The sequence below is a fragment of the Nelumbo lutea genome, chromosome 2, assembly GCF_056320005.1.
Source record: "Nelumbo lutea isolate HS-2025 chromosome 2, American lotus-T2T, whole genome shotgun sequence".
In the NCBI taxonomy this organism is placed as follows: domain Eukaryota; kingdom Viridiplantae; phylum Streptophyta; class Magnoliopsida; order Proteales; family Nelumbonaceae; genus Nelumbo; species Nelumbo lutea.
In genome coordinates this window covers 83,892,572-83,964,660 of record NC_142685.1, presented here as the reverse complement: position 1 = coordinate 83,964,660, position 72,089 = coordinate 83,892,572, and the positions used below count along the sequence as shown (strand labels likewise).

The 72,089-nt window shown below is 41.6% G+C and overlaps 1 protein-coding gene and 2 long non-coding RNA genes across 4 annotated transcripts; 2 read left to right on the top strand and 1 right to left on the bottom strand.

Annotated features, from left to right (window-relative positions):
* Positions 1–2,523: 2,523 nt before the first annotated feature.
* On the bottom strand, positions 2,524–26,313 carry LOC148871663 (uncharacterized). The gene is made up of 4 exons (XR_016108189.1): positions 25,856–26,313; positions 15,063–15,255; positions 14,489–14,550; positions 2,524–2,994 (listed from the first exon to the last, which is right to left on the bottom strand). It is a non-coding gene; the product is annotated as an uncharacterized LOC148871663 (long non-coding RNA).
* Positions 26,314–60,487: 34,174 nt separating this feature from the next.
* LOC148871662 (uncharacterized) lies at positions 60,488–62,238 on the top strand. Its single transcript, XR_016107728.1, has 2 exons — positions 60,488–61,846; positions 61,980–62,238. It is a non-coding gene; the product is annotated as an uncharacterized LOC148871662 (long non-coding RNA).
* Positions 62,239–65,406: 3,168 nt separating this feature from the next.
* Positions 65,407–71,832, top strand: LOC148871661 (putative mediator of RNA polymerase II transcription subunit 26b). Of its 2 annotated transcripts, none has more exons than XM_088972222.1 (9): positions 65,407–66,732; positions 67,394–67,462; positions 67,647–67,729; positions 68,804–68,856; positions 68,961–69,073; positions 70,476–70,503; positions 70,596–70,906; positions 70,992–71,082; positions 71,198–71,832. In XM_088972222.1, the coding sequence occupies exons 1-9, from the start codon at positions 66,286–66,288 to the stop codon at positions 71,320–71,322; spliced, it is 1,320 nt and encodes a 439-aa protein (XP_088828348.1). In that variant the 5' UTR covers positions 65,407–66,285; the 3' UTR covers positions 71,323–71,832. The 2 variants fall into 2 exon arrangements, with proteins under 2 accessions (XP_088828348.1, XP_088828349.1); XM_088972223.1 differs by having other exon boundaries at positions 65,579–66,732; positions 70,995–71,082.
* Positions 71,833–72,089: the final 257 nt, after the last annotated feature.

Sequence of the window (72,089 nt, the reverse complement as noted above, 5' to 3'; positions counted from 1 at the left end):
TTGCAATCTACACCTGATTAGTAATAGAAAACAAAAAATATATAAAGAAAAATAAAAAAAAACACATAAAGTTTATATATAAAAAATTTTGTATACATTATTACTATCATTATCATCATTTAGAATTGCTATGCCCAAAGCATGTGCACACTTACTAGTTTAAGTAAAATGTCTCACATATTATCGCAACATTTAAATAAGTTTTTGGTTATTATATAAAAACTCATCCCCTTTATCTTTCGATAATTCTAATGACCCCTTATCACATAATTTCATTTTTACACGTTACTGGCCATAAAGAGTGATGGTTCCCCCTCCTTCTGTAGGCGCATAGTGCTCGCTCAGTCCTTCAGAGCACAGTAAACACTAGATTGATACCACATGGATGCTCACGATTAGCCTGCAGCCCATCTTTCCTCTGTGATGAACCCATGGTTCATCATAGGTCTATGATGGACCTGTGGTTCATCACATGCTTGCAATGAACCAATTCTTAGCACAAGCCCAAAGCAAACTCAGGTTGAACCTACGATACGGATTCACACGCACCCAAGCCCGAGATAAACCCTCAACCGCTGTAGGATCCCTATTCGTTAAGAATCGGGCCCAGATATTACCTATACGTGAAACTTCAAAGTGTTGAATGTGACAAGGTGCCACATAAGTCTAATAAGACATCATTTGCCAAACAATGTTATCGCTAGTGCCACGTCAGTTAAGCAAGGCGCAAAAAAGGGTAGTAGCATGAGGGACATATGGCAAAACCCCAGCAATGCTCCTTAATGATTGGCAACGAATCAAATATTCCCTTTCCTATTAGAAAACAAACACCTTTAACTCCTTCCTTTCAGGATCTCGGTATCTTCCCCATAAATAGAAATCCTTCTCACAGCAAAAACCATCCATATCCAATCACTGATTACCCTTATCACTGATCTCCTCACTCAACCACCCCATTACTTCCCTTTACCCTAACCTCCCAGTTCTCGGCCTTCCTTTGTCCTTCAAAGAGACCACCTCCCTAACCTAGACACCACCTTACCTACACCTTCATTGTTGATCTACTTTTTTTAGCCCCAAAACTTACTTCCAATGGAGGGGAGGCAACTCATTGTAGATCTTCAGGGGAGTGATACGTAATTTTTTGAGTTGAATGAATCTTAACCTAAGGGACTCAAAAAATAAAAATAAATAATTAAAAAAAGCGTTGTGGCCCATATGCACCATTATTATGAGAAAGCTAATCCTAACAAGAAAATTTATCATTTTAATAAATATTATATTTATATGTCAAAAATGCCCTTACTCATTTTTCTCTTTTTTTTCACTCCTATCACAACACACCAATAGTTTAACTTCAATGAATGGATAATTCTATTAGAGTTTCGGTTCAAAAGATACTTTTGCAAAAGGCAAAAAAATGAAAAATTGCAAAAGATAGAATAAAACAAAGGGATATCATTGTAATCTTACAAAATGCATTTGTTTTCCACTAGTAGGAAAAAGGATAAATTTGAGAGAATACTTGCAAAATTTGCTTTATCTTGTTCTTGAGTTCAAATTTGGTTCTCGCCTCTTCATTTTATTTAAAATTAGTTTATTGATGATTTACCCTTGGCCTTTAAAAAGCTTTCACATAATAACCCAAAATCTTAATTCCTTTAGAGTAATAACTATTTAACCCTATTGGAGTCCACTTCATTTCCAAATAATAACCTTGATTGAGAAATCTTAGCCATCAGATCAAAATTAAATCAAAATCATTATAAGTAACTACATTATACGAGCATATATTATAGAGCTATTTATCTATACTATATTATATAGCGCTTAAGTCCCATGTCAGAAGTCTCTCCTTCTCCCATTCCCCCTTCTCTCATCTCTCCTTAGGCCCTGTTTGATGATTAAGTGGTTGTTAAAAGTACTTGTTAGAAGTAGATTCAAAAAATACTTCCTAGAAGCACTTCTTAGAAGTACTTATTTTAACAACCACTTAATGTTGTTTAGTGACCCACTTACCAAATCACCTATTATGTTTCTAAGCACTTATATTGACACAAATAACAATTTTAGCCCTCACTTCACTCATACATATATACAATGCTTTTAACATATTATACTATACATTTTAAGGAAAAATGCCACATCATGACAATTGAGAGCCCACGTGGACCCACACGTGAAGCACTATGTGGACCCACTTAATAATAATAATAATAATAATAATAATAATTGTGAGCATCAAAAAATGGCTCATTTGCCACTTGGGCTGGGAATGGAGTCGCCACCCATCAGATTAGGAAATGGAGGTGATGAAACCCCGAGAATAGTATCAAAATTGTTTTGGTTCAATAGTGACTCCAATAGCCCAAGGCACCAGTTAAACCAGTCTGAATAGGTCTCGGATGGGAGAGGGAAGGGGTAAGCACCCCTCTCTTGGGTCCAAGGTGGGACCCACATGGTAATACATGAATTAAATCAAGATAACACATGAAACAAGAATTCTGCCTGCAAACTCGATGAGCTTAACAATTATTTAATTCAGATTCAAGAAAAGAAATAAATGAGTAGTTAACATGTCACTACCTAAACAAGTAAATTCTAGATGAGCATCAGCAAGCACTAATACGCACTCCAGCAATGGACTAAAGACTAAAACATATCAGCTAAAAAAATCTAACAACAGACTAAGAACAAAGACATTGATGGAATCAGCTACAACACAGAGAAGATTGACAACAGAAGAAGAAAAACAAAAAAAAAATATTCAAAGAAAAAGAGGATGAATAAACGTCGAGAGACTAAGAGTTCAAAAATTACTGCTGAACTAATACAATCTACTAGCCAATTTATGACTAAACTAAATTCATATCTAATTATCGTAGGGGAGGGAGCAACAAAGTTCAGATCGAATTGGATTGAATACAGGAGGTCCACGGGGGTGAGTTCGATGGAACCCACTCCATCGGCCTTCTCTACAACCTCAAATCCTCCCTGTAAAGAAAAATAAAATAGAGCAGGATCAGTTTTAATCTACTTGAGTGATGTCCTTGTTAGACAGTTTTGTATGCCCTTAGCTTCAACCAAAATTGATGTACTTTATGAGTTTATTGTAAATGAATAAAAGTGCATATTTGATTCATGTTCCCTTGGTATGTTTCTGTGTAATACCCTTAAAGTGGACACTTATTGAGACTCGTGTTAGTTTAGAATGTTCACAGCCAATGGGTCGGTCTGGGGAGACCTATCCTAACAAGGCTGACACTGTGGTGCCACCAAGTCGGTTGGGGTGCCTTGTCTCAGCTACCGGGGTGAGACCCTAGGCACATACAGTGTGGGATTAATTGAATCTTTGAACTAGACCAGATTTCCAGTATTGCCCAGGACCTTGGAGATTGATGGGCAAAACTGGAAAGTTAGACCCGACCCTCGATACAGAGGCAGTTCGATCAGATCAAACTTGCCAAAGACATATTGGACAGTCTCAGGACAATGTATGAAGAGCAAAATCATTCTACTCGACAAAAGGTCTTGAAACAGTTCATGCCCGCACAAATGTCCAAGGGTCAACAAGTTCACGACCATTGTCTTCGGATGATGGGATACATCAACGAACTGGAGGCTCTTGGATCCGGGCTGGACCTTGCAACCCAGATAGATGCTATCCTTAACTCTTTGCCTCCTTCCTTTAATCCGTTCATCATGAACTATAACATGAACAAGTTGAATGTCAGCTTACAAGAGCTCATCAATATGTTGCAAAGAGCTGAAGAACTGATTAGAAAGGATGAGCCTGTAGCCATGCTTGTTGAAGCTGGCAAGACAGGCAAGAGAAAGATAAAGGCAAAGAAACCTCAGAAGAAAGCCACTAAGAGCAAGAAGTAGAAGAAAGACAAAGCATCGGATGCCTGTCACTTCTGCAAGAAGACCGACCACTGGAAAAGGAACTGTCCTACCTACCTGGAATCCAAGAAAGGTAACTTCGAAACTTGTGTTATAGAAACCAATTTGTTGGTAGCTTCTGCGTCTTGGTGTATTGACTCCGGGGCTTCAACTCATGCTTGTAACTCACTGCAGGGGTTCAAGATAAGCAGAAGGCTGAGTGAAGGAGAAGTCACACTCTACTTGGGGACTATTGCAACTGTTGCAGCCGCGGGCATAGGAACCGTGGAGTTAATTTTTAGAGAAGGAACAATTGTACTGAAAGACTGTCTTTATGTGCAAAATTTAAGGAGAAATTTGATTTCTATCTCAAAACTGTGTGCAGATGGTTATTCTGTCTTCTTTAGTAATACGATTACTATTAAAAGAAACAATAGATTCATTGCATACGGGGAACTAGAGAGCGGTTTCTATGTTCTACATCCTTCTCTAGAAACTAACATAACCAAAGCTACGTCGGCTGAAATCCCCAAGAAGAGAGCTCGTGATACAGTTAATCCCACGTGTCTGTGGCATTATCGACTTGGCCACATCGGTGTTGACCAAATCACAAGGTTGGTAAAGGATGGTCCTTTGGATTTTCTAACTGTAGAAGATCTTCCCACTTGTGAGCCTTGCCTACAAGGCAAGATGATGAAACGGCCATTTAACGGTAAGCCTGAAAGATGTACAGGCACACTTGACCTAATACATACTGATGTATGTGGCCCCTGAGTGTTAGGACACGAAATCAACATGTGTATTTCATCACCTTCACAGATGATTTTTCACGATACGGTTACGTGTACCTAATGAGACACAAGTCTGAATCCTTTGAAAAGTTCAAAGAATTTAGACAAGAGGTCGAGAAACAGTTAGGGAGAGAAATTAAGGCCCTTTGATCAGATCGAGGTGGCGAGTATCTCTCTGATGAATTCAGGGACTACTTAAAGGACAATGGGATAGTATCACAATTAGCTCCTCCTGCTACACCACAACTTAACGGTGTTTCAGAGAGGAGGAATAGGACCTTATTGGATATGGTTCGGTCGCTTCTCATACACTCAGAGTTACCCACATCCTTTTGGGGTTACGCATTAGAGACTGCAATTTATGTGCTGAATTGGGTTCCAACCAAATCGGTTCCGAATATTCCATATGAACTTTGGACCGGAAAGAAACCAAGTGTCAGACACTTGAAGATTTGGGGTTGTCTAGCACACGTTAAAAGAACGAGTGCAGACAAGTTGGAATCCAAGACCAGCCGTTGCCTATTTGTAGGCTACCCAAAAGGCTCTGTAGGTTACCTATTCTATGACCCAAGTGAGCAAAAAGTGTTCTACAGTCGTAATGCGCAATTCTTGGAAACTGACTATATCCTAGACACCCATCGTTAGGAAGTTGTTCTTGATGAGGAGAGCTCAGGAGTAGTGGGAGATGTCCCACAAGTTCCAGGTAGTGACCAATCTAGAAGATCCACTCGGGTATCCAGGCCACCTTGACTAGTGAGGAGGATCCCGTGACTTACACGGAAACTATGTTGGACATAGATTCCCAGAAGTGGGTGGAGGCCATGAGAACAGAGATGGACTCAATGGAGGCCAATGGAGTCTAGACTCTAGTAGATCCACCCTCCGAGGTAAAAGCATTCGGTTGCAAATGGATTTACAAGAGGAAGAAGGGCCCCGATGGTAAGGTTGAGACCTTCAAGGCTCGCCTGGTGGCGAAAGGGTACACTCAAAAAGAGGGCATCGATTATGAGGAAACCTTTTCACCTGTGGCCATGCTTAAATCCATTAGGATCCTGGTAGTTGTAGCAGCATACCATGATTATGAGATTTGGCAAATGGATGTCAAAACTGCATTCCTGAATGGAGATCTTACTGAAGATATCTATATGCAGCAGTCGCAAGGCTTCATTGCTGCAGGTCAGGAAAACATGGTATGTAAACTTAATAAATCTATTTATGGACTTAAGCAAGCTTCTAGAAGTTGGAACATCCGTTTTGACTCTGCTGTCAAATCGTTTGACTTCGAGCAGAATCCGAATGAACCCTGTGTCTACAGGAAGTACAGTGGAGATAAGGTTACCTTCTTGGTTCTGTATGTAGATGACATTCTACTCATTGGGAATGATGTAGGTATGTTAACTACGGTGAAAGTATGGCTATCACAGCAATTCTCCATGAAAGATCTTGGAGAAGCCTCCTATATACTGGGTCTTCGACTCTATAGAGATAGATCGAAGCAGATAATAGGATTATCCCAATCTGCCTACATTGACAAAATAATCAAAAGATACAGCATGGAAAACTCCAAGAAAGAAAATGTTCCTTTCAGGCACGGAGTCACTCTCTCCAAGAAGATGTCTCCCAAGACTTCTGAGGAGATTGATGGCATGAAAGACGTTCCCTATGCCTCTGCCATAGGGAGCATCATGTATGCCATGCTGTGCACTCGTCCTGACATAGCTCAGGCAGTGAGTGTAGTAAGCAGATTTCAGGCCAACCCAGGGCAGGAGCATTGGGCTGCTGTGAAAAACATACTTAAGTACCTTCGAAGTACAAAAGAGTTTTGTCTAGTATTCGACGGTGGCTCACTATAGATCCAAGGGTATACAGATGCTAATTTCTAGTCAAACCCAGATGATAGAAAAAATACATCTGGATATGTTTTCACGATAGGATCGTGTGCTGTTTGATGGAAAAGCAGCAAACAGGGGTCCTAAGTTGCAAATTAATAGTCCACAACCCAAGCCAAGCTCATTGCCGTAAGTGAGGCTGCCTTATGAATGAAGGTGTTCATTCATGAATTTGGAATTCAGCACTTCACCCATTCCATTGTTGTATGACAACACTGGACCTACGGGAGGATGATAGTAAGAGGTAGCATCAGCGGAGAATGTGGTGACCCATTGACTAAGCCACTGACACAGAAAGTGTTTGAGAAACACGTGGAAAGCATGGGACTACGGCTAGTACCTGATTGGACCTAAGTGCAAGTGGGAGCTGTTAGACAGTTTTGTAGGCCCTTAGCTTCAATCAAAATTGATGTACTTTATGAGTTTATTATAAATGAATACAAGTGCATATTTGATTCATGTTCCCTTGGTATGTTTCTGTGTAATACCCTTAAACTGAACACTTATTGAGACTCGTGTTAGTTTAGAATGTTCACAGCCAGTGGGTCGGTCTGGAGAGACCTATCCTGACAAGGCTGACACTGTGGTGCCACCAAGTCGGTTGGGGTGCCTTGTCTCAGCTACCGGGGTGAGACCCTAGGCACATACAGTGTGAGATTAATTGAATCTTTGAACTGGACCAGATTTTCAGCATTGCCCTGGACCTTGGAGATTGATGGGCAAAACTTGAAAGTTACACCCAACCCCTAGACTCGATTATGATACTGCACTAGGTGTCGGATCGAGCTGTCTTTGATGTACCAATCAGTGAGATCCTTAACGGGGGTCAAAACCTGGGTATGTTGGGACAATCCGAGAATTCATCTGAGTGGGTGATCATAGTGACAGGATCAGCCCCTTTGTCGGACAAAGGTAATGATCGGGGATGCACTCTCACTGTTGGAAACCAAGACTGCCGGCAGCCGATTTCAACCGTTGAGATTTGTTTTGCAAAGTATATTTTATATGAGATATAAAAGTATATATATTATGGTTTCTAAAATGTTTGCAAAAAGGTTTTAATTCCCGGGATCCATATAAGTGGAGAGTGCAACACTGTTCCTTGCAGCCGAGGGAGAGGTCCTCTCTTGTCGGGCAGTGTATGATCATTAAGGGCTGAGAGGTTATGTGTAAGACCATTGAGGATAATACTCGATGGGCTAATCTTGCATCTGCCCACAGTCCCTGGGTGTTATAAGGTGGCTTGGCCCAGGGACCACATAGGGTAAGTGTATGGCCCATAGAGCCTATTCGATGGGTTTCAGGGGGTGCACTGTCTTTAATAGTGTATTCGACCAGGCCTTGTAACAAAGGCTGGGCCGAACCCATGTGGCTGATGTGTTGATCAATGCTTGGGTCCCACACCATACAAGGAAGCCAACTGGGCAGCAGTTAGGAAGGTTAAGTGAGCATATAAACTTAATGGGCCTAAAGCCTATTTCGAACTGGGCTATTTATTTAGTTAATTAAAGGGGGGAATTCTGAGATGGATTAGCAGATACGATAGGGTCTTAATCCTATCCACTCAGAGAGTCCATATCTGAATGTGATTCAGATCTAGAAACCTCCTAATGGGATTAGGAGAAAGCTGATCTAATCTGTAGATAAGATAAGGGTTTATCCTTATCACTAGAAGAGAAGGCTGGTCCAAATATGATTTGGATAAGCAACTCCTAATGAGATTAGAAGCTGATCTTTTAAGTTAACAAAAGAAGGAGGGGGCGGCAGCCTTTAGGAGATATACATCAGATTCTCTTTAGGAGATATACATCAGATCCTCTTGCCGCCTCCCTGTTCTTGCCGCCCTGTTTGCCAGTTCGATCTCCAGTTGTGGGAGAAGTCAAGATTGGATCTTGACATCAGTTCTTTGAGAAAGGATTGAAAAGGAAGTTGTGCTCACGTACCATTCTACTAATTCTTGCGAGGACAGAGTTCTTGGGGAAGAACACTGTTGATTCTGCTCCATCCTGCACTGCGCCATCTTCAGTGGGAGCAGTCTTTGGATCCTTCCTTGGGCGTGAACACATTCGTTGGGAGATATTACTTCTCCGTATCAGGTATATTTCTCTCCCATTCCTTTTGGTTCAGATCTGGTTCAGTTTAAGGTTCAAGAATGATCCTTGAAAATATGATTTTCTAAATAGGGAATGTGATTCCCAGTTGAAGGGAGAGAAAAATTTTTGAAATTCGCCCCCTTATTCTGCAATCTTTGGGCGTCCATGGGATGGATCTCTCATCCCTTCAGTCCTAGCTGACTACTAGATGTGTTTTCACCTTCAGAGCACTAGACACCAGAATAACCTCTGCAATTTGCCTTACCCGAACTCATGAACAGGGGAGGTTTCAGTCTATTGTAGAATGCCCAAATCAAAACGCAATGTTTAACTTGATGCAAACCGATGAACAAACCAACCTCTCTGAGCTAGACAATTGCTGAGATCGACTTAGGTTAAATGCGATAAGTCAGTAGTCATTTTTAGGTGAACTTCAGCCTACTAGGCAGCGCGGGGTTGGGATTTTGGCCTGAGATGGATGATGCTGCAGTGTTGTCATTGCTACCGGAAGTCAAAGCAGCGGTGATCGGCGGGATGAAGTTGAATTGGATGATAGAACTAATAATTTGTTCAGGTTGTTGGGAGCTGAAAGTGACGATGATCGGCGGCAGTAATACGAAGCAGAGAAGATGAAGGGAGACTGACTGTTAACATAGTGAGAAGAGGAAACTAGGAAAACCGGAGAATAGGAGAGAGTAGGAAATAGAGAGAAAGAATAAGAAAGCTAAAGGGAGCCAGCTATAGATAGAAAAGGAATAGGGGGAAGGAAAGATAAAGAGAGAGAGGGAGAGAGATGTGTGGGGAGGAGGTCGGAGAAGAGATCTCCGCTAACTTCAAATCCGCCGCTGCAACCAAAGGAAGGGAAGAAGAAGAAGAAGAAGAAGAAGAATAAGAAGAAGAAGAAGAGAGAAGAGATTGTAAGACAGTGTGTGCCTTTAGCTCCAATCAGCATAATGTACATTATGACATTTATTGTAAATGAATAAAGTACATATTTGATTCATGTTATTATTGTGTGTTTATGTGTAATACCCTTAAATTGGACACATATGAAACTCGTGTTAGTTTAGAATCTTCACAGTCGTTGGATAGAACTGGGGAGATTTATCTTGCCAAGGCTGACACTGATGTGCCACGAAGTTGGTTGGGGTAGCTTGTCTTAACTACTAGGGTGAGACCTGAGGTACATGCAGTGTGAGTTTTCTTGAAACCCTGAACCGAACCAAAATTCTAGTATTGCCCTGGACCTTGGAGATAGATGGGAAAAACTAGAATGTTACACCTGACTCCTAGACTCGATTATGATACTGCACTTTTACTCTTTACTAACAGAAAAATGTTAGGCCCGAGCCCAAGCCCGGCCTGACCAACGGGCCTACAACTTGGGCCCGAGCCCGACCCTGATAAAAAGCCCAAAGCCCGAGCCCGAGCCTGAGGCCTGACCTAATAAAAGAAATTCGAATTTGTTCCTATTCAAATAAACATTATCTATTTTAATTCAGATGCTTTTTACCCCTATTTAAATGAACAATGGTCCTACAAGTGAATCAACAACCTTCTTAAATCAAAAAAATTATTCAAATGGACATCACATAGGGTTTTCACTTAGGTTTAATTATAGGTTGGGTCGGGTCGGGCTCAGACTGGGCTATTTTGGAAAAGCCCAAGCCCGGTTCAAATTTTATGCGAGTCGGGCTTTTTGGCCCGAGGTTAAGCCTGCGGGCCAAAATGCCTGTTCAAGCCCATCTGGGCTCGGTCCGGCCCATCAGGCCACTCAGCCCATGAATAGATCTAGTGTCAGATTGGGCTATCTTTGATATGCCAATCAATAAGATTTTTAGAGGGGGTCAAAACCTGGATATGTTGGGACAGTCCGAGAATTCATTTGAGTGGGTGATCATAGTGACATGATCAACCCCTTTGTCGGACAAAGTGAATGATCGGGGATGCATTCTCTCTAATTGTTTCAAAATGTTTGCCAAAGGTTTTAATTCCTGGAATCCATGTGAGTAGAGAGTGCAGCACTGCACCTTGTAGCCGAAGGAGAGGTCATCTCTTGTCGGGTAGTGTTTGATCATTATGGGCTGAGAGGTTAAGTGTAATACCATTGAGGGTTATACCTAATGAGTTAATCTTGCATCTACCAGTAGTAATTGGGCCTTCATAAGATGGCTGAACCCAATGACCGTTTAGTGTAAATGTTGGGCCCATTAAAAGCCTATAGTGATGGACTCAGGGGTTCATTGCATTCAGCAGTTAATTCGGCCAAGCCTTGTAGCAGAGGCTAGGCTGAACCCATGTGGTTGATGTGTAGATCAATGATAGGGTCCCATGCCATACAAAGAGAGCCAAACTAGTCAGCATTAAAGTGGAAATGAGCCTGAAAGCTTAATGGGCCTAAAAGCCCATTTCGAACTGGGTTAATTAGATTAATTAAATAGGGGTGGATTTGGGATTTGGATTAGCATATAAGATAAGGGATTATCCTTATCCACTTAAAGAGTCTAGATCCAAATAAAGGTTTGGATCAAAGGAATTCCTAATTTGATTAGGAAGGCTGATCTTTATCTGCAAATAAGATAAGGGGTTATCCTTATCACTTAGAGTCTAGATCCAAATAAAATATTTGGATAAGGAAACTCCTAATGAGATTAAGAAATTGTCTTTTTAAGGCTATAAATAAGAGAGCAGGGCGATCCTCCAAAGACACATTCACTGAATACAGAGAGAAGACAACACAGTTAGACCGCTCTTGCCTTCTGCTCTTTTTCTTCATGCTCTTGCTGCCCTACCCTTTTCGATCTCCAGTTCTTGGATTGGATCAAGATTTGATCTTGATATTGTTTCTTACCAAAAGAAACAATTTAGAAGTTGTGCTCACTGTCTCATTTGATTCTCGCTGAAGAATCACTAGTTCTTAGTGAAGAACTACCTGTTGATCCTGCCTCACCTTAAGTTGTGCCATCTTCAGTGGAGGGAGGATTTGATACTCTCTTTGGGTGTGAACACCTACGTTGGGAGGAGCATTCTTGCATGGATTCCGTATCAGGTATATCCCTCCCTTAATTTGGTTTCAGATTTGGTCCGGTTTGGTTACAAGAACGAACATTGAAAATGTTATTTCCTAAATTGGGAATAGGATTCCTGGATGGCAGTAAAGAAATTTTTGGAATTTCGCCTAACCTTCCTATAAGGTTCGGCCATCCATATGATGGATCTCTCATCCCTTCAAGAGGAAAAGAGTGGAGATCGAATAGGGTTTCTGGTTTGCTGCCACCGCTCTATGTTTGGGTTCGAACAGGGGAAGAGAATGAATAGTGGATTAGGGCAAATGGTTAACTTAAGTTGAATTTATATGGGATGTAGGGGTATTTTTGTAATTTTAGGAAATCTAAGGGGTATTTTGGTAATTTTTTGATAGGGTGGTCAAATTGGGGTTCTAGACGGGTGGCTGAGATTTTCGGTCAAAGATGGAGGGTTGAGATGGGTCTGGCTACAGAGGGGGGTTTTGTTAATGGGCTAGCAAGATTACTTGAAATGGAATCTTTTTATATGGAAGGGTAAATGTGGGTATTTTTGGCTAAAGTTTGGCAAGGTGGGATTTTTGGGGATTCTGGATTGATTAGTGGGGTCAGATTGGCCCAACTGGACCTGGATCAAGCAGATCTAGATAGGGCTTGATTCGACTAATCTAGAGCTTCAAAATGGAATATATGTTCGATGAAGTGGTAAACGAAGGCAGTTTTGGGTGAAATTTTACAAGGTAGAGTTGTTGGGTAGTCTAATGTGATAGGTAAGGTTAAATTGGGCCAAATGGGCCCGAATTGGATGGCTTTGGAATCTAGTCAATCTGAAGCCTTAAATGAGATCTTGGTGCGATGGAGGAATAAGCAAGGGTGTCTTGGGATAAAATTTTATAGGTGATATTTGAAGTGTCTAGGAGATCCTAGGTCTGATGGTTGTGTTTTGGGATATCCTAGGTCTTGAATAGAAATTTTACGGGTTGGTGTTGTGGGAGATCCTGGGTCTTATGGTTGTGTCAGATCTAGTGGTTGAGGTGTAAGTGGAGGTCGATCGTGGCCATCAGATTGGCATTGGACAAGTTTAACAGTGGATCTGAGGGCTCTTGGGGTGAAACTTGGGTTTTCTAGGTTTCTGGGTGTTTCAGAGCGATCGAAAGGGTCTAATCGGGTGTTTGAGGTGAATTCGAGGTTCAGGCGGTGTACCGAGCAAAAAATAGGTGCTGACAATAATAATAATAATAATAATAATAATAATAATAATAACAACAACAACAACAACAACAACAAAAATAATAATAATAATAACAAATAATGAATAATATTGATAAATAACAATAATAATAATTTAACAAGTAATGAATAATATTTCTAGAAAGTATTTTCAAGGCACGGTTTTCACAAAACACTTTCAGAAAGTGCTTTTAAGGCGCAGTTTTTAAAAAATACATTTAGAAAGCACTTTCAAGGCACAATTTTCACAAAAATACTTCTAGAAAGTGCTTTTAAGGCGTAGTTTTCACAACATACTTCCAGAAAGCACTTTCAAGGCACAATTTTCACAAAATACTTCTACAAAGTGATTTTAAGGTGTAGTTTCCACAAAATGATTCCAGAAAACACTTTTAAGGAACAATTTCACAAAATACTTCCAGAAAGTGCTTCTAAGGCGCAATTTTCACAAAATACTTCCAAAAAGAGTTTTCAAGGTGTAATTTTCATAAAATACTTCCAGAAAGAACATTTAAGGTGCATTTTCATAAAATACTTCCAGATAGTTCTTTTAAGGTGCAATTTTCACAAATTTAAAAAACACCACCCTTTTTAAAAAATAAAATAGGATAATGCAACAAATTAAAATTCGGATTATTCAAAAAAATCACAAAAAAGATCACTAATACCAATGAGAATTTAAAGAAAAATAAAATAGGATAATATTAAGTATACATGTTAATAATAAATCAAAAAATGAAATTTTGATTATTCAAGAAAATATAAAAAACACCACCAATATCCTTTCTAAAAAATTAAATTGGATAATGCAATAAAATAAAATTCGGATTATTCAAAAAATTCACAAAAAAGATCACCAATACTAATGAGAATTTAAAGAAAAATAAAATAGGATAATATTAAGTATACATGTTAATGATAAATCAAAAAATGAAATTTTGATTATTCAAGAAAATATAAAAAACACCACCAATATCCTATCTAAAAAAATAAATAGGATAATGCAACAAATTAAAATTCGGATTATTCAAAAAAAATCACAAAAACATATACAAAACATAACATAACAAATATTCACAAGTTGTCAATAAATAATTCAAACAATGTTTGCAGTATAGTTTGCATCATTTTCAGCATATGTTTGCATCATTTTCAACATTATTGTTTGCATAAAAAATAATTCAAACAATGTCAAATATTATACAAAAATCAAGAAAAAAAAATATGTAACCCACATATATCAGCATATGTTTGCATCATTTTTAAAAAAGAAAACGGAAAAAGAATCTATTCATGCATAGGAATCTATCACATAGACAATGCAAAAAAAAAAAAACAAGTAAATATTTCTGATTTAATGAATAATTAATCAGAAGTTAAAAAAATTAAAACATCATAAATATTCAAACATCAAAGTGTAACCAAATATTCATCCAACTTCAGCAATTTTTTTGCATGATTTTTAACAAAAAAAATCTGATTTCTCATATGAAACCAAAACATTTTTGAATCAGACAAATAATCATACAAAAAACCAAAAAAAATAGCAAACATGGAGGGGAGGATTTGAGCGAACTAACCTCCTTGTTATTGATGGTTGGACGGTGAGATTGTCGCCATTAAACTCTTCTAACTTGCAAATCTGTGAACACATCAAACAGGGGAGTTTCAAGTTTAAAGAAAACCAAGAAAAATGGCTTAATATAAAGAAGCACTTCACAAAATGTAACAAAATGGAAAAACGACAGGTCTACCGGCCATTTTTCCTCACCACCGATTGTCATCGGTGAACTTTTAACTGGGTGTGCCGCTACCTAGTTCACTAAGTTCGAATGAGAGGAGAGGAGGTAAAACCCTTGCGTGGGGGTATTTTGGGTATTAAAAAATACCAGGGACTGGTTCATCCCATTCTATTAGAAGAAGTACTTCTCCAATAAGTGCTAAAAAAAATGCCAACTTCAGGTCACTTTTTTAACAATTGATTCTTTTAACAAAAAATACTTCTTCCCCACTTTTTTATCAAACACATAAAAGCACTTAATAACCACTTAATGTGTGGTCCTAGCTCTTAAAAGAAGTACTTGTTAAAAGTAAAATCAAACGGGGGCTTAAACTTCCCTCCTTTCTCCTTGTGAGTATCGGAAAACAGCTCACTTGGGTTGATTTGGAGTTGCCACCCATCAATTAAGAAAATTGAGGTGATAGAACCACCGAGAACAATTTTCAAAAACATTTTCGCTTTAATAGTGACTCCAAAGCCTGAGGCACCAACTAGCCAATCCGGGTAAGACTCGGATGGGAGAGGAAAAGGGTTAGGCACCCCTCTCCCAAGTCTGTTAGGTGGGGCCTGCATGAAATTCAAAAAAAAGCATAAGCACGAAATAAGCAATTATGTAAGCGAATTAATAAAGGCAAACCATAAGAATAAATAATCACAAAAGATAATATACCTTATTAGTTTTCTTATTTTCCTTTTCTATTTGTATTTTATTCTACCCCTCGTTTTACTATTGTACTATATTTTTATCTTTTCATCCTTTTTAACTATTATTTATATTTTTCTTTGTTTCTTTTTATTATATATATACTTTGATTGCTATACTTTTATCATTATTGTTATTCTTTTTATTTTATTATTTATCTATATATTTTTTCTTAGTTTTTATTTATTTTTTATGAAACCCTATTCATTTATATTTATGCACTAATTATTCAATTAACCTACTTGATGAAGGAAGATTTGGCCCGACCTCTCTCATGTGACACGTGGCAGAAACAACAGCTCGGCAAAAGGGGCCAAGCCTAGGCGGGAACAAGGGGACACACTTCGCCGAACTGACCCTTGTAACAGCTCGGGATACACTTCGCCGAACTGACCCACCTTGTAACAGCTCGGGATACACTTCGCCGAACTGACCCTTGTAACAGGTCGGGATACACTTCGCCGAACTGACCCACCTTGTAACAGCTCGGATACACTTCGCCGAACTGACCCACCTTGTAACAGTTCGGGATACACCTCGCCGAGACTGACCTGCCCTATAGATACCTCCGAGCTCAAGACCGCCTCGCTCAGCACTTCGCATCACCTTCTGGGCACCAAAGCCAAACAAGTCGTACCATGCCTGACACTAGGGAAGTCCGTGCCCGAGGGCACCACGCCTGACTGACTTGGGATCTGACGTTTGGCAGCAGCACTCTAAACAGCCACCTGCCACCACCACTGACGCCGCCATCTCCAGTTAGACGGTTAGGCAGTGACGGTTCTGTCTCAGCAGAAAGGACGACGGACGAATTGACAAGAACAAGGGTAATCATACCCGATCTGACAAGGGGCCTCGGGACGAGTACACGAAGTAACTATAAGAGCCCCCTGCCCCCCGACAACGGAGGTATGCAAACTTTGCGCTATCTGGTATTACCTTGCTTTTGAAGGATTCTAACTTGAGCTTCGGAGCCTCTACACCGGGTTCCCCCCGAAGCTTTCCCATCTCCTCCGTTTCAGGTTCCCTGCTACCCCGTTTGGAAGCAAGGCAGCGGACAGCTAAGACCAGCCGGATCGCACTCCATCAACTGGCGCCGTTTGTGGGAAACGCTTCAAAAAGCCTCCCTCCAAACTTCGATCCCCTTTTTTCTTCAAAAAACTCAACACTCATGGCCTCCTCCAGCACCACCGGACGTGGCACGGAGACAAACGCCACCGGGGAGCAACTTTCGATCCCCGTAGTGTGCGTTGGACAGTTCACCATCCCCCTTTCGGCGGATGGGATCCCCATCTTGAACACACCACAAGCAGTGGCACCCGTAAACCCTCCTACCACAAGCATCCCCTTTCCTCTCCCCATTGAGACAACCTTCACCGAACCAACTGCCGTCCCCCTGGCAGCTAGCCAAAACCGATTGGAAGACCTGATGCAGTGCATGCCGGCAATGCAAGCCCAAATGCAACAGTTCCAGCAACACCAACTTCACCAGCACCAAGTGTTGCACAACATCTCTCAGTATCACTATCAACAGCAGTTCCCCCAACTGCCACTGAACCAACCACTACTTCCACCTCGCCACCCCGCTCCGAGGCCGGTCAAGGCCTCCCAGCAGGATGGGCACCCCCGCCAGGCGAAGGCCTCCCGGCCCCAGAACCACCCCAACAGCCAGGCCTCGTCCCCAGGCCGAAGAGAGAAAAATGTTGTCCCCGCCTCGCAACCCGCAGGCGGATCGAGAACCTCGCCCGCGAGGTCGGCACCCCGGCGCTCCAAACCCGAGCTCCTGCTCACCGAAAACCGATTCAGTGCCCTGGCGGCAGACTACCAGCACTCCGGGCCCATCGAGCTCGGTAACACGGAGGCCAGCAGCGCCAACACAAGGCTCACTCAACGGCGAAGGCGCCGGCGAAGTCGCCAAACCGCCACCTGTGCCTTGTCGGAATTCAGAGGCAAAGACACGAGCTCGGACGAGGTAGGGGCTGCCCCGGCTCTCTCCGTTCCTTCCCCCCTCGCATCGGAACTCCTAGCGGTCCCCTTACCCAGAGACTTCAAGCTCCCACCTCTGGACAAGTACGACGGGTCCTTCGACCCCAACGACCACGTTGACGCCTTTCAGTCGCAAATGCACCTCGCCAGGGCTAGCGAATCGTGCATGTGCGTGGCCTTTACCACCACCCTCAGGGGGGTAGCCCGCACTTGGTACAGGAACCTGGCCCCCGGGTCGATAAAGTGCTGGGCCCAGTTCGTGCAAGTCTTCACCACACACTTCGTCACCAGCCGACGGTGCCCCAGAACAGAGGAAAGCATCTTCGGAGTGGTCCAAAGAGGGGTGACGCACAAAGAGTTCATGGCACATGGTGGCCAACCAGCCCGCGACCGTGGCCAAATTCCTCAAACTCGCGGATAAGTTCATGAGGACAGAAGAAGAAATCAACCAACGAACCGAAGGCGGGAACGAGAAAAGAAAGAGAGAAGGCGAGCTCTCCAACCCGGTGAATAGAAAAAACCCGACCCAGGAGCCGAAGCCGAACCAGTCCTTCCGGGCCCCCCTAGCAGTTCGGACGGACTACATGCCGTTAAACATGAGGCGGACAGAGATCTTAATGATGATCAAAGACGCTCCGTACGTTAAGTGGCCACCTCGCCTAAAAGGAAATCCGAACGAGAGAAACAAGAATTTGTATTGTAGTTTCCATAGAGACCATGGTCATAGCACCGAACAATGTAATAACCTCCGGGATGAGATAGAGGGACTCATCCGTCGCGGATACTTGAGAAACTTTGTACAGCACAGCAATAACAATAAAACATGTCAGCAAAGGGAGCATGAAAAGGATGCTCCCGAGTCTAGCAATAGACCTGCCGAACCGTTGCAGAAGTAGCCTCCGGAAGAGAGGCCAGTTCGGGGAACCATCCATGTAATAGTGGGAGGTTCGGTGGTAGCGGGGTGTACCTCGGCAGCAGCCCGGACTTCAGTTCGCGAAGCGGCCCTCGAAGAACGGAACCCCCCAAAAGACCAAAGACCGAAGAACCAATCTTTTTCACGGAGGACGACGCGCGAGGAGTCCACTACCCCCATGATGACGCGCTTGTCATTAAGCTAAGGATCAGCGACTTCGAGGTCAGGCGCGTACTCGTAGATTCGGGCAGCTCAGCGGACATCCTCTTCAAATCAGCATTTGACCAGCTGCAGTTAAAGAGGAGCGAGCTGAAGCCCGCGAACACTCCCCTGGTAGGTTTCAGCGGAGAGGAAGTCAGGCCCCTCGGAAAAGTAACTGTCCCTGTGGAAGTCGGCACATGGCCTTGTGCGGTCAGTATTGCTACAAAGTCATGCCCTTCGGACTAAAAAATGCCGGGGCGACTTTCCAAAGACTTGTAAATAAGCTATTTCGGCCCCTGATTGGTACGAAGATAGAGTGCTATGTAGACGACATGGTCGTCAAGACTCAGTTTTCACAAGAGTTAATACAAGACTTAGATTCTGTTTTCCAAATCCTACGTCAGGTTGGCATGAAGTTGAATCCCAACAAGTGTGTCTTCGGCGTCACCTCGGGCAAGTTCCTAGGCTACATTGTCAATCGACGCGGTATTGAGGCGAACCCGGACAAAATAAAAGCCATTCTAGATATGAAACCACCTCGGAAAGTAAAAGAGGTTCAGAGGCTAAATGGCCGCATAGCCGCTCTAAGCCGCTTCTTGTCCAAGTCAGCAGACCGCTGCCTACCCTTCTTCAAGGCAGTCAAAGGCAAAGGGTTCGAGTGGACCCAGGACTGCCAGTTCGCGTTCGATGAACTAAAAGGTTACCTCGCTAGTGTGCCAACCTTAGCCCGGCCCGAGGTGGGCGAGGTCTTAGCACTGTACCTCTCGGCAAGCGACGAGGCAGTCAGTTCGGTACTAATAAAGGAAACAGACCGGGTCCAACGACCCATATATTATGTTAGTAAAATTTTGCAGAGAGCAGAGGCAAGGTACCCTAGTAGTAGCAGCTCGTAAACTCCGCCCGTACTTCCAGGCTCACACCGTCATCGTCCTAACTGACAAACCTCTTAGACAAGTTTTACTCAAACCCGAAGTCTCCGGTCGACTGACGAAATGGGCCATCGAACTCAGCGAGTACGACCTCCAGTACAAACCGAGAACCGCTATCAAGGCCCAAGCTTTGGCAGATTTTATTGCCGAGTGCACTTTCAGCCATGAAGCCCCACAGGTCGAGCCCGAGGTCCCCAGTTGCGGCGAACCCGGAGCTCCTAAGCCCATAGAGTCCGAACCCCGTGAAGTAGTAGCCAGTGTGGCATCTCTCCTGATCAGGCGAAGAGCGAATTGGGATGAGGAACCTTGGATCCTTCACGTGGATGGTTCCTCGAACCGGCAAGGCAGCGGAGCTGGAATAGTCTTGTGCGGCCCGAGCGGCACTAAAGTAGAATACGCACTATGCTTTGAGTTCGCGGCATCCAACAACGAGACAGAGTACGAAGCACTGATCGTCGGGCTGGACCTAGCGCGAAAGGTTAAGGCAAAACACTTGGTCATCTACAGCGATTCTCAACTCGTGGTAAACCAAGTTACCGGCGAATACGAAGCACGCGATCTCTCCATGATCGCATATTTGGCCAAAGTAAAAGAAGCCCTGCTCAACTTTCGGTCACACATCATCAGGCAAATCCTGAGGTCAGAAAACACTGAGGCCGACGCCCTATCCCGGTTAGCCAGTACGAGTCACAACAATATGAGAACTATGTACATAGAAGACTTACCTCGGCCTAGTATTCTCGGGGGGACAGAGGAGGTCGCTCCCATCTTAGAAGCAGAGCCGAGCTGGATCGATCCACTCGCGAGCTTCCTGATAGACGGAACCCTCCCTGCAAAACGCAATGCGGCCAAGAGGGTGCAGCGCCAGGCGGCCAAATACGTCATAATAGACGAACGGTTATACCGACGGTCGTACACGCTCCCCTATTTGCGGTGCCTGCGACCTACCGAAGCCGAGTTCGTACTCCGCGACACTCATAAAGGCCTGTGCGGCGGACACTTGGGGGGCAGAGCACTCGCCCAAAAGGCACTTCGACAAGAATACTACTGGCCAATGATGAAGGCAGAAGTTGTCGAACTCGTCAGAAAATGTGACAAGTGCCAGAAGCACGCTAACATCCACCATCAACCTGCCTCCGACCTCAAATACCTCGCCAGCCCGTGGCCCTTTGCACAATGGGGCATCGACCTCCTAGGGCCATTCCCACCAGCAGCAGGCAAAAGAAAATTCTTAGTTGTTGCGGTAGATTATTTTACGAAGTGGATAGAAGCCGAACCTCTGGCAACTGCCACGGCTCAAAACATACAGAACTTCTTTTGGAAGAACATAGTATGTCGGTTTGGGTTACCTCGGGTTCTAATCTCCGACAACGACAAACAGTTCGAGGATATCAAGTTCCAAGAGTGGTGCCAGAACATGGGGATTCAGCAAAATTTCACGTCAGTCGCGCACCCGCAGGCAAACGGTCAGATGGAAGTAATGAACAGAGCCATCCTGCGCGGACTGAAAGCACGTCTGGATCGAGCTAAGGGATTGTGGGCCGAAGAGCTACCAAGTGTCTTATGGGCTCACCAAACGACCAAAAAAGCAGCCACGGGAGAAACCCCCTTCAACCTCACCTACAGCACTAAAGCGGTGATCCCGGCGGAAATCGAAATACCAACGTTGCGATTAGAAACATACGACGATCGGACGAACGGAGACGAGTTACGCACCAACCTCGACCTACTAGACGAGGTAAGGGACCTCGCGCACATCCGAACAGCGGCATACCAGTAGCAGGTAGCTCGCTACTACAATAGCAGAGTAAAGCAACAAAGCTTCCGAGTCGGCGACCTGGTCCTCCGTAAGATTATGGTGCCCGAACCCAGCATCGGCAAGCTTAGACCTAATTGGGAAGGGCCCTATAAAGTAAAAACAGCGCTCGGGGGCGCATACGAACTCGAAACCTTGGAAGGCAAACGAGTACCCCGAACATGGAACATCGTGAACCTGAGGCGATACTACCTATAAACCACCTAGCGAAGTGGACGAAATCAGGCCCTATGTGCCACAAGGCAAGCCGAGGAACTTCGGCGTAGACAACACATTATCAGCTCGGCAAAAAATCAGTTCACGGCATAAAAGACCATGGAAATTTAAAAACCCGACAAAGAAACAGCTCGGGGAAGATGAGCAAGGGGAAAAAGACACTCCATTGCAAGAAACAGTACATTGGCAAAAAAAAAATTACATGCCCGGAGCCACTTCTTCACCATCGGAAGGCACTTCAACAACACCCGAAGGCCCTGCCTCTCCTTCAGAGTCCGGCTCGCCATCGGCAGCATTGGCCATCTCCTGAGTTATACGCGAAGTGGTTATGGCACTTACATCGAGGTTGGGGTATGTATTCCGGATCATCCACCGGCTCAACTTGAACCCCCTCCTGTAAGAGTCCACCATCAGATCGTCAAAACGCGGGGAGGCAATGTAGTCTTCAACTGCCTTCTTCTTGGCGTCTTCAATACCTTGGGAAAAAATCTGTGTTCTCTCCCTAATGTCCTCCTAAAGATACTCGACTTGATGCTGCAAATCCCAACTTCAAATCCACCATATGCTTGACAACTACCCCCATGGCCTCGGTGTCATGCTGAGACCTCGCCTGTCTGGCCACTTCAACGCGAGCAGCCTCTTCAGCAGCATAAGCAGCCGCCTCAGCAGCCCGGGTATTTTACTCTGCAGCACGAAAGGCTTCTTCAGCAGCATGAGCGGCAGCCTCAGTAGCTCGCGCCTGTCGCGAGCTCCTCTCCACTTGGGCCGCTAAGGCATGAATCGAAGAATTCACCTACCAAAAGAAACAAGTGAGCAAAAATGACAGCAGAAGCAACAAAATAAAAAAGGAAGACAGAATCTAACTTACCACCATGGCATGTGTTACGGCGCGGCAAGCGACCTGATTCAAGGGAAGATCAGTCCACGTCGCGACCTCCTCGGGGAAAGTAGTGTCCCTACTCTTCTGAAGAACGTAGTTCAGCGTCAACACGCTCCTAAACTCCCCTTGAGCTCCCGAGCCTGAGGGCCCAGCCCGCGTATGAGCAGACCCGGAGTGAGCAGGAGCACTTGAGTACGCAGGAGCGCCCGTATGAGTGGTTTCAACGTAAGGTGCCCCGGCAGTCTCATGCACCGGTGGAGTCACTTCGGGCTCCCTGGGCAGATCCTATGGCGTATGGTCTGCGGCTTGGGGCTCCTCATCCAGGGGCAGCTCGGTACGAGTTCGCTTGGCGACCCGCTTCCTCCTCTTCATACCTTGGAACAAACGCCCCCCACGAGTTCTCTCCGCATCCATCACACCTACAGAGACGAGTTCGACATCAAAAAAAAAAAAAGAGAAGCCGCATAGCTAGAAACCTACCCGAACTCAGGCCGGCTGCAATAAGCTTGGCCTCCGCTAAGTAGTGGTGGCACTTTAAGCCTTGTCGTGCCCATTGCCAGAGACCCTTCACTGTCTCTTTATCAAGAGTTACACCCAAATCGGGAGCGGCCTCACCCCACCCAGTCTGAAAGGGCCATCCTTGTGCACTTCGCACGCTGAAGTAGTCCCGCTTCCAAGCTGGGACCTTATTAGGAAGATCATGCAGAAGCTTGAAACCCTGGTGAGGAGAAAGGTAATATGCCCGTCTCCCCCCAGGAAGAGAACCCGACTGTCTCTTGAGCATCAAGATAGAGGAGAATATCTCTAAGTCTAAGGGAAAGTTCTGCTCGCAAAAAAGGGAAATTGTCCCCACCAGGTTCCGAATAGAGTTCGGATGAAGCTGGCCAATGGTGACACCGAAGTGGTTTATGACTTCGACGAGAAGGGGATGGAAAGGAAGTCGCAACCCTACAGCAAGCTGCTCTCGAAAAATCATGATCTCGTCGGGACCGTGTTCCCAAGGAAAGCTACCCGAAGGAATAAAATATGTGTACCCCCCAAGAAGATTATAAGACAGAAGTATGGATTGGAGCCCCTCAGGCGTCATGGTCGAAGGGCCAAACCGGTCTAGCATCCGACCTCGGCGGGAGGTAGACGCCAAACTGCCCGAAGTGACTCGACCTACTGGTTCGTAGTCCTCAAACTCCACCTCAGGATCACTGAGGCAGTCTGGGGACACGGCTCGGTTGGTGGAACCTACATCGGCCCTACTCGAAGAATCGTCTGAGCTATCAAAGCTAGACATTGGGGAAAAGACGAATTCAAGAAAGTACTCACCGGAAAGTTTGAAGAAAAACCAAAGAACCGTGAACTGTATAACCAGCCTTGACGCGAGCTGGAAAAGACTTGGACGCGAGCTGAAAGGTTGGACGCAAACTCAGTAGACAAACCGCAGAAGTGACAACAACCGGGGTCCCCCGCTATTTATAGCTACAGTAACCAAGAATCGACCGTGCAGACCGAAGACGATCCGACGGCCCACGTTCTTACCGATCGCACAACCCTTAAGGTCGAGACGTGATTGGCGCACGTCTTTCCAAAAAAAGCGAAATGTCAGCGCATCTTTTTGAAACCGACGTCACTTCGACACGCGTCTTTTCGAAACTGACGCGCCGCACGTCTCCCTGACAGTCGACCGCGCTCGTACAGCAGTGGCGTGCCTTTTTGAAATGACCCGTCGTCACGTCCCAGCGGCGCGAATTGGTTTGAAATTTAAAACGCGCGGTCACAACCACCAGCGTTCTTGAGTAAGCACGTTTCCAGCCTTCTCAGAAACCGAAAGAACCCTAGCAAAAGCGTCTCGAACAATGAAGGTTCGAAGGATGGGACAATTGATGAAGGAAGATTTGGCCCGACCTCTCTCATGTGACATGTGGCAGAAACAACAGCTCGGCAAAAGGGGCCAAGCCTAGGCGGGAACAAGGGGACACACTTCGCCGAACTGACCCTTGTAACAGCTCGGGATACACTTCGCCGAACTGACCCACCTTGTAACAGCTCGGGATACACTTCGCCGAACTAACCCACCTTGTAACAGCTCGGGATACACTTCGCCGAATTGACCCTTGTAACAGTTCGGGATACACTTCGCCGAACTGACCCACCTTGTAACAGCTCGGATACACTTCCTCGAATTGACCCACCTTGTAACAGTTCGGGATACACCTCGCCGAGACTGACCTGCCCTATAGATACCTCCGAGCTCAAGACCGCCTCGCTCAGCACTTCACATCACCTTCTGGGCACCAAAGCCAAACAAGTCATACCATGCCTGACACTAGGGAAGTCCGTGCCCGAGGGCGCCACGCCTGACTGACTTGGGATCTGACGTTTGGCAGCAGCACTCTAAACGGCCACCTGCCACCACCACTGACGCCGCCATCTCCAGTTAGACGGTTAGGCAGTGACGGTTTTGTCTTAGCAGAAAGGACGACGGCCAAATTGATAAGCACAAGGGTAATCATACCCGATCTGAAAAGGGCCTCGGGACGAGTACATGAAGTGACTATAAGAGCCCCCTGCCCCCCGACAACGGAGGTATGCAAACTTTGTGCTATCTGGTATTACCTTGCTTTTGAAGGATTCTAACTTGAGCTTCGGAGCCTCTACACCGGGTTCCCCCCGGAGCTTTCCCATCTCCTCCGTTTCAGGTTCCCTGCTACCCCATTCGGAAGCAAGGCAGCGGACAGCTAAGACCAGCCTGATCGCGCTCCATCACTACTCTTTCCCACTAACTCTTCCCATTATTTCTTATGTCTATCTACTTATTTATTTCTGCTTACTATTTACTTTTCTCTTCTTCTTTTTTTTTTCCTTTCTTACTATTCTAAATCGGCAGCTCACTCTTTCCCTCCTCTAATTTACATGAGCATCAATTCGGCTCCCCTCTTCTAACTCACCAACTTCTCCCTTTCTTTCCTTTTTTTTTTTTTTGGTTTTATTCTTTATTTTGAAATATCATGTAGGTTCTGATTTGCAAATTAAACAACCCTGATCACCGGAAGGCTCACCTCAATAATCCTCACTGATTCAAACATTAGGGATTCAAAAATGGTTAAAGAAAACAAATAAAGAACAACCTAGACTAATCAGCAATCATCCCTACAAATCAAGCATTAAAGCAAATAACACGGAGCAAAAACTAAAGGATAGATTAAGATAAAGGGTACTCTAATAGGTTCTAAACCTCATCCATTATAAGTTAATTAAGATAAAGGGTACTCTGATAGGTTCTAAACCTCATCCATTAAAAGTTAATTAAGATAAAGGGTACTCTAGTAGATTCTAAGCAAAAACAAAATTGAGCATGCGATGAAGGGAGCAACAAAATTAATGGCATCATATAAAGAAAAAGGAAAGAGGCAACTAAAAGATGCAAACGACCACTATTTTTCTATTGGATTATTTTCTCAATGGGAGAAAAAAAAAAAAACAAACAAAGAGAATGTTTGCCAAATCAAATTCGGCATGAAGGATTACTAACCCGATTAAATCTAGCCGATCCAATCATCAGGACTGAGTTGGGTTTTGGGAACTTCGCAGGAGATAACTCAGCAACCTCCTTATTACTGGATGGATGTTGACCTGAATACGGTTGCTGGAACAGGAGAGCTTCAGTCTGCTATGATCAATGACTGCTAACTGGAACGGAGATAATCCTCGTGGACTGCAGTCAGGAGCACGGTGAGAAGAAACGACTCCTTGGACGCGAGTTTCACCTAAGCTGAGAAGAAAGATAGCCCGAATTATGACTACTATGCGACTCTGCTCAGCTGGTGAGGAACATGGAGAACGGGGATCGGTGCGTGGTTGGAAAAATCTGAAAATGCGGAAAAGCTACACCACTAATGATGAAAAACGAGAAGAAATCTAAAAACAGTGAGAAAAAGGGGATTGGCACCACCGTTGGGTTACTGGTTCTCGTTGGGGAAGATGGTGAATAGCATCCGCAAATGGTATATTACTGACTTTGGAAAATGACAATGTGGAATTTTAGGGGTTTCGAGGGGTAATGTAGTAATTTTAAAAAAACAGGGTTTTTTGGTTCAACCGGGTCTAAGGGGGTCGGACCAGGGGTCTGATGGATGGATGGGACTTTTGGGTCAGAAAATGGAGGGAAGAGAACATTTTTGGGTGTTCACAATGATTTGGTACTTGCAGATTAATGAGATTGGTCGAAACGAAATCTTTTAAAATGAAGGGGCAAATGAAATTATTTTTAACTAAAATTTTACAAGAAGGGGTTTTTAGTTAATTTGGATCGAATGGTGGTGTCAAATTGGCCCCAACTATGCTCGGATCAAACAGGTATGGATTTGGTCAATCTAAAACCTTGAAATAGAATATTTTTAGATAAGAGGGCAAATGGGGATGGTTTTGGTTGAAATTTTGCAAGGTGAGGTTTTTGGGAATTCTGGTTTGGTTGGCAGTGTTAGATCAGCCTATATGGGCCCAGATCAGATATATATATATATATATATATATAATACCATATAAATATATTTTGCAAAACCAAACCTAAAACATAGTTAAAATCCACTATCAGCAGTTTAGGTTTCCATTAGAGAGAGTGTAACCCCTATCATTAACTTTGTCCGACAAATGAGCTTATCTTATTACTATGATCAGTCACTCAAATGAATTCTCAAACTACCTCAACATACCTAGGTTTAACCATTAATGGATATCATTGATTGGCATATATATATATATATATATATATAATACAAAACCAAACCTAAAACATAGTTGAAATCCACTATCAGCAGTTTAGGTTTCCATCAGAGAGAGTGTAACCCCTATCATTAACTTTGTCCGACAAATGAGCTTATCTTATTACTATGATCAGTCACTCAAATGAATTCTCAAACTACCTCAACATACCTAGGTTTAACCATTAATGGATATCATTGATTGGCATATCAAAGACAGTCAAATCCAAAACTTAGTGTAGTACCATAATCAAGTCTAGGGGTTATGTGTAACTTTATAGTTTTATCCATCAATCTCCAATATCTAAAGCATAATTGGAAAATGGTCAGGGTCCAATGTTTCATCCAAATACACACTGCATGTGCTTTAAGTCTAACCCTAGCAATTAAGACAAGCTGCCCCAACTTCGTTGGCAGCACACCAGCCTTAGCATAATAAACTGCACAAGTCTATCCAATGGTTGAGAACATTCTAAATTCTAGAACGAATTTCTTCATCTATACTATTTATTAGGCAGCCTCACTTATAGTAATGTGCTTGGTCTCGGTCATAGACTATATTTTTCTTACTACACAAGGTCCCAAAGTATCCAGATATAGACTTTCTTACAACAATCCAATGCTCTTGTCTTGGGTATGATTGATATCTACTTACAACACTAACGACTTGAGCAATGTTTGGCCAAGTACACAACATAGCATACATGATGCTCCCAAAAGATGAGGCATAGGGAACCTCTCTCATGTCCTCAATCTCTTTAGGATTCTCAAGTGACATTCCTTTGGAGAGAGTGACTTCATTCCTGAAAAGAACAAATCCCTTCTTGGACTTCTACAAGTTGTATCTATTGACGATGTTGTCAATGTAAGTAGATTGTGATAATCAAATTATCCTCTTTGATCTTTCTCTATAGAGTCAAAGTCCCAAGATATAAGAGTCATCTCTAAGATCTTTGATGGAGAATTGCTGCGAAAGCCATACATTCAATGTAATCAACATTCCTACATCATTCTTAACAAGCAAAGTGTCGTCTAAATATAGAATCATAAATGTAGCATTGCCTTCCATTGTCTTTTTGTAAACACAGAGTTCATCTGGATTCTACTCAAAATCAAACTATTTGACTATTGAGTGAAATTGGATGTTCTAGCATCTAGAAGCTTGCTTTAACACATAAATTGATCTATTCAACTTATACACCATGTGTTTCTAACCCTTAGCAACAAAGCCTTATGGCTTTTGTATATAGTTATCTTTGATAAGATCACTATTCAGAAACACGGTTTTGACATTGATATGTTAAATATCACAATCGTAGTGTGTAGCTATAACTAATAATATCCTTATGGACTTAAGCATGGCCACTTATGAAAAAGTCTCATCATAATCGACTCTTTTTTTAGTGTACCTTTTCGCTACAAGTCGAACCATCAAAGCCCTTCTTCCTCTTATAGATCTACTTGCAACCGATTGCTTTCACCCCAAGGGTGGGTCTACAAGAGTCCAAACTTCGTTGGTTTCATCGAGTCCATCTCGGCTTCCGTGGCATCTACCCACTTCAAGGAGTCTATGTCTAACATAGCTTCCGTATAGGTTACAAGATCTTCGTCACTATTCGTAGCTTCCATCAAGTAGCTTTCTTGGTTATAGTTGTAACATAATGGAGGTTTAGAAACCTAAGTATATCTTCTAAGCTGAATATTATTATCTGGAATCTGTGGGTTATCTCCCACTACACCTGAGCTCTCTTCATCAAGAACAATTTTCTGATGATGATTGTTTAGGATCTAATTCTCTTCTAAGAAATCGGCATTTTGACTAACAAACACTTTTTGCTCCCATGAGTCATAGGAGAGATACCTTACATAGTCCTTGGATAGCCTACAAATAGGCAATGACTGGTTTTGGATTCCAATTTGTCCACACTTGTCTTTTTGACATGTATTGGACAACCCCATATTTTTAAGTTTCTAACACTTTGTTTCTTGCCAGTCTATAGCTCGTAAGGAGTCTTAGGAACTGACTTGGTTGGAACCTAGTTCAACATGTAAATTGTAGCCTCTAATGCATGCCCCCAAAGGGATATAAGTAACTCTGAATGTATGAGGACTGATAGGACCATATCTAGTCGAGTCCGATTTCTTCTCTTTGACACATCGTTTAATTATGGTGTAGCAAGAGGAGAAAACTATGATATAATCCCACTTTTTTTAAGTAGTCCCTGAATTCATCGGAGATATATTCACCTCCTCGATTTGATCGAAGGGCTTTGATTTGTCTCTCCAACTATTTCTTGATTTCTTGTCTAAAAACCTTGAACTTTTCAAAGGATTTAGACTTATGTCTTTAGATACATGTAACCATACCGAGAATAATCATCGGTGAAATTTATTAAATAATAATGTTGATTCTGTGTCCTAACATTCATGAGACCATATACATCAGTATATATAAGGTCAAGTGTACTTGTAGTTCTTTTAGACTTACTTGTAAATGAAGGAAGGGGAAATCCATCATATAGAAGACCAAACCATGATGGATGGTATGGCGAAATTTCAAAAATTTCTTTTTACCCTTCCGTGAATCATATTCCTAGTTTTACAAAAACTGTATTTTTCAATGACCGTTCTCACATCGAACCGGACTAAATCTAAAACCAAAAAAAGGGAGAAGGATACCCGATACGGAATCCACACAAGTAGTTCCCAAAGTGGTAGTTCACGCCCAAAGGGGATACCAAAACTAGCTTCCATTGAAGATGGCATAGCTTGAATTGAAGTCAGTTCAGCAACATAGTCCTTCAGCAAGAACTATATAATCCAATAGCTTGGATCGAGCAAGGGAGGTGAGCATGAATTAAATCTGATATTTTCTTGCAAAAATCAGAAATCAAGATTAATCAAAATCAGTCACCAAATGGAGAATGAACTAGGGTTTGGGCGGTAAGAGCAGAAGGAGAGAACCGGACTCTATAAGCCTTAAAGATCAACATTCCTAATCCAATTAGGAGGAGTCTTTAATCCAAATTTTATTTGAATCTGGACTCTATAAGTGCAAAAGAGTTATCATCTAATCCTAATTGCTGATCCATACCCATATTTGCCCAAGTCACATGACCTCACAAAAGCCCATATGGTTTCGGCCCAGCTTCTGTGAAAGAGCTTGGCCGAATTTACTAAGAAGTATAGTGAACCCCCGAGTCCATTGGTATGGGCTCTTAATGGGCCCAACATTTACACTAAATGGTCATTGAGTCCAGTCATCCTATGAAGACCCAAGGACAATGGACTTAAGTGAGATATAGCCCCATCAGAAAAAATAACCATAAATGGTCTCACACACTTAATCTCTCAGCCCTTAATGATTAACCACTACCCAACAGGGAGGGACATCTCCCTTGGCTGCAAGGTGCAATGTTGCACTCTCTACTCGGATGGGTATTGGGAATTAAAACCTTTTGCAAACATTTTTCTTAAAACATTTTATATATATATATATATATATATATATATATATATATATATGATCATATAAATATATTTTGCAAAGCAAATATCAAACAAATTTGAAATTGACTTCCGAAAGTTTTGGTTTTCATCAAAGAGAGTGCAGTCCTAATCATTCATTTTGTTCGACAAAGGGGCTAATCCTATCACTATGATTACCCACTCGAGTGAATTCTCAGACTGCCTCAACATACCCAAGTTTTGACCCCAAAGGATCTCACTGATTGGCATATCAAAGACAGCCCAATCCGATACCCAATGCAATACCATAATCGAGTCTAGGGGTTAGGTGTAACTTTCCAGTTTTTTCCATTAGTCTCCAAAGTCCAGGGCATAACTAGAAAATAGTCCAGTTTCAGTGTTTCAAATAAACACACACTACATGTGCTTCGAGTCTAATCCTGACAGCTAAGACAAGCTACCCCAACCTACTTGGCAGCACATTAGTGTCAGCCTTGGCAAGATAAACTTCACCAAGTCTATCCAACAGCTGAGAATATTTTAAACTAGCACGAGTCTCATAAGTAATTTAAGGGTAATTACACAAAAACACACCAAATACAACATGAATTAATTATGTACTTCTATTCATTTACAATAAATGCATATGTACATCAATCTGATTGGAGCTAAAGGCATAAACTGTCTAACAACTCCCACTTGCACTTAGGTCCAATTTGGTATAAGCTGGAGTTCCATACTGTCCACATGTTTCTCAAACACTTTCTGTATCAGTGACTTAGTTAATGGGCCTGCCACGTTGTCTGCTGGTGCTACTTCTGAATCTAGATATCCCCTCTACCAATAATCTCCTGTAGTACATGATACTTCCTCTCAATGTGCTATGACTTCGAGTGGGGTCTTGGCTCCTTAGCCTGAGAAATTGCTCTAGTGTTGTCGCACAACAGTGGAATGGGTGATGTGTTGGATGGAAAAACTCCTAATTTATGAATGAACTTCTTCATCCATACTGCTTCCTTGGCAGCTTCACTTGCAGCAATGTACTCAGCCTTAGTCGTGGAATCTGCTGTGAATCATTGTTTTTTTCTTTTCCAGCTAACTACACAGGAACCCATCGTCAATATGTATGCAGATGTTGACTTTCTATCATCTAGATCTGACTAGAAGTCGGCATCAGTATACCCGAGGATTTGTAGTGAACTACCATCGAAAACTAGACAAAACTCTTTTATCCTCCGAAGGTATTTGTGTCTGTTCTTTGCAGCAGTCCAATGCTCTTGTCCTATGTTTAACTGGTAAGTAGTTACTACACTCACAACCTTACCAATGTCTGGTTGAGTGCACAACATGGCATACATGATGCTCCCTACGGTAGAGGCATAGGGAACCTCTCTTATGCCCTAAATCTCCTCAAAAGTCTTGGGAGACATACCCTTGGAGAAAGTGACTCCGTGTCTAAAAGGGACAAATCCCTTATTGGAGTTCTCCATATTGTATCTATTTGCAATTATCTTTTTTTGATCTATCTCTATAGAGTCGAGCTTCTCCAAGATCTTTCATGGAGAATTACTACGAAAGCCATACCTTCACCGTAGTCAACATTTCTACATCATTCCCCAATGAGTAGGATGTTGTCTATATACAGAACTAGGAATGCAACCTTATCTCCCACTAATTTCCTATAAACATCGGGCTCATCCGGATTCTACTCAAAGTCAAACTGTTTGACGGTAGAGTCAAATCGGATGTACCAACTTCTTGAAGCTTACTTAAGTCCATAAATGGATCGGTTAAGTTTACACACCATGCGTTCTTGACCAACAACAATGAACCCTTGCGGTTGCATCATATAGATATTTTTCAATAAAATCTCCATTCAAAAACGCGGTTTTGACATCCATATGTCAAATCTCATAGTCATAGTGTGCTACTACAGCTAATAGGATTCTTATGGTTTTAAGCATGACCACTAGCGAAAAGGTTTCCTCATTATCGATTCCCTCTTTTTGAGTGTACCATTTCCCTATAAGGTGAGTTTTGTAGGTCTCAACATTCCCATTGGGGACCTTCTTCCTCTTGTAGATCCATTTGCAATCAATTTCTTTCACCCCATGGGATGGGTCTACGAGAGTCTAGACACGTTGATTTCCATTGAGTCTATCTTGGCTTTCATGGCATCCACCCACTTCAAGGAATCTATGTCTAACATAGATTCTGCATAAGTCAGGGAATCTTCCTCACTAATTGTGGCTTCCATCAAGTAACTTTCTTGATCATAGTCGTAACGAATTGGAGGTCTAGAAACTCGGGTAGATCTTATAAGTTGGGTATTATCTGGAACTTGTGGGACATCTCCCATTACTCCTGAGCTCTCCTCATCAAGAACAATTTCCTGACAAAGATCGTTCAAGATGTAATCTTCTTCCAAGAATTAGGAATCGAAACACTTTTTGTTCTCCTAGGTCATAGAAAATGTATCCTATAGAGCCTTTGGAGTAGCCTACAAATAGGCAACGGCTAGTCTTAGATTCCAATTTGTCAACACTTGTTCTTTTAATATGTGTCAGACAACCCCAAATCTTCAAGTGTCTCCAAGTGTCAAAACTTGTTCTTTACCAATATTGTGATACGATCTATGTTGATATGGCCAAGTCCGTAATGCCACAGGCACAAGAGATTAATCGTATCACATGTTCTTTTCTTGGGGATAATTTCCAACATAGTTTCAGTTATGTTTGTTTCTAGAGAGTGACGGAGGACATAGTGACCATTCTCAAGTTCTCCGTGACTAAGAAATTTGTTATTCAATTTAATAGTAATCGTATCACTAAATAGAATAAAATAACTATCCTTGCAAAGTTTTGAAACAGAAATCCATCTTCTTCTTAGTGAGGGTAAATAAAGACAATCTTTAAGTCCCACAATGCCTTCTCTGAAAAATAAATTTATAGTTCCTATGGTTGTAGCTGCAACAGTTGTAGAAGTACCCAAGTAAATGATCACCTTGTTATCACTCAGCCTCCTGATTTCTTTGAACATTTGGAATGTGTTACATGCATGAGTAGAAGCCCCAAAGTCAATACATCAGGATGCAGAAGTGGCTAACATATTGGTCTCTATGACAAGAGATTCGAAATTACCTTATTTATTCTTGGTTTACAAATATTGAGGACAGTTCCTCTTCCAATGTCCGGTCTATTTGCAGAAGTGACATGCATCTAATGCTTTATCTTTCTTTTGCTTCGGCTTAGCAACTTTTTTCTAAGGCCTCATCTTGCCCTTCCTCTTTCTTTTGCCTTATTTGCCACCTTCAACAAGAATGCTTATCGGCTTGTCCTTCTTAATTAGTTCTTCGGCCCTCTGCAACATATTGCTGAGTTCCTAAAAACTAACCTTTAGCTTGTTCATGTTATAATTCATGACAAACTGATTAAAGGAGGGAGGCAGAGAGTTTAGGATGATGTCAATTTTGGTGTCATCATCAAGCTGGTATCCAAGAGCCTCTAGTTCGTTAATGTACCCCATCAATTTCATGGTCTGATAATGGACTTTTTGGCCCTCGATCATCTATGTGGTCATCAACAGTTTAAGGACCTTTTAATGGGCAGAAGAATTATGCTCCTCATACATAGTCTTTAGACTATCCAGGATGTCTTTGCTGACTTCAATCTTATCAAATTGCCTTTGAATAGCATTATCTAAAGATGCTACGATGTAACACCAGGAAAGAGAATTTTTCTCCTCCCATTCCTGATATTCCCTCTTGCGAGCTTCAAAAGCCCTGTCACCTAGACATTCCGGAGCAGGGTTCTTGGCAACCTTGTCCAATTTCTCAGATGTTAGAACCAGATTAAGGTTATGGTACCAGTCAGCATAATTAGGTTCCTTAAGTTTGTTATCATCCAATAAGTTGGCAAATTGTCCGTGTGTCATTTCTGATATAAGACAATAGATATTAGTCCATGACCTAAAAATGATTTATATTATCTTACATAGAATAGTCTTTTATCAATGTTCCATCTCAATTTGTTTATCTCTGAGATTTTCCTCCTATCTCAGTGACGGAGACACGATGCATGTCTTTGGAAATGTGGAAAATTACATAGATGTATGAAGCCAATTATTTTAGTTGCAAAACCCTACCACTTTCTGTGAAGGATCATATCCACCCATCCAATGAGCTTTCCCTTTGGCCTCTACCAGACAAAGTTCATTGCCATTTTAGGTTAAACTTTTCTATCTATTAAATTTTGACTCGTCATATCATGGACCCCAAGGTACCGTGAAAGAATCTTCCATTTTAGGATAGGCCTCCCCCACATCAGTCTATGACACCCCTATCATCTCATGAAACAATCCAACCGACTAGACCAGCAAATGATAGCCCAATTTTATGGTACATCTCCACCCACTGAGTAAGGTCGTCTTCATTCTAATGACGGAAGGCCTTTAGAGAATTTATCATATGATATTCCTCATCGCTTGCAATTATATTAATCTAGAGGAACAAAACAGTCCCCATGTCTGGTTTAGGTCATACCAAAGTGGCTTCCACTAACTTTTATAAAGTCAGATTCTAATGGGCCCAAAACTGGCTAGGATTCCGTGGGGTTCCTCTTGGGGAGGAAACTGATTAGGGGGCCAATTGAAAAAATGGAGATCATCTAATGATCTGAGGGCACCAAGGCAATGATGTCCACTCAACCATGGTGTTCACAAAGATCCACATACGATTAAACATGGGACAAGTACTTATGGCCCAAGTACGAATCACATTCAGCACATCACAAGCATTCACATAATCACAAATTGATCCAATCAATTAATGGGTTATAAAACTCTAATTAATTTAAGTTAGCACACAATCAACCCAATAAGGCCCATGAATTGTCCAATAATATCATCTAGGTATATGGGCTAAACTACAAAAGGCAGTTCGGCCCATATAACAGTTCCCATAACCAAATTTGAGCCACCTGAAATGTGACCCATGGGGCTGAGATCAGACCCCATTGAACCATGGGTTTGGTCCAACCAATTTGGACCAAAATAGGTCAATTCGGCCTAAGATTTGGTGTCCAAAACATGTTACAATTCCCAAGATTTTGATATAAAATTATTAATAGTTGAATATTGACAATCAATCAAAGCAAAAATAAATAATCTAGGGTTGCAAGTGTGATGGTCTAAATCTTATCCGAATGAACTTCAAACCTACAAGAAATGGTTAATCGCATATTGTAGAACTTTTCTACAAAAATTTATTCTTCTCCTCCACACCCTCCAACAAGTCTTCCAATGTAAAAAAAAAAAAAGGAAAACCCTAATTTTCTATTAATTACATCAGAGTAAATCCTAATACATTTTGTTTAAAAATAAAATAATATATTTACAAATCAATGATCAAATAAATAAACAACAGGTGCGCAAATCTTGGCACCAATAAAGAATTCAATCGCCATCACACCAACAACCCAAAATTCAAGAAATAATGATAGAATAATTCTAAAATTACTGCAGAATAAAATAAAAATAATTTCAGATCAAATCTCCCAAAACTAAGAACCGATTCTCAGTTAACTACAAAACTGCGCAAACTAGCTAGAACAAATTTCAGTTTAATTGCATATCTGATTTAATTCAGGTTCAATATTGAACCTTTGGCTCTAATACCACTGAAGGAAGAGGAAATCCACCATATGGATGGCCGAACCATGCTAGATGGTAGGGCAAATTTCAAAATTTTCTTTTTTACCCTTTCGGGAATTATATTCCCAATTTTAGAAAATCTGCGATTTTCAATGATCATTCTTGCACCAAACCGGACCAGATTTGAAACCAAAAGAAAGGGAGAAGAATACTTGATAAGGAATCCACACGTATAGTTCCCAAAGTATTAGTTAATGCCCAAAGAGGGAACCAAAACCAGCTTCCACTGAAGTTGGTGCAGCTTGAACTAAAGCCGGTTTAGCAACACAGTCCTTTGCCCATGTCACATGCTCATTAATTCAATTAATCATGGACTTTAGGCCCATTAAGCAAGTGACTCACGTCCCCAATTAGTTGTTGGCTAATTTGGCTCTCTTTGTATGGCGTGGGTCCCCAACAATGACCTCACATAAGCCCATATGGGTTTGGCCCAGCTTCTGTGAAAGAGCCTAGCCGAATTCACTAATAAGCAAAATGAACCCCTGAGTCCATCAGTATGGGCTCTTAATGGGCCCAAAATTTACACTAAATGGTCCTTGAGTCTAGTCATCCTATGAGGGCCCAATGACAATGGACTTATGTGAGATATAGCCCATCAGGAAAAACAACCCAAAATGGTCTCTTACACTTAACCTCTCAGCCCTTAATGATTAACCACCGCCCTACAGGGAAGGACCTCTCCCCTGGCTACACGGTACAGTATTGCACTCGCTACTCTGATGGGTCTCGGGAATTAAAACCTTTTGCAAACTTTTTTCTTAAAACATAATATTATATATATATATATATATATATATATATATATATATATTATCATATAAATATATTTTGTAAAACAAATCTCAAACAAGTTTGAAATTGACTACCGACAGTTTTGGTTTTCATTAGAGAGAGTGCAATCCTGATCATTCACTTTATCCGACAAAGGGGATAATCTTGTCACTATGATCACCCACTCGAGTGAATTCGAAGACTGCCCCAACATTCCCAGGTTTTGACCCCCAAAGGATCTCACTAATTGGCATATCAAAGACAGCCCAATCTGACACCTAATGTTGTACCATAATCGAGTCTAAGGGTTAGGTGTAACTTTCCAGTTTTGCCTATCAGTCTCCAAGGTCCAGGGCATAACTGGAAAATGATCCAAGTTCAACTTTTCAAACAAACACACAGTACATGTGCTTCAGGTCTAACCCTAGCAGTTGAGACAAGCTACCCCAACCTAGCAGCACATTAGTATCAACTTTGGCAGGACAAACTTCCCCAAATCTATCCAACGACTGAGAACATTTTAAACTAACATGAGTCTCATAAGTGTCCAGTTTAAGCGTAATTACATAGAAACACACCAAATATAACATGAATCAATTATGTAGTTTTATTGATTTACAATAAATGCATGTGTACATCAATCTGATTGGAGATAAGGGCATACACTATCTAATAGTAAATGGTTGTTTTGTCATCTTGCCTTGAAGATAAGGCTCACAAATTTGAAAATCTTCCACAATGAGAAAATCTAGAGGACCATCCATCACCAATATTGTGATATGTTCTATATTAATATAGCCAAGTCGATAGTGTTACATGCATGTGGGATTAATTGTATCTCGTGTTATTTTCTTGGTGATGTATTCCAATACAGTTTCGGTCGCATGTGTTTCTAGAGAATGATGGAGAACATAAAGACAATTCTCAAGTTTTCCTTAAGTAAGAAATTTGTTATTCAATTTAATTGTAATTTTATTATTGAATAAAATAGAATAATCATCCTCACACAACTTAGAAAATGAAATTACATTTCCTCTAAGTAAAGGTACATAAACACAATCTTTTAATGTAATAATTCCTTTTCTAAAAGTTAAATTTTATGTTCTTATAAAAATAGTTGCAACAGTTGTAGTCGTGTCCAAGTAAAGCACTACCTCAACATCATTCAACCTTCTACTTTCCTTAAAACCCTGTAGTGCATTACATGCATAAGTGGAAGCCGTAGAGTCAATACACCAGGATGCAAAAGTGACCAACATATTGGTATCTATGACAAGAGATTCGAAATCACCTTATTCGTTCTTGTGGAATTCCAGATACTGAGGACAATTCCTCTTCCAATGCCTAGTCTACTTACAGAAGTGACATTCATTAGATGATTTATCTCTCTTTTGTTTCTTCGGTTTGCCTTCCTATAAGTTGGGGATAGTTAGGCAACATGGGAGTGGTCAATCTTCGAAGGTCCAAAGATGGCAATGGGAAAGAGAGATATTGTGGGGAAGAGAGAAGGAGGAAGAGGAGGAGGGGAGGACTCCATTGTGACAAAACCCTAGGTCAAAGTTATGATTATCTTTCTTTAGGTAAGAATTGCTCCCCCTTTTATAGAGAGAAAGCCAAGGCTATAAGGAGAATGACTTAAAAGGAGACCTTACGTGTTAGGAAATGAGATCTTTCCTTTATGTTTCACTATTAAGGGAGCATTATTGGAGAATCTTATCTCTTTCAGATTCTCTCCGTATGTGACCCTTTTATACTGATGTGGTGCGGGTGATGTCATCATTCAGTGAGCCACTTTTATTAAGCCCGCATATTTAAAGGCACACGTGTAACCGGCATTTATTCTCTATCTACTGTGATTTTTTGGTTTTGTAATGGTCTAGGGTTCATTGCAACTATAAATGTCCAAAGTTCATCAATATTTTGTCTACGTCTTTATAGATCATCGCAGATTCGTGCAAGCAGATGTTCATCGTGACTCATTTCGAGTATGGGTTCATCATAGATTTGCGATGACTCATCGCAAATGTGCAATGCATTATTGATTCATCGCAAGTATCCATATAGTGTTGGTCTAATACCCTCTATACTCTAATGGTCTTAGTGACCATTATGTACCTACATTAGCCCCCCTGCTTATTAGTAAGTGGAAACTTAGTGATAAGCATTTTTGTCATCGTGTTTTCTTTGGGGTTTTGCAATGAAGTGGTGAGGAATAGATTTGTAGATGTTGTGGCATTCTAGTCTTTTCACTTTAGGTTCGGTGTTTATCCATTCTCTTGATGAGATGCTCTACGAACTTTGCATGTGGAAATTTTTAATTTGGGTATGTTTGGTAGCCCCCTACTTATTTGATGAGATGCTCTATTGAACTTGTGAATAAGCATTGTGGTTTTCAACTTAGTAATGTTCTTGGATGGGAATCGGGAGTTTTCATTCTATAATTCAGCCCCCTTGTATTTTTGACAGGGTGTTGGGCTGGCTCATACTTGTTTCCTGGATCATTTGGGTCATGTACAAATTTTTTGAAGATGAGTGATGGTAAAGTCATAGGAGCATTTTGTAAGGTATAGATTAATACTTCCAATACTTTAGCCCCCTTGTTTCTTGATAAAATGACTTTATCAAGAATCACTTTACTGGGATTCGTTGGATGTGCGACCTTTGCCATCCCCTTGTGTGAGTGGGGGGTGTTGCATGGGTGTTTTGTGGGTAGAGTACCCGGCCCCCTTTCGCTTTGATTAGAAGACACTACTACTAAGGCATCGGGTAGGAAAAATATGGCATGAAGGAAAGCCCCGTATTTATTGTGCAAAATGCTAACGTTGATTGTGATTGTGAGAAAAATATTATGAATCATTTATTTGATTGTGGGGTGTGTTATCGCATACAAAATCTTTTTAGACTGCTTCAGCTTGTCATTGCGACTCGGAGTACTAAATGTTTGTGGTGTTTTATCTCCCCTGGATTTGCCGAGGGTTTCCTTTTTTCAATGTCTGCTAGTGTGGTTGGGATTATTGAATTGTAACTGATCTGACCAGGATATGTCATCACACCTAATTATGCTAAGGATTGCCATGCTTGTTGTCTTGTCTACCATCCTCGAGGTTTCCGAGGTATTTTCCAAAAAATGTTCAATCGCATTCAGCTAAGTGTCATCACATTTGGAAAATTTTAAATGTCTTTTCGTACGCAAAGATCAGGTGTTGTCGCTTTTGGGAAAGTTAAACGCCACCGCATATGCTAAAGTCGAATGATATTGCGACTAAGGGTTAGTTGATATTGTATTGGAGAGAGGAATAGATGACATCACTTATGAGGGGTAAAAATCACCGCAAATAAAGAAAATGGAAGTTCATTATACTTTAGAAAGCTAAGTTTTGGCATTTCTCATTGCATTTCAAAGTACTATGTATTTTTGTTGGTTATTGATGCGGCACGATCCGGGCACTCTTAGCTAGCTGCTGACTGGCTCCTAGATGGCAACGGATAGCACCTGAGAAGAAGAAGGTGAAGGATTCCCGGGGGATTTGCCTGGCGGGAATACTCCGAAGCTTAAGTTAGAACGCTGGGGGAGAAAGTAAAGAGTGTAAAGAGGCTAAGAGTGTAGGTCGCGCTAGATCACTGAGTTCTCAAGTAAAATGACTCAAAATCAGATTTGATCAGAGATCCCTCTCCCCTTTGACAAAGGGGCTTTTATATGAGCGTTCTTGTCAAATCGGGCGTAACTGCCACTGGGCTTCTATCGCAGTCATTACCTGCCAGGGCTGCATAGGTGATCGTCGTAGGGTACTACCCAATTGAATGGGTGACACGTCCTGGGAGGACAGGCACACCACCATCTGTCAAGAGGTACAGTCTATCGAATAGGTAGGGACTGCGCCGTCAGTCAAGAGACGTGGTGCAATCTGATGGGTACCGTCTTGTTAGATAGAAGCTTCTAGAGAGCATTGCGTTTCTTAGTCGCGATCTCCCCTGTCGCACAGTGAGCTATCTTGTCGCGAGCTACTTCATAGTGAGCTCCCAGAGTTACTTCGAGGTTACCCTCATCGAGATTGTCTTTGGGGCAGTCTTTCTGCCTAAGTGTTGGAGTGAGCTGGTTACCCTAGCTCGCGAGTTGGGATTGTCTTGGAGTATTCCCTTTCAATAGCTCGGGGGACCTTGAGCTCGCGTTGTAGCGGGCTCCCCCTATAGCAAGCTATGACGTAGCAAGCTGTCCTGTAGGCTTGTTACTTAGTCGCAGTCAGGCTATGGTGTTGAGCTATTGCTCGTGCTGAGTCAGGTCCACGTGTCATTGTATCAAGGGGTTGGGTCAAATCATCCTCCATCAATTGGCCCCCACTCCTTGGGCTAAGAGTGTTGAGGAGTTCATGAAGTGTGATGGGTGAATTTGACCGAAGTTCAAACTTGATTGACTACTTGCATTAAATGCGTGCGCAGAAGTCAAGGGATTTCTGATGTTTTCGAATTCTAAAAAATGCGCCGAAGCGGCTCTTAACTCTAGGTGTTGTGCATCCATCATTACCTCAATCATGGGAGATGTGCAGCCAGTCACATTTCGGTTTCAGAAGACGTGCAGTCAGCTTGACTGTGAACCGTCTGATTTGTCTCAATCTAGACTGTTGATATATGGACACAGTGGCTATAAATAGGAGGGCCCCCAGGCCTCATTTTTTTTCATGCTAACTTGCTGTGTTCGGATTCTGAGGTTGTGCATCCTTCTAGTCTGCACGAGCTCTTCTTGTTCACACCGTTTCATCTTTCCGGTGAGTCCTATTCATTCTGTCAATCATGTCTGGGCATCCGCACCACGTTTATCCCCGGGACAGTAACCAGGACGACGATGCCCCCTCGAGCTCAGGGAGAGCTTGGGAGCAGGCTCCAGAGGCTCGGAAGGCCTCTGGCGATGTGGTTTCTACTTCTCGGGGCAGAGAGCCTGACACCTTCGGTCCCTCCTCTATGACGATGAAGAGACTCAGATCTCTAGTCCACTACTTTCACCTTCCCGGGGACCTTATCTATGGTCTCCCCTCTGGTAACTTTCCTTGGGAGCATAGTCCCAATGGCATAGTAATTTTCCAAGAACAGCTTAAGGCTGGTCTGCATCTTCGCCTGCACCCCCTAATAGTGGAGGTGTTGAATCATTTTAACGTCACCATTGACCACTCCATCCCAACGCCATCCGTAATGTAGTTAGGACTATTTCCTTGTGCTATGAGTATTGTCTCCCCCTTGATCTCGATATCTTTTCTTCCATTCTCTGCATTAAGAATGCCACTCCCGGAGCACCTCCGGAAAGGCGTTCTTATTACTTTTCTCCCCGTCGCAGCTTTAAGCTCATGCACGACTTGCCGAGCAGGGTCCCGCCGGGAAGCAGGACTATTTTGTGGTCTGTAACCCCGAGGGGTGGCCCTTCCCAACCTCTTGGAGGGGCGCCATAAAAGACCTCAGGGTTGAGTTGGACCCTGAAACTCGGAAAACGTTATTGTCCTAGGCAGTTGTAGGCCTTCTATGTTCAAATTACTTGACTAAGGAGAAGCTCACGTAGGCTGGCCTGAGTCCGGGTAGGTTGCCTTTTAGGTCGCGTAGCGCCTTGTAAAAATATATCATATGTGTATACATGTATTTTTTCTTTAATTGGACTAATACCTTGTGGTTTTTTGGCAGCCATCATGTCTAGTGTTGACGCGCGCCACCTTCTTTCCAGCAACTAGAAGCACTAGGCTAAGAGGTCACGTCCTGACCGAACTCCTACTTCTGGGGGCACTGAGTTCGAGTCTGCTGAGCTAGACTTTATTTCTCCACCCCCTGAAGTTCCAACGACCCCATCTGAAGGAGACACCGGAGAAGGTGGCCTCGAGGAGGGCGAGCTCCCGAGGCAAGGGGTGATTCCTCCTGGTCCTTCCTGCCCATTCCCCTACCCGCAGTTCCCGGTAGGAATTGGGAGGGTGTCAATGACTACATCTTGGGTGGGCGGAAGAGCTGAAGGGCAATCTTCCACGAGGAGTTTGCTATGTGGGGCGAGATGGAGCCCAAAGTGCTCGCTGCGTTTGCCGCCTCTCACTGTATGGTCGTAAGTGGTCTTTTCTTTTTCTCCTCATTCTTTCCTTTCTTTTCCTGTTTTCTGACTTTAGTCTCTTGTTGGCTGGTGAACACCGCCATCTACGCCATGGCCCTCCAAACCAACATCCACTCCGACAACGCTCGTAATCAGAGTGTCCTCGTTCAGAAGCTCCAAGGCGAGCTCGACCAAGCCTGAGGTGAGCTCCTTCAGACTCGCAAGTGGAGCAAGGCCCAGGAGCTACTCGCCCGTGACCAGGAGTCTTAAATCGCCAGGCTTTCTGAGGAGAGCGCGTGCTACAGGGAGGAGTCATCGAGGGTGGCAGCGGAGAGAGAGCTCCTTCACCAGCAGGTTCAGGATTTGGAGTTTACACTTCTAGACCGAACTCGGAACTTCGACACCATGGTGGAGGCCGAGCGGGATAAGGCAGTTTCAGACTTCAAGGACTTACAGGAGTATCATGACTTCCAAGTGGAGTGCGGCTCGAGCTTGTACCGCTCCGGATTCAAACTTTGTCGTTGGTTAGTCCGAAAGAAGTTCTCTGGGCTCAACCTCGACGGCATCACAATGAAGGACTGGCTCTCGAAATGGTGGACCAGGCGGAGGAGGAGGAGCCTAACTCCCCAGAGGAGGAGGACGAGGTGGAGGAGGTGGACCCTTGAGGCTGATGGCTTTGTTTTTCTGCTTTTCTGACAAATTTCTAGTGGTTCCCGGGTGCTAGAACCCGGTTTTCAAAAATCTTCTTCTTGGGCAGTTATGCCCCCCCCCCCTTTTTTATTACTTCTTGTTGAACTTTTCCTAAGCTTTTTTAGCTCGGGTTTTTTTATTTATTAGTAATGAAAATTTTCTTTTTCTACTAAGTATGGTGTGCTCTTTTATTTTTTTTCCAAAGCGATCTCATCACTCGAGCTATTAGAACTGCATACCCGAAGTAGGATTTTTTGGTAATTATTATCCCGAGCTATCCCTTAGTGTTTTGAGGCATTTGTATAATACACCATGAAGTAGTTACCGTGTATGCCCAAACTGTATGTTTCTAGGTTGTACCTTAATTGGTCCAACCGATGTACTGAGATGAGCTATGCTTTGTAGGGTTCAGACTCGAGCTACTTATGCCTCTGATATTTCATACCTTGCCTTTATCAATGAATTGGCTAAGTCTTTCATAGTGTTGAGGTCTTAGTTAGCTCGGTGTTTTAGCCCTTAGGCTGAGAGGGTGACTTATAGTCTGCCCTTGGAGTTCGCCCATGCCATGGAGGCGACTGGGTCTTATTGCACCAAGGTCGTGTTAGCTCGGCATTTTGGCCCTTAGGCTTTGAGAGTGACTCATGGTCTACTTAGTAGTTCGCCCATGCCATAGAGGCAACTGGGTCTTATTGCGCCGAGGTCGTGTTAGCTCGGCATTTTGACCCTTAGGCTTTGAGAGTGACTCGTGGTTTACTCAATAGTTACAGGTAATACTGTCTTAAGTTGACAATATTCCATGCCCGATGTACTTGTTTCCCTTCAAGGGTTTTGAGCTCGTATGTTCCTTCCTCGAGTACCCGTTTCACTCGGTAAGGTCCTTCCCAATTCGGTCTGGTCTTTCCAACGTCGGGCTCAGGTACCATAACTTTGCGAATGACCAGGTCGTCGACGCGGAGGTTCGGCTTCTTGACCCAGGCGTTATAGTACTGAGCTACTCTTTGCTAATAAGTTGCGGTCCTGATATATGCGAGGTCCCTTACTTCGTCGAGTAGGTCAAGGTTGGTACGCAGCTCGTCTTCGTTTGTCTTGTCATCATATGCTTACAGTCGTAGCGAGGGAACCTCGATCTCAGTTGGGATGACTACCTCGGTGTTGTAGGTGAGGTTGAAGAGAGTCTCTCCTGTGGTGATCTTCTCTATGGTTCGGTAAGCTCATATAACACTAGGTAGCTCGTCTGCCCATAGTCCTTTAGCTCGGTCTAACCGTGCCTTCAGTCCGCGGAGGATAGCTTTGTTCGTAACCTCTGCTTGATCATTTGTTTGAGAGTGTGCAACTGAAGTGAAGTTCTGTCGGATCCCCATGTCTTGGCACCAGTTCTGGAATTTGATGTCCTCAAACTGCTTACCATTATCAGAAATCAATACCCGAGGTAAACCAAAGTGGCACACTATGTTCTTCCAAAAGAAGTTCTGGACATTGTGGGATGTGATCGTTATGAGGGGTTCAACTTCCACCCACTTGGTGAAATAATCCACTGCTACCACCAGGAACTTCCTTTGGCCTGTCGCTGGTAGAAACAGTCCGAGTATATCAATGCCCCATTGTGCGAAAGGCCATAGGCTGGTGAGATACTTGAGATCGGCAGCGGGTTGATGGTGGATGTTGGCATGCTTCTGGCACTTGTCACACTTTCTGACAAGCTCAATAGCATCTGCTTTCATTGTTGGCCAGTAGTATCCCTATCATAGTGCTTTTTGGGAAAGGGCCCTGCCCCCCAAGTGTCCGCCGCACAGGCCCTCATGAGTGTCATGGAGTACGAGCTCGGCTTTGGAAGGTCACAAGCAGTGCAGGTAGGGGAGCATGTAGGATCTTTGGTACAGTCGTTCGTCTATCATGACATATTTGGCCGCCTGACGCTCTACCCTTCTGGCAGCATTGTGACCTGCAGGGAGGGTTCCATATAGTAGGAAGCTCGCGAGCGGGTCAGTCCAGCTTGGCTCTGCTTGAACGATAGGAGTGACCTCCTCTGCCCCCCCCCCTCGAGAATGCTAGGTCGAGGCAGGTTCTCTATGTACACGGTTCTCATGGTGTTCTCACTGGTGTTGGCTAACCGGGACAGGGCATCGGCCTCAGCATTCTCCGACCTCAGGACTTGCCTGATGAAGTGTGACTGGAAGTTGAGCAGAGCTTATCTTACTTTGGCTAAGTAGGCAATAATAGTCGGTTTGCGAGCTTCGTATTCGTTTGTTTCCTGAATAACCACGATCTGAGAATCGCTGCAGATGATGATATGCTTGGCTTTCACTTCTTTGGCTAGAGCTAGCCCGGCTATCAACACTTCGTACTCCACTTCATTGTTGGATGTCGCAAACTCGAAGCGTAGTGCATACTCCAGTTTTGTACCACTTGGGCCATGCAGAACTATTCTGGCTCCGCTGCCCTGCTGGTTTGAGGAGTCATCTATGTGAAGGATTCAGGGCTCCTCATCTCAGTTCGCGCTTGGACTAATTAGGAGAGATGTCGCATTGGCTGCTACCTAATGGTGCTCGGACTTAACCAGCCTGGGACCTCCGGGCTTGCCCGAGTTGGGGTCCTCGTGCTCAACCAGCCTGGGGACTTCGGAGCTGAAAGTGCACTCTGTGATGAATTCTACTAAGGCTTGGGCCTTAATAGCAGTTCATGGCTTGTATTGGAGGTCGTACTCGCTGAGCTCAACGGCCCACTTTGTCAGTCGACCAGAGACCTCGGGCTTAAGTAGGACTTGCCTCAGAGGTTTGTTGGTCAAGACGATAAAAGTATGAGCTTAAAAGTACGGACGGAGCTTTCGGGCTGCAATAACCAGTGCATAGGCCAGTTTTTCTATCTCTGGATTTCTCGTCTCTGCTCCCTACAACACTTTACTAACGTAGTAGATAGGTCGTTGGACCCAATCTACTTCTTTTATTAATACCGAGTTGACCACTTCGTCACTTGCTAAGAGGTACGGCTCTAAAACATCGCCCTCTTCGGGCCGGGATAAGACTGGTATGCTGGCGAGGTACTTTTTGAGCTCGTCAAACGCAAGCTGACAATTTTGAGTCCATTCAAACCCTTTGCTTTTAATTTCTTTAAAGAAAGGTAGGTAGCGATCTACCGACTTGGACATGAAGCGGCTCAGAGCGGCTATTCGGCCATTCAGCCTTTGAACCTCCTTCACTTTTCGGGGTGGTCTCATATCTAGGATGGCCTTTATTTTGTTCGGGTTGGCTTCAATGTCGCGTTGGTTAACAATGTATCCCAGAAATTTACCCGATGTGACACCAAAGACACACTTATTCGGGTTTAGTTTCATATCGAATCTACGCAGGATTTTAAAAACTAAATTCAAGTCTTGTATCAAGTCACACGAAAACTGGGTTTTGACGACTATGTCGTCTACATAACATTCTACCTTTTGGCCAATCAATGGCTCCAACAGTTTATTTACAAGTCTTTGAAAGGTCGCCCTGGAATTTTTTAGCCCAAAGGGCATGACCTTATAGCAGTACAGGCCAAGCTCGGTTATGAAGGCAGCCTTTTCTTCATTTGTCGGGTCCATCCTGATCTGGTTGTAGCCCAAATAGGCATCCAGAAAGCTCAGCAACTCGTGCCCTGAGATCGCGTCCACCAGACGGTCGATCCTGGGGAGTGGGAAGCAGTCCTTTGGGCAAGCTCAGTTCAAGTCGGTGTAGTCGATGCACATGCACCATTTACCGTTAGCCTTTTTCACCATAACGGGGTTGGCCACCCAGCTTGGGTAATGGACTTCCCTGATAATATCGGCTGCAAGGAGCTTCCTGACCTTCTCATCAACTGCCCTCCATCTTTTTGGGGCTAGGTTGCGTTTCTTCTGTCTAACGGGCCTAACTACAGGATCAGTATTAAGCTTATGAGTTATGATGCTAGGGTCTATGTCGGGCATTTATGTCGCAGACCAGGCAAAAACATATAAATTCTCAAGAAAAAAGCGTACCAGTTTAGATCGCAGAGGCTCCTCGGTGGAAGCACCGATCTGAAGTGTCTGGGTTGGGTCCTCCACCGAGGCTGGGATGGAGACGGTCTCTTCTGTGGGCGCAGCTTGCTCCTCGCTCTACTCCGTAGGTCACTCCAGCTCGAGGTCATCAGCCACCTTGGATTTTCCCTTGAGGGCGGCGACGTAGCATTTGTGAGACTCAAGCTGGTCACCTCACGCTATCCCAATTCTGAAGTCCATGGGGAACTTCATGGCCAAGTAGTAGGTGGACACCATAGCCCGTAAGGCATGGGTAATCGGCCAACCTACTACGGCGTTATAGGGGGAGGGGGTTGCAACCACTAAGAGAAATCGTGGTTGAGCCTCATTATGCTAGGCCAAGTTCCAACCTCCACGGGTACTGCAATCCTTCCTAGGGGTCTAAATTCCTCCTCGTTGAAGCCTACCAAGGGAGTGTTCGCAGGCTTTAGGTCACTCTCCTAGAGCTATAATTGGTTGAAGGCTGCTTTGAAAAGGATGTCTGCTGAGCTGCCTAAGTCAACGAGGACACGCCTAACTTCCAAGTCGTTGATCTTCACCTTTATGACGAGCGCGTCATCATGGAGGTTGTGGACCCCGCACACGTCATCTTCAGTGAAGAAGATGGGATCTTCTAACATTGGCTACTTTGGGGGGTTCTGTTCTTCTCTGGCGGCTTCGCGAGCTGATGCGCGAGCTACAACTAAGGTACAGCCCGCCATAATTGAGCCTCCAACTATGGCGTGGATGGTCCCCCGAACTGGTCTCTCTTCGGGGGGCTATTTTTGCGGTTGTTCCGCTTGCCTGTTGAACTCGGGAGCATCTCTATTCTGCTCCCCTTGCCGACCTGCTTTATTATTATTATTATTATTATTATTATTATTATTATTATTATTATTATTATTATTATTATTATTATTATTATTATTATTATTTTGTACAAAATTTCTCAAATATCCACGACGAATGAGTTCTTCTATCTCATCGCGAAGGTTTTTACAACTTTCGGTGCTATGACCGTGATCTTTATGAAAGCTACAATATAGATTTTTATTTCTAACATCAGGGTCCGCCTTCAGTCGAGGTAGCCACTTCACGTATGGGGCGTCCTTGTTCGTCATGAGGATCTCGGCCCGCTTCGCGTTGAGGGTTGTATAGTCCCTTTCTGCTACTGGAGCTCGGAAAGGCTGATTTGGCTTTGCCCCCCCCCCCCCCCGAGCTTGATCCTTCTTCTTCCTGCTATCACTCTGAGCTGGGGGCTCTGATTCCCTCTTCCTTTTCTCAAGGGTCTGCTCGCCCTTCTGGTTGATTTCCTCCTTCATCCCTATGAACTGATCCGCGAGTTTGAGGAACCCGGTCATGGTCTTGGGTTGATTGACAACTACGTGCCACTTGAACTCTTTGTGGGTGATACCTCGCTTGGCTGCGGTGAGGCGAATTGCGAGATCCATGTCGGGTATCGGTAAACAAGCGTCGTTGAACCGCTTGATGTAACTCCGAACGGACTCCCCTTCCTTTTGAACTATGCCGAGGAGGCATTCCTAAGTTCTTGGGCACCTTTTGCTGGTGATGAAATGGGAGGTAAAAACTTGCACGAACTATGCCCAGCTTCTTATCAAACCAGGCGCGAGGTTACAGTACCACGTGCGGGCTACCCCTTTGAAGGTGGTGGAAAAGGCCACACACATGCAGGATTCACTGGCCCTTGTCAGGTGCATCTGGGACTGGAAGGCGTCCACATGATCATTTGGATCGAAGGATCTATCATACTTGTCCAGTGGGGGGAGCTTGAAGTCCCTTGGCATGGGGGCAGCAAGGAGTTCTGGAGATAATGGGGAAGAAACTAAGAGGAGAGGAGTAGCTTTCACTTCACCTAAGCATACCTCCTCTTTTCCTTTGAGCTCGGGAGAGACTCGGGTAGCAGTTCGGCGAGCTCACTGGCATCTTCGCTGCTGCTTTGTTGGCTCAGCATTGGTGCTTGATGCTTCAGTGTCGCCGAGCTTGATGGGCTCAGACTGCTGGTGATGGCTCTGAACCAAAGGGCCCTTCCTATAGTTCGCGGCCAGAACCTCGAACGGATTCTCTGCGAGCGGGAGCTCGCCGGCGTCTTCGTAGCCTTTGGGCGCGTCGGGGGTGGCTGGCCTCTCCTTCTGGCTATGGGAAAAGGCTTGGCTCTTGGTGGGATCCTGGGCCTGGGATGCCTCTCCCCGGCGAGGTTGTTCACTCCAGTGGGAGGGCTTGGTCTGCTTTGTGGATGGATGCCGAGGGGGAAGTGACGGCTAGGCCTGAGGCAGAGAGGGAAACTGCTACTAATACTAGTATTGGGAAACCTGGTGCAGCACGTGTTGTTGACAGAGTTGGAATTGTTGAAATTGTTGCATTTGATTTTGCATGGCTCGCATGCACTGCATTAAGTCCTCCAACTGGTTTGGGTTGGCTGCTGGGGACACAACCAAGGGTTCAGCAAAGGTTGCTCCAACTGTGGAAGGGAGTGAAGCGACCGCGGGTGCCATTGTGAGAGGCACGTTCAAACTGGGAACTCCGTTCATGGAGAGGGGGATGGTGAACTGCCCAATATAGGCAATAGGAAGTTGGGGCTGCTCCCCAAAAGCGTTCTGGCTGGCACCACATTCAGTGTTGTTGGAGGAAGCCATGAATGCTGAGTTTCCAGAGAAGGAAACTGTAAAAGCTTAGAGGAAGGCTTCTTGAAGCGTTTCCCACAGACGATGCCAAATGATGCGGCACGATCCAGGCACTCCTAGATGGCTGCTGACTGGCTCCTAACTGGCAACGGACGACACCTGAGAAGAAGGTGAAGAATTTCCAGGGGATTTGCCCGGCAGGAATACACCGAAGCTTAAGTTAGAACGTTGGGGGAGAAAGTAAAGAGTGTAAAGAGGCTAAGAGTGTAGGTCGCGCTAGATCACTAAGTTCTTGTCAAATCGGGCATAACCGCCACTAAGTTTCTGTCGCAGTCGTTACCTATCAGGGTTGCGCATGTGACCGTTACAGGGTACTACCCAATTGGATGGGTGACACGTCCCGGGAGGACAGGCACGCCACCATTTGTCGAGAGACGTGGGTACAGTCTGTCGATTTGGCAAGGACTGCGCCATCAGTCAAGAGACGTGGCGCAGTCTGACAGGTACGGCCTTGTCAGATAGAAGCTTCCTGAGAGCGTCGCGTTGCTTTGTCGCGAGCTACCTTGTCGCGCAGCAAGCTATCTTGTCCCGAGCTACTTCGTAGCGAGCTCCCAGGGGTACTTCGAGGTGACCCTCATCGAGATTATCTTTGGGTAGTCTTTTTGCCTAAGTGTTGGAGCGAGCTAGTTGCCCTAGCTTGTGAGTTGGGATAGTCTTGGATTATTCCCTTTCAATAGCTTGGGGGACCTTGAGCTCGCGTTGTAGCGGGCTCCCCCTATAGTGAGCTATGATGTAGCGAGCTGTCCTACAGGCTCATTACTTAGCCGTAGTCAGGTTGTGGTGTTGAGTTATTGCTCGTGCTGAGTCAGGTTCACATGTCATTGTCTCAAGGGGTTGGGTCAAATCATCCTCCATCAGTTATTGCTCCTAGGGTTTCTAGGCAATGTAAGGGTGGACCTGGGGATGTTAGGGTCTTCTTGGGTTTACCAGGGAATATGTGAGTGCGTCTAGGGTTGTTAGGGAATATGAAAGCGCACCTGAGGTTGCTAGGGAATATGTGAGCGCCCCTAGGGTTGCCAGGGCCTTGGTTTCCAAGGTATATGTGAATGCGCTTGGGATTGCTAGAGAATATGAAAAATGCTTGAGGTTGCCAGGGAATAAGAGTGCAAGCCTGGGGTTGCTAGGTAATATGAGCGCAGATGGGGTTTCCAAGGCCTTCCTAAGGTTTATAGGGAATATGAGCGTGCCTGGGGATTCCAGGGTATATGTGAGCATGCCTGGGGTTGCTAGAGAATCTGTGAGCGCACCTAGGGTTGCCAAGCAATCTGTGAGCGCACCTGAGGTTGCTAGGGAATATAAGAGTGCAATCTCGGGGTTGCTAGGAGATATGAGCGTGCCTGGGGTTACCAAGGCCTGCGCATGGAGCATGCGGCATCGTGGAACCAGCCACGGCATCCTAGAACCGACTAGAGAAAGTATGTGATGTTGTAAGAAATGCATTAGGGAACTACAGGTAATGCAATGAATGGGGTGAAATCCATGCATTGAAATGAATAAACACTTGTTTAAAATCCGTTTTAAAATACATAAATCGATTCAAATCCATATCTTTACTACGGAGTAAAAGACTATATTTGAAAACATGTTAAACAATGATTGAACATAATTTCTAAACCAAATAATAAGATATTTTAGGAAGCGGTATTGAAAGCATGTTTTTTTTAGATTAATTATTTGATTGGGAAGACCTTGCTGAAATAGCGTTTTGTGATAATGATTTAACTGACAATAAAATGGAAATCGGGAAAATACTTGAATGTTCAAACTTGGGTCAAAGTTAATCCTGTGCAAAAGAGATTGGAACCACAAACAATAATGTGGACTTGGGGATGTTAGGGTCTTCTTGGGTTTAAAAGGGAATATGTGAGTGTATTTGGGGTTGTCAGGGCCTTCCTGGAGTTGTTAGGGAATATGAAAGTGCGCTTGGGGTTGCCAAGAAATATGTGAGTGTGCCTGGGGTTGCCAAGGAATATGTGAGTGTGCTTGGGGTTGCCAGGGAATAAGAGTGCAAGCCTATGGTTGCCAAGTAATATGAGCACGACTGGGGTTGCTATGGAATATGAGTGTGCCTAAGGTTGCTAGGGCCTTCCTGTGGTTTCCAAGGTATATGTGAGTGCACCTGGGGTTGCCAGGGAATATGAGCACGCCTAGGGTTGCCAGGTGATATGAGCGCACCTAGGGTTGCCAGGGCCTTCCTGTGGTTTCCAGAAAATATGAGCGCGCCTGGGGTTGTCAGGGTATATATGAGCATGCCTGGGGTTGCTAGAGAATCTATGGAAGTGCCTGGGGTTTCCAGGGAATCTGTGAGTGCGCATGGGATTTCCAGGGAATATAAGAGTACAATCCTAGGGTTGCCAATCGATATGAGCGCGCCTAGAATTCCCAAGGCCTTTAGATGGAGTATGTGGCATTGTGGAACCAGCCACAGCATCACGGAACCGGTCACAGCATTTTGGAACGGCCAGGGAAAGTATGTGATGTTGCAAGAAATGCGTCAAGGAACTGCAGGTAATGCAATGAATGGGGTGAAATCCATTTTAAAATCCATGCGGTGAATGAATAAACACTTGTTTAAAATCCATTTTAAAATTCATAAATCGATTCAGATCCATATCTTCACTACAGAGTAAAAAACTATATTTGAAAACATGTTCTTTATAAACAGCGGTTGAACATAATTTCTGAACTTTGAGATTAACTATTTGATTGGGAAGACCTTGCTGAAATAGCTTTTTGTGACAATGTTTTAACTGACAATAAAATGGAAATCGGGAAAAGAGATTGGAACCACAAACAATAATGTGGAACTCGGTGTAAAGAAGCCTTTTGTACTAAAATTCACTACCATGTAAAATTTGAATCTCTAAAAAAATCAGAGGGAATAACAAAAGTTATCTAAACAACCAAGGGCCAAACTTATTAGCTGAACATAAGATGGAAACTCTGAAATACCACAAACCAAAATACAAGACAACTATCAACTATGAATAAAGATTAACATAAAAACTAAACATGGCATAATGAGTCAATTTAATCAGGGAGCACATCTAAAGACGAGAATTACATAATAACTTAAGAACAGAACAAAGATGATTTAGGGCCTGTCTGGCTCATGACTGGATCGGAATCGGAATTGGAATGACCTATTTTACTTGGATGTTTGGCTCAGACTAGAAATGGAATCAGATCCCGATTTATGTTGTTTGGTTCATTACGAGGCTGAAATTGGAATCAGCCATGATTTTCAATTGTGCCCCTAATCAAAATAAAAATAGCAAAGAAAATACAGAAATTGCAGAAATTTTGTAGGAAAATGCAAAATTTTCAATAATTTTGTAGAAAATTCAGAAAAATGCATGAAAATACTAGAAATTTTGCAGGAAATTGTAGAAAATGCATGAAAATATCTGAGACAGTGTTTGGCATGGCTTTGTTTTATGCAATGCTTCTGCCAAAAAAAAACTCATTTGGTAGAGACAATGCTGTCTAAATCTACTATTTTTGGTTATTAAAGATTTTGCTGCAATTGGTATGTGGCAACTCAGAAAAATGCTCTGCATTTTCACATTTGATAGTTTCAGTGTGCCACATCAAAGGGAGGTTGCTGCAACATGCTACACCCCCAATCAAATTAGTCCAGAAAATTGAAAAACATTGATGAGTACCTAGGTTGCTGCACCACTTATCTTCCCTCTATACTTATGGTGAGACACTGATAACATTACAGTTTACAACTATGCATGACTTTTGAGAATCATAAGTTCCCATTTTCTTCTCGCCCAGCTTGATGGACACTTTTGTGGTGCGAGGGTTGCAACTCGAGCTACAAGACACTCGGGAAGGGGGAGGGGGTGGTGACTAGTGAGTGAATAAGCAATCAACAAAAATAGTGTTTATGGACTATATGTCCTGGTGCCAGTTTCCACCCATCGGTTCCCCTGCTTTTTGCTCTTTTGACCAGAATCATCCTGACAGACCATCGTGAGCATCAAATACGAAATAATTAAACTGAACCCACCAGACGATTCTAATATGATTGTTTATTCATGAAGAGTTGAACCCAAAGTGGATTTTGACTGTTTGGAAGATAAATTGTCCATCAAAATTGAAAACTTTTTTCTATCTCCTTCTTAATAAATGATTCTTAATAAAACTGTTTCTGTAAATTAGAGATTTAAGTGTGAATGGAAAATGTAGTTTTTGTGGAGATAAGGAGGATGCGAATCACATTTTTAAGAATTGTACAGTTGTTAAGAAAATTTAGGATGCAAGATCAATAGGAAACAATAATGTACTTTTATTCATTTACAATAAATGTATTTATACATCAACCTGATTGGAGATAAGAACATACACTAATGGGATCAGATTGATTCTACAAGGTCACGATTATAGGAGTTTGGGTCTACAAGAGGGTCCAAACTGGAATCTTGGTTTGATAAGAAGTTAAATAGAGGAATCTTGGGTTAAAATTTCATTGATGGATGTTTTGGTGTGTTTAGGGTTTTGTGTTGTGGTCTAATTTGTTTAAATGCCTTAGTATCAAAGGAATCTGGGTTGTGGGTGTTTGGGCTAGCGAGAGGGCTCAAAATGAAATCTCTGCTTGATGAGAAGGTAAACAAATGAATCTTGAGTTGAAGTTTGATGAGTATGTATTTCAAGTGGTCTTAAGCCTGATGGTAGTGCCTGATCTAATGGTTGAGGTGTAGATGGAAGCTAATCAGGGCCATCAAATTGGCATTGAGTGGGTTTAACAATAATTTTGGGGGCTTCTGAGTTAAAATTCAGGGTTATTTATGATTTTTGGCATTTTGGAGAGATTGGAAAGGTCTGATTAGATGTTTAGGGTGAAATGGGGGTTTAAACAGTGGATCAAGCAAAATGACCTATTAGGAAATTATTTGTCAACTGCCAAGAGAACTCTCTTATTCTCTTTCTCTTTCCTCCCTTTCCCCTGCCAAGAGAACTCTCTATTTGTCAACTAACATGACCTATTAGGAAACAAATTCGTAATGATTTCAACACTTTCAAAGCATATTCTTCGCTTTCATCATGGTTGGAGACGTGCTCCGCTGCTTAACTCCACTCGATGGCAGTTGTGGTCTAAACGGATTTCCTACTCACTCTTCCTACCCACTCTCTACCGTCAGGAAAACAGAGATGTGTGGCTAAAATTCACGATGAATAGGAAAAGTAAGTAGGAAATCTGGGTTGGTTGTGATCAGCAACCCAGGTTTGTATTCGTTATTTTGATTTGTTTTTTCTTCATTTTACATTTTTAAACTATTTATTTGTTCAAATGGGGGAGAAATCAGTTGATTTTAACATTTCGACCGCCCTTGACATGCTATTGTTGCATTGTTGCCACTCTGTCAAGCGAACGACGTAACGGTAATCAGGTTAAGAAAATAAGAAGACAACTGTCTTCGGGTCGGGTTGGATTTTATTACCAGGTTAGGCTAGCTTTGTTTAAGCCATCAACCAATTACCAACCTATTAGTTATTATATAGGTGTAACAACGCGTGCTGCAAATGTTTTTATTATGTCAACTGATAAGATGAGACGACACGTTTTCCTTTGTGTTGTAGTATATAAATGTTGTTGTACACGTTACATGCGTTAATAAATTAATTAAGTCTATAGTGATAAATAATTAAATTATTAATTAGCAGTATTAATTAAGTTTACACCGTTAATATTGTTAGTATTTACTGTTAATACTGTTAATTAATAAATTAATTAATACTGTTAATATATTACAAATAGATTTTTATTAATAAATATAAGTTTGATAAATATTATTAATAAAAAACACCAAAAACACTATACTTTTGGAAAATTATTGATTTAATAAATAATAATAATAATTGTATTTATTTATTTATGATTATTTTTAAATTATTTTGAGTGATTTTTTGAAATTTTATGTAATGTTTAAAATAGTTTTGGAAATTATTTAAATATTGTTAATAATAAATTAAGCAATAGGAATTATATGAAAATAACTTAATAGTAAATAATCATAGTGATTGTTAATTAATTGACAAATTAATTAATTACTTTAATTAGTTAATATATTGTTCAATTGAAAGTAGTTAATTACTTATTTTACATAAGTAATTAATTGTTGTAATGAATAATGAATTAATAATTATGGAGTAATTACTCTAATTAATTTATTTATTATTGATCAAAGTCAATCTAAGTTGAGTCCCTACTGGCAATGATAGCTTGGAGCTCGTTAGATGAGATCAATAAGTCGAGTCTGCAAGACTAAACACGTTAGAGAGCCCGGGGGATGACTCGGGCAAGGGACTAGTAACCATCTAACAAGGTGGAAGAAAGGCTTATCCGTCCGTAGCTTACTAAGTACGCCCGCATAGCGTCGTGGTTGCCCTTATCTTGTTCCTCACGAAGAAGAGAGAATCGGGTTTATAGTTGTCAGGTGGGTGTCACATCAAGGGCGCTAAGTGGTATGAATGGATTACAAGGAACATGCCATGTAAGTCGGACTAAGATTAATGTGATCTTTCTGAAGGGATAGGAAATTCATCACATGGACGCTCAAATATTGCGGAATAAAGGGGGCGAATTTTAAAAATTTTTCTTTCCCTTCAACTGGGAATCGAATTCCCTATTTAGAAAATCACATTATGATCATTCTTGAACCATAAACTGAACCAGATCTGAACCGAAAGGAGTAAGAAGAGATAATACCTGATACAGAGAAATAATATCTCTCAATAGAGGTGTTCATGCCCAAGGAAGGATCCAAAATCTGCTCCCACTGAAGATGGCGCAATGCAGGGTAGAGCAGAATCAGCAGTGTTCTTCCAAAAGAATTTGATCATTCTCAAGAATCACCTAGACGGCTTATGAATACAACTCCCACCAATCTTTTCTCCAAAAGATTGGAATCAAGATCCAATCTTGATTTCTCCCAAGAACTGGAGATCGAACTGCTGTAGGCGGCGGTTGCAGGAAGGAGGTGTCAAGAGAGTAGTAGGGAGCAGAATTCTCTCTTCTGTGATTTTAGCTCTGAAGACAAGACTATTTGTTGCTTGCTGATTGTGTGTCTAAAGGTTGCCGCCCCCTCTTCCTTTTATAGACTTAAAGGGATCAGCTCCTAATTCCATTAGGAGTTGCTAACCCAAATCATATCTGGATTAGAAGTCCCTTTAAGATAAGGGATAACCCTTATCTTATCTGCAGATTAGATCAGCCATCTCCTAACCTAATTAGGAAGTTTCCAGATCAAAATCTTATTTAGATCTTGGACTCTCTAAGTGGATAGGGTGTGAGCCCAATCCTATCAGCTGATCCATCTCAGAATTCGCCCCTTAAGTGACTAATCAAATTAGCTCAGTTCGAAATGGGCTTAAGGCCCATTTAAGGTTATGTATTCATTTAGCCTTCCAAACTACTGCCCAGTTGGGCTTCCTTGTATGGCATGGGACCCAAACATTGATCTACACATCAGCCACATGGGTTCAGCCCAGCCTTTGTTACAAGGCCTGGCCGAATACACTGTTATGGACAGTGCACCCCGTGAAACCCATCAGATGGGCTCTATGGGCCCAACACTTACCCTAAGTGGTCCCTGGGCCAAGCTACCTTGTAACACCTAGGGACTGTGGGCAGATGCAAGATTAGCCCATCAGGTATTATCCTCAATGGTCTTATACTTAACCTCTCAACCCATAATGATCATACAGTGCCCAACAAGAGAGGACATCTCCCTCGGCTGCAAGGAACAGTGTTGCACTCTCTCAAGTATGGATCCCGGGAATTAAAACCTTTTGCAAATCATTTTGAAACCATAATGTATATACTTTTATATCTCATATAAAATATATTTTGTAAAACAAATCTCAACGATTGAAATCGGCTACCGGTAGTCTTGATTTCCATCAGTGAGTGCATCCCCGATCATTACCTTTGTCTGACAAAGGGGCTGATCCTGTCACCCACTCAGATGAATTCTCAGACTATCCCAACATACCCAGGTTTTGACCCCCGCTAAGGATCTCACTAATTGGTACATCAAAGACAGTCCAATCCGACACTTAGTGCAATATCATAATCGAGTCTAGGGGTCGGGTGTAACTTTCTAGTTTTTGCCCATCAATCTCCAAGGCCTAGGGCAATACTGGAAATCTGGTCCAGTTCAAAGATTCAATTAATCCTACACTGTATGTGCCTAGGGTATCACCCCGGCAGCTGAGACAAGCCACCCCAACCGACTTGGTGGCACCAAAGTGTCAGTCTTGTCAGGATAGGTCTCCCTAGACCGACCCACTGGCACTGAACATTTTGAACTAACACGAGTCTCATTAAGTGTCTAGCTTAAGGGTATTACATAGAAACATACCAAGGGAACATGAATCAAATATGCACTTTTATTCATTTACAATAAACTCATAAAGCACATCATTTTGATTGAAGCTAAGGGCATACAAAACTGTCTAACACTTTCAGGTTGCAGATTGCCTAGGTCAAAGAGGTAGGTTGGTGTTCGAGGAGTCAATGGACGTGCGTCCTGGTTCTATAAGTCAATCTATCGGTTTGCTCTTAACCAAGGTCGAAGCTCACTTTCGCCACATGAGCCAATCTATCGAGGAACGTTCAAACAAAGTCATGCCACATGTGACGCCGAGGTGTCGTAAGACGGTTTTGGTTGCCACGAACAGATTGTGACTAGGCCCTCATCAATTTTATTTAGTCATGAATTAATTATTATAATTAGTTTACATCTAATTCATTATAATTAATAATGTTTTAAATTTTGACTTAGAACTAGAACATCATTAGCCATTGATTTCTGGGTCATCAATTCGATCATCTAATTCAAATGGATTAGCTTGTGTCGTTTTAATAAATTAAAAGAAATTAAAAAAAATAAAATAAAAATTCGACATACTAGAACTTGCCACGTCAAATGGCCTCTTCTTTCTCTATTATCCAAACCGAACAATTATAGAGGGGGTGCAAGATTCCTTCTAGAAGCCCATAGAGTAGTGACCTGGCATGGTAATCTCCCCTTTTTTGCTCCATTAGTTTAAGGGGAAAACCCAATAAATTATCGCAATTCTGAATCATGATAAAACAAGAAGAAAACAACCCAACATTATTCTTTCTATCATCTTGTACCCTCTTTGAAAGTAACCCCATTCACCATTATTCTATTCCCATTGCTCTCCATTCTCGACAAAGTAGGGGTAGTACTTCTCTCAATCCAAAATAACACTTCTACTTTCCTAAGCTATTCATATCCTCTCCTAATGCATCCCACATTCTTTCTCTTCCAAGTGAAACACCGACCTCTTCTCTTCTTTCAGTTCAGCAGAGAGAATCCATTCTAAGAGAGCATTCTTTTTTTTGGATTTGGAGAGGGGGGAAAGTTGGTTAATGGGATTTTGGTTCCCATTGACCAAGTATATGTTTGGCATCAATGCTACAATTGCAGCACCATTTTTTGTTGGGAATTGTTGCTGTCAGGTGGGATGTTTCCTGGAACAATAACTTTTTCTATTTGGTACCAATGCTCCATGAAACATTTTTCTATTTGGCATTGCTCCAAGCCATACCTTCCCGATTTCCAAAGCGTAACTTGGAGCACCGTTTTCTATGAAAAAATGGTTCTAAACAAATGACTCTTTTCTATAACACCATTTTTTCCTATATGGCACTGATGTGGCACATAGCAATAGTTCCAAATAGACATTAAGAATCCCATGTTCTTTTCTTAGTTTTATGTGGGGACGGAGGATAAATTTATTTTCCTAAGTATAACTTATCTAGTAAAGTGATACTCATCTCGTAGGTGAATAAATAACATTACCTTATTTACTTGAAAAAAAAAATATATGAATAAACACTTACCTACGTAATTACATTTACCGAATAAGTAACTTACGAAAAGTAAACAGGCCCTAAAGGTATGCAAGAATTTTTTTCGTTTTTCTCCTATTACACGACGAAATAGGGGCTCCTCCCATTGTGTATGTAACTTATCGTATTCTCCTATTGTAGCTCATCCATAAACAGTAGACCACCAGTAGGCATCCTTCCGCTCCTCTCTCACAAACTGTAACCTTATTGTATCGTTGTTGTATTAAAGTACCCTTATTGTCATAATCAGCTCACTTGTCTTCACCTCAACGCCGGTGCTTTTCGTCTAAAACGTAGGGTGCCTGTACTTGCCATCTGAACCTCAGGAGCATGTGCTGGAGACGCAGCAACCAAAGCGGATCCCTACCGCATAAAAGGGGTAGAAAGTTATGTCAGAACGGACGTTGGCGAGAAGGAAAGAGGGGAAGAAGAAGAGAGATGGAAGGAAGAGGAAGAGAAAAAGGGAAAAGAGAAAAAGAATGGCCAGAAGGGTGAGGATTGTCGGTGCCGCTGTTCGGGTGTCGCGAGGTCAGGGAAAATGAACAGTATCTTTCCGATTGATTCTGGTAAACACAGGATCCCTGCCAGAGTCGCAGCAAACAAATGATGGGTCTCAGCAACAAAAGCGGCGACCATTTCTCCATCGCCCACACAACACCACCGTCGGAACCGCTGCTGCAGCCCTGCCGGACTGACGTACTCGTTGTTAGGTTTGCTGGTTGAAACCGATGGGACTGCAAGCTGCTTGATTCGTGCTCTATCTTTCCCATGGATATTCATGTGGCCACACCGAACATGGGATCGACGCTTCGAGAGGGTACCATGGGGGCTCTGATCTACAGCTTGAGAGGGTGAGTGTCTACTGCGTCAAGAAAAGCAGTAGTCAGTTCATTCCTCGAGCGGTTCTTATGGATCGTCGCCCCTTCACCGGCTCCTTGCATTTGGCGTGAAACAGGGAGAAGACAAGGACGAAAACAGAGGAAGATATCCTCCAATGATGACCTCTGTTTGCAACTCTGCAAGGCTGCAACTCAGACGAGTACCGGGAAGCTTTGAGATTTCCTCAAGATCTTTCACCTCACTCTTCAACTCCCTGAATTGTTGGACTACAATCTGGTATTTGGCTTCGAGCATCTCGATCTCAGTCTTGTGAGCTAAGATCTTGAAGTTCAACAATGCGTTCTTCTTGTGCGTTCATGGCCACTTTTCTCAGTCTCGTGAGCTAAGATTACAAGGAGCCACCACCAGCTCTATGGTTTGAGCTCGAGGAGTTGAAATCGTGGTCGTTTAGGAGAGCTGGAATTGTAGAGTTCATGGCCACTTTTCTCTTCTTGAGCATAGCCATTTTAACCGTGATGGGTGTGGGAAGGGCTCCAATAAGTGTGCTTCGGTGGGTATTCAAGGGCTTGCCAGGGCTTTTGGAGGCATGATCTTTAACCCTTGTCTAGTGCACCGCTGGTATCTCAGGTTTGCAACACGTTTCCTTTATTTAATTCTTGAATTTTTCTGTTTGCGCTTCAGTTGACATTATCCTCGATGACGCCCTTTCTTGAATCTCATCAAACATTTTTTGCATAAATTGTTGGGTTCTTCATATTAGAAGATCGGACATTGAGGACAGGTGGTGGTCTGATTACGAACTTTGAAGTCGAGAATTAATGGGAGACTAAAATGTGTTGGGGAACGAAAGATGTGAGCGTTTCCGATGGAAAATGGAGAGACGGAGGCAGAGGTGGAGACGAAAACGGAGACGAAGATGGAGTAGCAATCTGCTTTCTATTTCTAAAATTTTTTATAAATTGAGTTTTATTTTGAAAATTTGAGAAATAATGAAAGAGTAAATTCGACATTTTGTTTTCCTTTTAGTACTCAGAAACAACAGAGGTGGTCTAAGACCTTACCTAAACGGTTTATGGGTAGAGTTTGTCAATTAGCTAAACAGTATGGGTAGATTAAAAAATTTGCCCATGTAATTAAATCACATTATAAAATAAGTAATTAGGTTAATACAAAGGTTCATATTATTTGATAATTTGAAGTAATTATCATCCTAAGTTTTACTAATTTTTAGAATTTAATGGTTATTTTTATAAAGTTATACTAATTTCATCTATTTTATCATATTTTATGTAAATTAGTGGTTGTTTTTCCCTAAGTTCTTCTAATTTTTGGTAATTTCTATTATATAATAATTTATGATATTTCATGGTAAATATAATATTTTATGGAAATTAGTGATTCTTTTTGGCTAAGTTGTACTAATTTCTGGTAATTTCTATTATACTAATTTATGAGAATTCTTGGTCAATATATACTTATTTTTTATACTTATTATATGATAGCTTATTGGTCAATTAGTGGAAATTAGTTCTATTATATAATTTCTACTAATTTCTGGTAATTTCTATCATATACCAATTTCTTGGTAAATATATACTAATGTTATATTTATTATATGATAGTTTAATTATAGTAATTTATCAATTTTATGGATTTTAGTAGCTATTTTTAGAAATTTCTACTAATTTATGATAAATTTTCACAAATTATTTTAATGTATTTAGGATTATATTATTTGATAATTTCAAGTAATTATCATCCTAAAGTCTACTAATTTGTGATAATATCTTTTGATTTATTTTTAGTAAATATTGGTAATTTATGTCTAATAATGGTAATTTTTTAAATTTTTATTTGATAATTTTTATAATTATTTGACAATTTTAGGTATAACAGTTATCAAATTTAAAAAAAAAAAATCAAATAGCAATATTTTTAACTTATAATATGTAACAATCTTCAAAGCACAAAATCTATAAATGTAAACCAAAGCAAGGTTCAAAGTATCTACACATATCGACTTGTATTGGCCAATATATATGATGTCGGTGGCTTCCTGATATGCCCCTATAGGGGTTGTATCAGGTCAGCCATTGGTTCAAAGGGTAGCCAAGCCTTAAACCAGCCCCTCTGAACCGATTTTGAAAAAAAAAAAAGTAAAACAAAAAAAGCACCGACATAGGGTATATTACCCAATGCCAATATTTAGAACCTTGAAGCAATTCATTAAGCTAAATGCAAATAACATTTTTAACTAACATTGTGTAACAATCTTCAAAGCACAAAACCCAAAAATTTAAACCAAAGAAATTCAATAAGCAAAAAGACAAACATTATTTTTGCTGATTTTTTTTTAACATTATTTATTAAATATTTAATTATTAACAACATTTATCAATAATAGTAAGTAATTATAATATTTTATTAAATAATCAGTAATGATAGCTTTAATAATATTATTTAGTTATTTTTAATATAAAATAATTATTAAATTTATGAATAGGGTTTATTAACAATATTTATTAAATTAATAATTACCAAAATTAAATTAAATTAACAGTATTTATAATTTTAATTTAAAGTAAAATTAAAGTAAATATCTATTTATTAACAATATTTATAATAACAGTAATTATTAATTATACTCACTAATTATATATTTATTAAATTACTGTAATAATCAGTAATTATTAAAATCGGGTTAAAATAAATAGATTATAGTATTCCATTTGGCGAAAGGGGAGACCACCCCTTTCGTATTAACATATATATATAAGATATGTTAATTTAATATAACACATTAACTTAATTTGATTTATTATTTCCAAATTATAGTTAGATTTTATGTACTTAGACTTGGTTAATTAAACTTTATATTAATTTAGTGTATAATATTTAATATTTTAATTAACTTAAAAATAATTAGTTATGTTAGTTTAGATAATATATTAATTTCTACCAAATTATTAAGTGATTAAGTATCTCATTCATTGATCTATTAGCATTATATTTTTTATTAATTATAATTGTAGGGATGGTGATTTTCCCCGTAAAATTGGGGTCTTGCTCCACTTCACCCCGAATGGGGTAAGTTTTCCCCGATCTTAAATGGGGATGGGACAAGGACAAGGTGGGAATAGTAAAAATATTTTTGCCCCAACTAGGCAAAAACTCATGTAACTCTAATTAAACAGCAAAAATATTTTAATTACATTTTATAATAACATGTTTATTGTTTACAAAAACAATATTGTTAAGTAAACATTTGAGAATTAATTCTTTGTTGACTTTTGGTTAATATTAAAAATTAAAAATAAAAAAAATAAAAAATACTCAATATAATAATTCATGTACAATAGTTGCATATGTTTTGTGCCTTGAAATTTAGCAGAAATAACATAATAATAGCTTTATGCATGTATTAATTTGTAAAAAATTATATATTATATGTTATAGTACTCTTGATTGATGTATTATTAATAAAATTTTATGCTTTCTATGCATCCCAATGTATTAAATGTAGTATATTTCTTCACATATATTTTTAGAATATACATTTTCTATATATTTATAATTAATTATAGCTATATTAATCTTAAATATAATGTTATTAATATATTAATGGAATTTATATGCATTTTTGGTGTATCTCTGTATCCATGTATTTCCAAAGCGTATTCATATCCGTATCCGTATCCGAATGGTCCAATACAATACTCAATAAAGATACTTTAATCCTTGTGTTTGGAATTAATATAGTTTCTTGAGAGGCATCTTTCAGAAAAAGAGATGCTATATAGGCATGTTGTTTTCTCAAAAAACATTTTTTGGATTTTTTTTATTTTTTTTATTGTTGCCACATAAGCATTTTTCAATGCCATATCAACAGCTATTGCTATTAGAAAAAAGGGAAAAATGATAAAAAAACATTTTCTCATATCACACATTTTCTAATTTCTAAAATGGGGTTTAAGAAAATATTTTTCAGAAAAATGACTAACCAAAGTAACAAACATCATGCATTTTCTGAAAAAATGGGTTTCAAATGTGGCTGAGGAATTAAACACATTTAATTCCTCTAAAATCTTAATTAATTACTCAAATCTTAAATTATTAATTATAATCAGAGACACTCAATGAAACAAATAAAATCTTAAGTTCTTAACCAGAAAGGCAGAAACAAAGCCGGTTTGATCTGGTTTCTGAGTCTCGGATCATCGAAACCCAAATCCAAGTGTTTGTGCCTCAACAGGACCCATGGCCATGGGCATCAGGGCATGAACTAGGGACAAGTCAAAAGACGCGACGATCGAAACTTCGAAAGGAAATATTAAGAGAGATTTTCACGAGCCCGCTTTTATCTCTTTCGTCTCTACAAAAATTCGCGTCGTTTTCAAGTCCCAGCAATTTCATTATATTTTTCCGGAATTAGAGCGGAATAGAGAGATTTTCTACATTTTCTCTCATCCCCTCCTGCCTGAAATTAGAAAATTTTCTCCTTCCGAAGAAGCCTAAATTCTCAGTGGGTCTCTTTCTCTGTTTTGGTTTCTCCGATCGAAATCCGGAATCAAGTTTTGATGCGAGCGGTAACAAGTGATACCTATTTGGAATTTTCTGGATTGGAATCGTGAGGAACTCGGCCTTCCGTTTCTGGGTCGGATTACGAGAGCTTTTTACGCTGTAATCTGATCCGGGAGCGGTTTGGGAGGCGGTTTCTTGATTTGGTGATTGCTATAGAGATCGGTTTGGTTGGAAGTCGGAGTACCCATTTGCGTTTTCTGATCATTACCGTTCAAATTTCGATTGAAACCGCGATAGCTTTTGCTTTTTGGTTCTGGGTCGTTTTGTTGAGTGATTTTTATTCTTTGATTTTTTTTTTTTCTTTTTCTGACAAAAGTGCGTTCGATTACGGCTGACAACGTAACTGATATCTAGTTATTTTGATCAAAACATGCGAAGATCGGTCATCTGTTTCTGGGCATTTTCCTCTCGGTCGTAAGAAGATAAAGACCGCTTACTGGTTAGTCTGTATTGTTGGAATCTGACTCCCGGCGCCGATTTTCATCATGGATGCGAAATCCGGCGGCCTTGATTACTGGAGGAAGTATTTCCGGGGTGCTACTTCGGATATCTTTGAGGTTATTGAGCATGCGATCACGGTCGCTTCTTCAGATTGTCCAGAAGAGTTCAAAATGAGAAGGGATCGAATTGCAGAGATGCTCTTCTGCTGTCGAATGGCCAGGTGTTTTGGATGTAATCGTGTGGAGTTGCAAGTACCAGCCGAGGAGGAAGGGGATGGAGATTGTAAGAATGGTGGTGATTTTGTGGGTCGTAGCGGTAAAGAAAGCAAGGTTAATAGCAGCTCCAATGATAACAATCAAATGAACACCATCCGAGTTAGCAATTACAGCTATGATGAAACGGAGGCACTGACGGAGGAGATTGAAGAGGAGAGTCAGATTGTTAAGGAGGTTCTAAGGATCAAAGATGTTCTTTCAAATAGTCAAGATGAGGTCTGTCTCATTGAAACCACTGCCACCACTACTGCTGCTGTTGTTACTTTGTTAATCTGTTCTGAGCTAGTTATCTGTTATTGCAGCTTGGTTATAGCTTGAAAGGGTTGGTAGAGAACATCTTTCTGAGTATTATTCTGGAGTCTCATTGTTGTTGACCAGATTGTTTTTGCTGAAATTTAACTTGAGTTTGAAGAGTTTTCAGTTATAGGGATATTTACTGCTTTCTATTGGCTAGACTGGAGAATTTGTTCTTGTAGTCTAGTTGGAAGACTTAAATAACATATAGCTCTTTCAAACCTTTCAGTTCTGATTGAATTGGTCTAATTGTTGATTGTTGGGAGACTGATTACAGTTTGGCTGTTCCAATGCAGCTGGAGGATCCAAGTAACTTGATTTTAACTTCTATGGTTACCATTTGGCTGCTCTAGTTCAGTTAGAAGATCAAATTAACCTAAGTTTCATGATCAGGAAAAAAAAAACTAATTGTTGCTTTTCTGTGCTTTCCTCTGTTGGTCGGACTGCTTTGATTGCTTTTGCGGGATAGGTTGTTTGGTTAGAATTTGGCATCTCCATGGAGTTGGAACTTCTCATAGACTAAAATTTTAGCTTTTCTGAGTTTTTATTTCTGATTAGATTTCTCTGGTTGCTGGTTTTGCAGTCTGAAGGGGTAATTTTTGAGTCATTAAGGAGGCTTCAACTGATGGCACTCTCTGTGGAGACTCTTAAGGTTCATATTGAATTTAGTGATATCTTGTTCATTATGTCTAAGGAAATTCGAATGTCTGAGAAGATGGAACTTTCTTTTCTTATTCCTTGAACGTTGAGAAGTTAGAATTTTCTTTGCTAGACTTAGCTTTCTATTTTCTTTTAGTCAACTTGGTCAATTCTCTCATTGAGATCCATCTACTCAGGCAACAGAGATTGGAAGGGCTGTAAACAATGTCCGTAAACATGGATCAAAGAAGATTCGCCATCTTGCACGGACTCTAATTGAGTATGAAATTAGTGATGCTGGCTAGTGGTTCTAATTCTGTTTTTTACTTGCGTATTGTTTGTAGATTTAGGATCCATTCAGGCATAATTTATGCATTTCATGCTATCTGGAAACTTCAAAAGGGGGGGGGGTCATGTTTCAGACACTTGAATTTATGGTGTAAATTTTGTGTGGGTTACCCATGTCTGTCCTTGCAGTACCTGAGTACCATCTTATAGATTACACCTAATTTGCAGTGCATCATACTTCCAAATTTATTGATATGGATAATTTGTTTGGTTTGTTCCTAAAATTGCCATTGCTTTGGTTTGTTCCAGAAATAGCCCTTGCCTTCCAGCTCATTCTATGCCTTCTTGACATATAGGCCTCTTGTTTCTACTAAATTTGCTGGTAGACTGATACACCCAACTCTTCAACTTCTCTGTATATACACATATGATCCAATTCCATTTAAATAGATGCTATAACTTCAGTATCAAGATTCTGTGGATATAAATCTTCAACTTACCTTTAGTGATAAATGAAGATTTTAAGTCCAAGGAAACTTTAGGAATTCCGTTCTGTTTTTGAAAATCATCGGAACGAAATGGTTCGGAAATTTATATGTAAGAGGTTAAAGCAAAATAGAAGGATCGTTAGAGATATAGATCATGAAATGAGAAGAAATTTGAAGTGGATCTGTATTGGATAAGAATAAGTTAGAAAATAGGAAAAGATATGGGATTTTGTTAGAAATAATATTATTTCATTTCTTGTTTTTTAGGCCAAAATTTCAAAACTTGAATGCAATTCTGTAACAGTTTCCATTCACAGAAGATTGAAAGTTGAACCTACTTAAAACCAAAATTTTATTCCTTGGAGCTCAAGGCCTCTTGCTTTTTTCAGTCATTCATTTATTTGCTAATTTAGTGGCATATATGATTTTGTTTTTTATTTATTTTTGAATATTGACAAATTGTTTAGGGTGCTTATTCTGTCATTCTTTTCTATAATAGCAACTATGGATCATCAGACCTATGGTTTGTTAATTAAAATGGTTCCACTTACGGTTCAACTCTTTATTGTCAATTGCAGTGGGTGGAAGGTTATGGTAGATGAGTGGGTAAGGTACGCTAATGCTATTGCAGGTAGATATTTATTCCTCATGTTAATTTCTAGAAGTGTTCTATGCTTTCTCTAAACTGTCTATTGTCGACCAATAGCTGAATTACTTGTGAATTGATGGGTGCAGAAGGTTCCCCCGACTCTGTGAAGCCTTCTATTGATGAGGAAGGTCTCCCATCCCCTCCATTGGATGAGGGGGCTTTTTTCGCTACACAGACAACTGGGATAGAGCTTTCTCAGGTAGATGTTTTATAACAACTCACATTTTTAACTTGTGAATGTAGAGATATGGAGTGATATAACCATGATTATATTGTACGTTGCTTGTAGAGATATGGGGTGTTAGCAAAAATGACCACAATGCATATGGTTTTGGCTGTCTCTATTCTCTACTATTAAGAAGTGGGTTATTTATCAGATGGATGTGAAAAATGCCTTCTTGCATGGAGATTTGAAGGAGATAGTTTATATAAAGCCACCTCCTAGGTATAATGTTATACCTAAGATGGTTTGTTGGTTGAAAGTCTTTGTATGGCCTCAAATAAGCGCCTAGTGCCTGGTTTGAAAAATTTAAGTCCATCATTACTGATGTTAGGTTTACTTAGAGTTCTGCAAACTACTTCCTGTGGCATCACTCTGTTGTTGGTATATGTGGATGATATTTTGATTACTGGAGATGATGTTTATGGTATTTCTTCCTTGAAACAAACTCTAAGTTGCTTGTTCAAGATGAAAGATTTTGGTCAGGGAGATGGTGAACTCCTTGCTGATGCTACCTCATACCAGCATTTGGTCAATGGTCCCATACAATGACTCGACCAGGCATTTCATATGCAGTTCAGATTGTCAGTCAGTTTGTCTCTACCTCGCAGAAGCCTCTTATGTCAACAATTCATCGGATTATTTGTTACATTTGGGGTACCCTGTCTCATGGCCTCTTCTTTTCTTAAATCCTATGTTGATGTTGATTGGGCTGGGTGCCCTAACACTAGACGCTTTACTATGGGGTGGTGCATTCTTCTTGGAGCACTGAGCAATGTCCTTGGCCTGTAGTGAATTGGTGTGGCTCCGTGCTCTCCTGAATGACATTAGTCTTTCTTCTTATTCTCCCATCCTTCTCTATGTTGATAATATCAGTGCAATCAAGATTGCCTCCAACCCGGTATTCAATGAAAGAATAGAGCTCTAACATGTGCTCGTGGGCCATATTACCCTTCCTCATGTCTCTTCCGGTCTTCAACTGGCAGATTTCTTTACCATGTGCTCACCATTAATTTCTCTGCGACAAACTGATGCTTATTTCCCAGCATCAGTTTGACTGAGGGTGTAGAGATATGGGGTATGGGACCAAGTTTATATTGCACATTGCTTGTATTTTATCTTGTTGTAATTCCTCTTTTTTTTCCTTGCTTCTATTTGTATTTTCTCTTTTTGTAAGGGACATAATTGTCCTTTTCACACTATTTAGATTTAATATAATTTTTCTTTTTTGGGCGGGTGAAGACATTCAATTAAAAATTTAAAATCAGTCTCATTTGAACTGCTCTAACAGCAAAATCAAAACTTACTGATGTAGTTATGTGTTATATTTTGAACTAACCGAACTTTGCTTCTCTTGTTTTTTAACTGCATCGGCATGAAGTTTTTTGATGGCATGGATGATGATGGAAGTAAGTCAAATTTGAGAAAGTTTTCTTCCTTTTCTCTTCTTCAATTCAATATCCAGGCAACTCATTATCTTGGTCTGTTAACATTAATGTAGATCCTCGAAACAGTGGGGAACTTGACAAGAATTGTGAGAATGGAAGAAAGACATCACTGGATCACAATATCATCCCTAAGAGGAAGCAGCAGCCTCTCCATGAGGCAAACATGTTAGCTAGGGAGAATAAAGACCAACAGGTCTGCAAACCAGAACCAGTAATCAAACAAACAAAGCCCTTGCCCCCCAACTCTGGGCCAGGGAGACATCCAAAACTTGGATCAGAGCACAAAGCCAATAATGTAACAAAGTCTCAGCAAAAACCAGATCTGGTTGGAATTCAAAGGAGGTTGCCAGCTGGTCAACAAGATGTAAGTATTGCAAGTAACAGTTGACTGAAGATCTACAGTTCATTCTTTGTCCTCCATCTGATCCTGGCCTTTTTTTAACCATCAGAAGTCAAAGTGCTCAGACGAACTTTCAGTCCGAGTAAAATTGGAAGCTACTAAGAGGAAGCTTCAGGAAGGGTACCAACAAGCTGAGAATGGTTTGTCAAATCCTTACCTGCTTTTACATTGGATTCTCTGCTACGATTCCCATGTGTTTTAGTAGTAAATATCTAGAACTGAATATGATGTAGTGTGTCTTTCTTCTTTATGCAGCAAAGAAGCAACGGACAATACAGGTTATGGAGTTGCATGATCTCCCTAAGCAGGGAATGGGTCATAGGAATCCCCAAGTGAGACCTGGTAACCATAGCCGGCATTGGGCAAATGGACGGCGTTAATGGCTCCAATTTTTGTGAATCGGATTTCATTACAACGTTGTTTCTTCCCTTTTCAAAACCAGTAATGGAAGAGCAGCAAAACCCCTCTGGCATGCTGTGAGTTTTGACTCGGCTCATTTTATACATTGAAATACCAAACATACCCAACAATTTGCTGGAGTGCGGAAAAGATGATTGGAGAACTTGTCCAAGGGACCAGGCCTTTGCGATCTTATTTGAACTTCAAGATACAATGTGGCCAGGCACGTTGAGGTATAGCCATGGTTTCGGTTCTTTCAAATTGCAATTGACATGGAACCTTAATGTGAATCTGTCCATGTGATAGTTACCTCTGAAAAACCTTTTTCTCTTCCCTTCATTTGCAACTCGTTCAATAAATTACTGGATGATATAAATACTCCGGAGCTATCCATATATGTATCGTCTTTTTGCTTCTAGTTTAGGCAATCAATGAATCCAAAAGCTCTGTATCTAATACTTAACCCAAATTCAAGGAAGAAATTCTGTAAATTCAGTGTTGGGATCTCCTTATGTTTGAGATGAGGTGATTTGTAGTAGTTCTTCGGAATAACCTTTGTAAGCATTATGTTTGAGATGAGATGATTTGTAGTAGTTCTTCGGAATAACCTTTGTAAGCATATACTGTTTTGAAGAGAATGAAGTAGTTGAAGATAGTTTGGTCGTCACATTGCAAGGGCCAGGCGGCTGCTTACATTGGTTTGGATTGACTGTTCCCTTCAATTTGATGGGGACATGAATTTGAGAAT

What these genes read in the sequence shown, in the direction of transcription:
- LOC148871661 (XM_088972222.1), top strand. Translation starts at nt 66,286, where the DNA reads ATGGATGCGAAATCCGGCGGCCTTGATTACTGGAGGAAGTATTTCCGG. An exon ending in TTTCAAATAGTCAAGATGAG is followed by an intron (nt 66,733 to 67,393) that starts GTCTGTCTCATT and finishes CTGGTTTTGCAG; the next exon opens with TCTGAAGGGGTAATTTTTGA. An exon ending in GTACCAACAAGCTGAGAATG is followed by an intron (nt 71,083 to 71,197) that starts GTTTGTCAAATC and finishes TTCTTTATGCAG; the next exon opens with CAAAGAAGCAACGGACAATA.